This window comes from Triticum aestivum, chromosome 2B (assembly GCF_018294505.1).
Source record: "Triticum aestivum cultivar Chinese Spring chromosome 2B, IWGSC CS RefSeq v2.1, whole genome shotgun sequence".
NCBI lineage: Eukaryota > Viridiplantae > Streptophyta > Magnoliopsida > Poales > Poaceae > Triticum > Triticum aestivum.
Genome location: NC_057798.1, coordinates 703,318,106 through 703,390,194, shown reverse-complemented (window position 1 = coordinate 703,390,194; position 72,089 = coordinate 703,318,106). Strand labels below are relative to the sequence as shown.

The window sequence follows — 72,089 nt, the reverse complement described above, 5'->3', positions numbered from 1 at the left end:
AATTGCAGGGGCACTACACCAGCTATGGAGGAAGCATTACCCAAAGCGGAGCATCGAGCACTTCCAGATTATTGACATCGACGTACCAAAGCAACTTGGCAAGTAAGACAAAAAGCATTACATTCTTCTCTATTTTTTCAATCAATCTGTAGTCTTTTAAAAATTTCCTACTTGTACAATCTTTAGTTTTTTTAAGACACACAACTAGTTTGCAATCTGTTTTTCATTTTTATGACTTTCTCATGAATCATCTAGCCAGTTGCACAGTTGAACATCAGTACTTGCACAGTGCCACATAATTAGTTGCACAGTGCCACATAAGTAGTTGCACAGTGACACATAATTAGTTGCACAGTGCCATAGAGTACATTGTCTTATTGGTTTTAAAAGCCTCCAACATTTTTCCTTTTTCCCCACTGCAGCAATGAGTGTGGTCTATTCGCACTGCTTAATGCCACTGAGTGGAACGGGAGCCTACAGCCCAACTATGAGCACAAGGAAGTACTCAATATCAGGAAGAAGCTGGCATATGATTGGGTCACCAGCACACACAACTCTGTCCCATGGAGGAAGTTGCTGAGATACGAAAAGGACTAGGTCAGTACACTTTTTGATTCTTTGCTCTTTTTTTTCAATCCCTTGTTGGTTTGCACAATTTTTATAAACATTTTGTAGTTGCATATTAGTAGTAATTCTATTGCAACTCAATGTCATCACTTTTGTTCACACATTACGAGAACTAGGCATACAATTGTTCGAGAACTAAATATTAAACTATTTGCCAACAAAGGCACAAATAGCAACCATTTTTACACAGTGCATTAACTAATTCAAGGAAAACAAATTAGAGAGGAGAAATCATAGTTGCTGAATGTATCCACTTTTTGGCCCCTAAATTGCACAAAAACCATCATTCTTTTCCCTTTCCCTTTTTTGATACAAACGATACAAGAGAGTCATAGCAGCCTGAGTGGACACACACCAGCAGTGTGCTTTGTAGATTGGCAGTGGCTGCATTTGTTTTTCTTCTTTGGGTGTAGCTCCAGCGTCGATTTATACTGTCGACTCTTTGCCCTACCCTTTGTAGTAGACCTTGGAGGATCCCTAGGCACAAAATCATCATAGGCTTGTGCCGGGGATGGAGCCTCCAACTGGGTAGGACCATCACGAGCTTGTGTTTGACCACCTGTGGAATAATCATATAAAAAGTTTAGTTTTTTTTTTCGTGCAACCACGACTGATGTTCTCTTCAACCATACATCTTATGCTGTGCAACTAACTGGTTCCTGTGTGCAAATTAAGTTTAAAAGAAAACATGTAGTAGCACGGCCCGTCATGCCACATGGTTGGTAATCACCTATAGCCAGAACAGGAAAAAGCAAGTTAGTTTGTTTGTCTTGATGCTTGAACTAACAGAGCGCGTGCAACTGGGTAGCCTGTTCTGTGCAATTGGGTGCTACGTCTTGAGCTAGCGTTGGTTTTCCCCGAAGAGGAGAGGGTGATGCAGCAAGTGTAGCGTAAGTATTTCCCTCAGTTTTGAGAACCAAGGTATCAATCTAGTAGGAGGCTCCTCAAAAGTCCTACGCACCTACACAAACAAACCGAGAACTCGCAACCAACGCAATAAAGGGGTTGTCAATCCCTTCACGGCCACTTGCGAAAGTGAGATCTAATAAAGATAGTAAGATAAGATAAATATATTTTTGGTATTTTATAATATAGATGCAAATAAAGTAGATTGAAAGCAAATATGATAAGAGATAGACCCGGGGGCCATAGGTTTCACTAGAGGCTTCTCTCGAGATAGCATAAGCATTACGGTGGGTGAACAAATTACTGTCGAGAAATTGATAGAAAAGCGCATAGTCATGAGATTATCTAGGCATGATCATGTATATAGGCATCACGTCCATAACAAGTAGACCGACTCCTGCCTGCATCGACTACTATTACTCCACACATCGACCGACTCCTGCCTGCATCTAGAGTATTAAGTTCATAAGAGCAGAGTAACGCATTAAGCAAGATGACATGATGTAGAGGGATAAACTCATGCAATATGATATAAACCCCATCTTGTTACCCTCGATGGCAACAGTACAATACGTGTCTTGCAACCCTTTCTATCACTGGGTAAGAACACCGCAAGATTGAACCCAAAGCTAAGCACTTCTCCCATGGCAAGAAAGATCAATCTAGTAGGCCAAACCAAACTGATAATTCGAAGAGACTTGCAAAGATAACTCAATCAAATACATAAAAGAATTCAGAGAAGATTCAAATATTATTCATAGATAAACTTGATCATAAACCCACAATTCATCGGATCTCGACAAACACACCGCAAAAAGAGATTACATCGAATAGATCTCCACAAGAGAGGGGGAGAACATTGTATTGAGATCCAAAAAGAGAGAAGAAGCCATCTAGCTAATAACTATGGACCCGTAGGTCTGTGGTAAACTACTCACAACTCATCGGAGGGGCAAGGATGTTGATGTAGAAGCCCTCCATGGTCGATTCCCCCTCCGGCAGAGTGCCGGCGAAGGCTCCAAGATGGGATCTCGCGGATACAGAAGGCTACGGCGGTGGAAATTGTGTTTCGTGGTGCTCCTGGATGTTTTCGGGGTACGTAGGTATATATAGGAGGAAGAAGTACGTCAGTGCCTGCCTGAGGGGCCCACGAGACAAGGGGGGCGCCCTACAAGGGGGGCGCGGCCTCCAATCTCGTGGCTTCCTCGGCATCTTCTTGACTTGCACTCCAAGCTCTCCGGATCACGTTCGTTCCAAAAATCACGCTCCCGAAGGTTTCATTCCGTTTGGACTCCGTTTGATATTTCTTTTCTTCGAAATACTGAAATAGGCAAAAAACAGCAATATGGGCTGGGCCTCCGGTTAGTAGGTTAGTCCCAAAAATGATATAAATGTGTAAAATAAAGCCCATAAATATCCAAAAGGGGTAATATAATAGCATGGAACAATAAATAATTATAGATACGTTGGAGACGTATCAAGCATCCCCAAGCTTAATTCCTGCTCGTCCTCGAGTAGGTAAATGATAAAAAGAGAATTTTTGATGTGGAATGCTACCTAGCATAATTCATAATGTAATTTTCTTTATTGTGGTATGAATGTTCAGATCCAAATGATTCAAAATAAAAGTTCATATTGATAAAAGAAATAGTAACACTTCAAGCATACTAATCAAAGTAATCATGTCTTCTCAAAATAACATGGCAAAAGAAAGTTCATCCCTACAAAATCATATAGTTAGGCTATGCTTCATTTTCGTCACACAAAGATGTTCCCAACTTCTATACCCCCGATGACAAGCCAAGCAATTGTTTCATACTTAAATAATCTCAAACTTTTTCAACCTTCACGGAATACATGAGCGTGAGCCATGGATATAACACTATGGATGGAATAGAATATGATGATGGGGATTGTGTGGAGAAGACAAAATAGAAGAAAGTCTCACATTGACAAGGATAATCAACGGGCTATGGAGATGCCCATCAATTGATGTCAACATGAGGAGTAGGGATTGCCATGCAACGGATGCACTAGAGTTATAAATAAATGCTCAACAAAAGAAAACTAGTGGGTGTGCATCCAACTTGCTTGCTCACGAAGACCTAGGGCATTTGAGGAAGCCCATCGTAGGAATATAAAAGCCAAGTTCTATAATGAAAAATTCCCACTAGTATGAAAAAGACAACTTTTGAGACTCACTATATGAAAAACATGGTGCTACGTTGAAGCACAATATACGAGACTCACTACATGAAGAACAAGGTGCTACTTTGAATCACAAGTGTGGAAAAAGAGATAGTAGCATTGCCCTTTTTATTTATTTATTTATTCTTTTTCTTTTTCTTTTTCTTTTTTTCCTTTTTTTTCTTGGGCCTTTCTTTTTTTTCTTTTGGCCTTTCTTCTTTTTTTTTCTTTGGGTAATGCTCTAAAAATGATGATCATCACACTTCTATTGATTACAACATATGAATTACAACTCGAAACTAGAACAAGATATGACTCTATATGAATGCCTCCGGCGGTGTACCGGGATGGTGCAATGAATCAAGAGTGACATGTATGAAAAATAATGCATGGTGGCTTTGCCACAAATACGATGTCAACTACATGATCATGCAATGGCAATATGACAAAAGTAATGTATGTCATGATGATGATAACCGTAACGGTGGAAAGTTGCATGGCAATATATCTCGGAATGGCTATGGAAATGCCATAGTAGGTAGGTATGGTGGCTGTTTTGAGGAAGATATAAGGAGGTTTATGTGTGATAGAGCGTATCGTATCATGGGGTTTGGATGCACCGGCGAAGTTTGCACCAACTCTCAAGGTGAGAAAGGGCAATGCATGGTACCGAAGAGGCTAGCAATGGCGGAAAGGTAAAAGTGCGTATAATCCATGGACTCAACATTAGTAAAAAGAACTCATATACTTATTGCAAAAATTTAGAAGTCATCAAAAATCAAGTACTACGTGCATGCTCCTAGGGGGATAGATTGGTAGGAAAAGACCATCGCTCGTCCCCGACCGCCACTCATAAGGATGCACAAGCTAGGTACACTTCATGTTTCAAATTTGTTACACAACTTTAACCATACGTGCATGCTACGGGACTTGCTAACTTCAACACAAGCATTCTTTAAATTCATAATCACCCAACTAGCATGACTTTAATATCACTACCTCCATATCTCAACACAATTATCAAGCATCAAATTGATCATAGCATCCAATTCACTTTCTATGATAGTTTTTATTATACCCAACTTGGATGCTCATCATTCTAGGACCAACTTTATGATCATAGCAAAAACCATGCTGTTCTAAAAGACTCTCAAAATAATATAAGTGAAGCATGAGAGACTAGAAATTTCTATAAAATCAAGTCACCACCATGCTCTAAAAGATATAAGTGAAGCACTAGAGCAAAAACTATTAAGCTCAAAAGATATAAGTGAAGCACATAGAGTATTCTAGCAAATTATAAACAAATAGGCTTCTCCAAAAAGGTGTGTACAGCAAGGATGATTGTGGTAAACTAAAAAGCAAAGACTAATATAATACACAACGCTCCAAGCAAAACATATATCATGTGGCGAATAAAAATATAGCTCCAAGTAAAGTTACCAATGAACAAAGACGAAAGAGGGGATGCCTTCCCGGGGCATCCCCAAGCTTAGGCTTTTGGCTATCCTTGAATATCTTGGGGTGCCTTGGGCATCCCCAAGCTTATGTTTTTGCCACCCTTTATTCCATAGTCAATCAAATCTTTAACCAAAACTTGAAAACTTCACAACACGAAACTCAACAGGAAATCTTATAAGCTCCGTTAGTGAAAGAAAACAAAACCACCACATAAGGTACTGGAATTAACTCATTATTTATTTATTTTGGTGTTAAACCTACTGTATTCCAACTTCTCTATGGTTTATAAACTATTTTACTAGCCATAGATGCATCAAAATAAGCAAACAACACACGAAAAACAGAATCTGTCAAAAACAGAACAGTCTGTAGCAATCTGTAACTAACGCAAACTTCTGGAACTCTAAAACTCCTACCAAAATAGGACGTACTGGACAATTTGTTATTGATCAGCAGCAAAAAGAATCAATGCAAAAGCATGTTTCTGTGATTTATTGAATTTTTTCTCGTGAGCGCAAAGTTTCTGTTTTTCAGCAGAATCAAATCAACTATCATCATAGTTTATCCTATAGGTTCTACTTGGCACAAACACTAATTAAAACATAAAAACACATCTAAACAGAAAGTAGATGCAAAATTTATTACTAAACAGGAACAAAAACAAAAAACATAAAGAAAATTGGGTTGCTTCCCAACTAGCGCTATCGTTTAACGCCCCTAGCTAGGCATAAAAGCGAAGATAGATCTAACGAGTGCCATCTTTGGCACTTGGTTCATAAGTAGCCCGCATGATAGATTCATAAGGTAATTTGACTTTCTTTCTTGGAAAGTGCTCCATGCCTTTCTTTAATGGAAATTGGAATCTAATATTCCCTTCCTTCATATCAATAATCGCACCAATCGTTCTAAGGAAAGGTCTACCAAGAATAACAGGGCAAGAAAGATTGCAATCTATATCAAGAATGATAAAATCAAGGGGCACCAAATTTCTATTTGCAACAATAAGGACATCATTGATTCTTCCTATTGACTTTTTAATGGTGGAATCCGCAAGATGCAAATTTAAAGAGAAATCATCAAGATCATGGAAACCTAGAATATCACATGAAGTTTTCAGAATCGTGGAAACACTAGCACCCAAATCACACAAAGCAAAACACTCATGATCTTCAATTTTAATTTTAATAGTAGGTTCCCACTCATCATTAAGTTTTCTAGGTATAGAAACTTCCAAATTAAGTTTTTCATCAAAAGATTGCATCAAGGCATCAACGATATGTTTGGTAAAAGCTTTATTTTGACTATAAGCATGTGGAGAATTAACAACGGATTTCAATAAGGAAATACAACTTTCTAAAGAACAATTATCATAATAAAATACCTTGAAATCCAAGATAGTGGGTTCAATGCTATTTAAAGTCATGACCTCTCCAATCCCACTTTTACCAAATTTAGCATCAAGATCTAAAAACTCCGAATTCTTGGGACGCCTTCTAAATAAAGTTGACTCATCTCCAGTCCCATTATTATCAAGATTAATATTACAAAACAAAGATCTAATAGGGGACACATCAATAACTTTGAGATCTTCATCATTATTTTCATGGAAACTAGAAGAACACACTTTTATAAAGCTATCTTTCTTAGCACGCAATCTAGCGGTTCTTTCCTTGCACTCGTCAATGGAAATTATCATTGCTTTGAGAGACTAATTAATATCATGCTTAGGAGGAGAATATCTAAGTTTAAGAGAATCAACATCAAGCGAAAGTCTATCAACGTTCCTAGCCAAATCATCAACTTTGAGCAATTTTTCTTCAAGCAAAGCATTAAAATTCTTTTGAGAAACCATAAATTCTTTCACACTATTCTCAAAATCAGAGGGCATCTTATTAAAATTACCATAAGAATTATTGTAGGAATTTCCATAATTATTAGAGGAATTACTAGGGAACGGTCTAGCATTAAAATTTCCTCTATAGGCGTTGTTTCCAAAACTATTCCTACCAACAAAATTCACATCCATAGATTCATTATTATTCTCAATCAAAGTAGACAAAGGCATATCATTGGGATCAAGAGGAGTATTTTTAGTAGCAAACAACTTCATAAGTTCATCCATCTTTCCACTCAAAACATTAATTTCTTCTATAGCATGTACTTTTTTACTAGTGGATCGTTCGGTATGCCATTGAGAATAATTAGCCATAATACTATCAAGAAGTTTTGTAGCGTCTCCTAAAGTGATTTCCATAAACGTGCCTCCGGCCGCCGAATCTAAAAGATTTCTAGAAGCAAAGTTCAAACCGGCATAAAATTTTTGTATGATCATCCATAAATTCAAACCATGAGTAGGGCAATTGCGAATCATCAATTTCATTCTTTCCCAAGATTGGGCAACATGCTCATGATCAAGTTATTTAAAATTCATAATATCGTTCCTAAGATTGATAATCTTAGCGGGAGGAAAATACTTAGAGATAAAAGCATCTTTGCACTTGTTCCAAGAATCAATACTATTTTTAGGCAAAAACGAAAACCAAACTTTAGCATGATCTCTAAGTGAAAACGGAAATAACTTCAATTTGACAATATTGTTATCCGTATCTTTCTTCTTTTGCATATCACACAAATCAACAAAATTGTTTAGATGAGTAGCGACATCTTCACAAGGAAGGCCGGCGAATTGATCTTTCATAACAAGATTCAGCAAAGCAGCATTGATTTCACAAGACTCAACATCATTAAGAGGAGCAATCGGAGTACTAAGGAAATCATTATTATTGCTATTCGAGAAATCACACAATTTCGTATTATCTTGTGCCATGGCAACAAGTAATCCAACACACAAGCAAGCAGAAAAAACGGCAAGCGAAAAAGAGAGGAGGAGATTGGGAATGAGAGGGCGAATAAAACGGCAAGGGTGAAGTGGGGGAGAGGAAAACAAGAGGCAAATGGCAAATAATGTGAATGCGAGGGAGATGGGTTTGTGATGGGTACTTGGTATGTCTTGACTTGAGCGAAGACCTCCCCGGAAACGGCGCCAGAAATCCTTCTTGCTACGTCTTGAGCTAGCATTGGTTTTCCCTGAAGAGGAGAGGGTGATGCAGCAAGTGTACCATAAGTATTTCCCTCAGTTTTGAGAACCAAGGTATCAATCCAGTAGGAGGCTCCTCAAAAGTCCCACGCACCTACACAAACAAACTAAGAACTCGCAACCAACACAATAAAGGGGTTGTCAATCCCTTCACGGCCACTTGCGAAAGTGAGATCTAATAAAGATAGTAAGATAAGATAAATATATTTTTGGTATTTTATAATATAGATGCAAAAAGTAAATATGCAAATAAATTAGATTGAAAGCAAATATGATAAGAGATAGACCCGGGGGCCATAGGTTTCACTAGAGGCTTCTCTCGAGATAGCATAAGTATTACGGTGGGTGAACAAATTACTGTCGAGCAATTGATAGAAAAGCGCATAATTATGAGATTATCTAGGCACGATCATGTATATAGGCATCACGTCCATAACAAGTAGACCGACTCCTGCCTGCATCTACTACTATTACTCCACACATCGACCGACTCCTGCCTGCATCTAGAGTATTAAGTTCATAAGAACAGAGTAACGCATTAAGCAAGATGACATGATGTAGAGGGATAAACTCATGCAATATGATATAAACCCCATCTTGTTATCCCCGATGGCAACAATACAATACGTGTCTTGCAACCCTTTCTATCACTGGGTAAGAACACCGCAAGATTGAACCCAAAGCTAAGCACTTCTCCCATGGCAAGAAAGATCAATCTAGTAGGCCAAACAAACTGATAATTCGAAGAGACTTGCAAAGATAACTCAATCATACATAAAAGAATTTAGAGAAGATTCAAATATTATTCATAGATAAACTTGATCATAAACCCACAATTCATCGGATCTCGACAAACACACCGCAAAAAGAGATTACATCGAATAGATCTCCACAAGAGAGGGGGAGAACATTGTATTGAGATCCAAAAAGAGAGAAGAAGCCATCTAGCTAATAACTATGGACCCGTAGGTCTGTGGTAAACTACTCACAACTCATCGGAGGGGCAAGGATGTTGATGTAGAAGCCCTCCGTGGTCGATTCCCTCTCCGGCAGAGTGTCGGCGAAGGCTCGAAGATGGGATCTCGCAGATACAGAAGGTTACGACGGTGGAAATTGTGTTTCGTGGTGCTGCTGGATGTTTTTGGGGTATGTAGGTATATATAGGAGGAAGAAGTACGTCGGTGGCCGCCCGAGGGGCCCACGAGATAGGGGGCGCACCCTACAAGGGGGGGGGGCTCCTATCTCGTGGCTTCCTCGGCATCTTCTTGACTTGCACTCCAAGCTCTCCGAATCACGTTTGTTCCAAAAATCACGCTCCCGAAGGTTTCATTCTGTTTGGATTCCGTTTGATATTCCTTTTCTTCAAAATACTGAAATAGGCAAAAAAAACAGCAATATGGGCTGGGCCTCGGTTAGTAGGTTAGTCCCAAAATTGATATAAATGTGTAAAATAAAGCCCATAAACATCCAAAAGGGGTAATATAATAGCATGGAACAATCAAAAATTATAGATACGTTGGAGACGTATCACTGGGCACCATGATGTGCGCAACTGAAATCACACACACACTTGCTTGGGGAGTTGGGGCAGGTAATTACCTGGATGACGAGCCCTCTGAGTAGTCCCTGTAGGGCCATTGGGAGGAGCACGCGGGGCACTACTTGTTGGGCCAGGCGGGGGAGGAGGTGGAGGACCATGCTGTGTAGGGCCTGGAGGTGGAGGAGGTCCTCGAGGGTTGCCACCAACTATAGCCAGAACAGGAAAAACCAGTTAGTTGTTTATCTTGATGCTCGAACTAACATAGCGTGCGCAACTGGGTAGCATGTTTTGTGCAACTGGGCACCATGATGTGTGCAACTGAAATCACACACCTAGTTAGATGGGGTGTTGGGCAGGTACTTACCTGGATGATGAGGCCCGTGAGTACTCCTTGTAGGGCCATTGGGAGGAGCACGCGGGCCACTGCTTGTTGGGCCAGACGGGGGAGGAGGTGGCGGAGCATGCCATGTAGGGCCTGGGCCTGGAGGTGGAGGAGGTCCTCGAGGGTTTCCATCATCTGATGGCCACGTAGCAGCAGCCGATTTTTTCTTTTTCTTGGACTTATTCAGGTGGACGATCTCGGTACGTGCTGCGCGCATATGCTTGTATACAATAGCTTGTGCTGCATCAGAACCACTCGCAAACTTTGCTAGTTTCCGAAAATCATATATCATGTTCCTCTCCCTTATCTGCTTCTTTCATTGAGGAGGCATTTCATCCGGTTGCTCATACCCAGTCCCTGGTGCACTAGGTACAGCAGTAGGTGTCCACCATCTTAGCAGGTACCTTTCCGGTATGACATCAACTCCAATATGGGTGGACACCTTGAGGATGTGGCAACAGAGGATGCTGTCCTTGTCCATTTTACAGCACTCACACAAATAGGAACCCTCCTCCATCCTTGCCTGCACCAAGTAGTTTCGAGAACCATATTTGGCAACAAATTCCTGGTTCGGCATGAGCTCAAAAATATCAGCACCAACTTGGAACGCATTATAACGTCCAATCAACTCAAACTCTTCTCTGAACTTGCAGTAAAGATCCCTAGTGTAGGTTTTGTACGCTTGCTTCTTTATTGGGAAGTTGGACCACAACTCAATCTCAAGGTGTTCTGTCTTGTAATCATTGCAGCCTTCCTTGGCAAGGATGTGGTTCTAAATTTTTTCATATTGCTTGACGAAGTTCAACATTGAGTTGTGTGGGTTCACATATCTTTTTAGGACGGTGTTGAACCCCTCACTACGCTGTGTAGACTGCAGGAAGGGGAAGAACATGTGTTTGAAGTAGCACGACACCCAAGTTGACCTGTATTCGTACAACTTCTCAAAGTGTGTGTGTGTGTGTGTGTCATAGCCTCGTACTTGATCATTAACCCAGCCCAATTCTGTTCAAACTCGTCTGGAGTGAAGTTGAAGTCAACACAGTAGTTGAAATCATCAGAGAGCCCTGGATTCTGGCACAACAGCCAACCAACTTTTTCCTGTGCCTTCTTCATGATGTGCCATCGACAACATCGATGCATGGTGGTTGGAAAGATGCTCTGTATTGACTGCCTCATTGCACCATCCTGATCGGTTATGAAGTTGTCAGGAGGTTTGCCACCCATAGCATCTAGGAATGCTTGGAAGACCCAATCAAAGCTTGATGCCAACTCCTGCCTCACAAACGCGCAACCGAGCATGAAAGATTGGCCATGTCGGTTTATTCCAATGAAGGGTGCGAACGGCATATTATACATGTTGGTCATGTAGGTAGTGTCAAACCATATGCAATCATGGTACGCATAAGCTTTTTGAGCTAAGCCATCCACCCAAAATATGTTGACAACTCTGTCCTCTTCATCATATTTTACCTTATAGAAGAAGTCTGGATCGCTTTTCTGTATATCCTTGAAGTGCGCAATTGTCTCAATCATGTCACCCTCCTTTGTGTCATCTCCATGGAAACTTGTACACAGATTTGTTATTGCCTTTGGCCCGAACGACACCATCATCTCAGATCCGTAGAACTCTGCCATTATATGCATCATACGTCCTGCATAATACAAAAAGAAAATAATATATCCTTTTTTAGTTGCACGAATGCGCACATCCAGCTGCACAGTAATATGACATGTGTTGGCACATAAGATAATTGCAGGAAATGGACACCTAGCTGCACCTTTTTAAAAAAACTTTGCACTTTTTGCATTCAGGACATTGTGTAGTTGCACAGTGAAGGTAATCTAGTTGCTCAACAAGCACCAAAGTGATATAGAAACAACATGGGAAGTTGGACACCTGTTGCGCAGTTAAGACATTTCAGTTGCACAGTAGTACCATAATAGTTGCACACTGGACTGCCTAGAGGGAAACTTAATTCTTTAAGGGATATAGAAACACCACACCTGTAGTCAAGTTGCAGTTATACAAGATGCGCAAAAACTCCTTTTCATCAGGTGAGATGCCTTGGTGGGATCTCAAGTATTTGGACAACGGAGGTTTGTTCACCAGCGGATGATTGTGGTCACGAACAAAGTGCGTCACCTCCCATCGCCCATCTATCAGCTTCACCAACATTTTTTGCTTTGCATTGAGTCTGCTTTATTGTCTCGCGTTTTCGTTTCTTCTTCTTCTTACTAGGACCATCCTCCTCTTCAGCAAATATTGGAGGTTCATCTTCCATTTCCTCATCACTGTCAACAGGTTTTGGATCTGGAATAGGGTCCAGGACAGGAGGAGCCTCAGCTCCTCCATCATCAGCTTTGAGCTTCTTGAACTTGTTGCGGCAAAACTGTTGTTTTACCAATACATTGGTGTGAGGTGTCCGCCTAGAGGTGTTCATCTTGACAGAGAAACCCATCCGTAGGGCGTAGCTATTGTAGTGATCCTTAGCAATTTGAAGGCTGTCAAACCTCATGCCAAAATAGGATTCCATAGGTTGAGAACCAGCCTCATCCTCTCCTTCTTCTTGCACAGCTCCGTCAACAGCCCCAACTCCTAGCTCAGTCCTGATTGGACCAGAAACATTTGTCGCGGTTCCCGTGTCATCAAGAGTATGGCTCTCTAACTGCAAAGACACCACTCGGGCACCATGGGTTGATGACTGTCCTGCCACATTGTCATGGCCCATAGGGTTACCACCACGACTTGCCTGCGTGTAGTAAACATATCACCCATTTTCTGCCCAATTTCCTTGTGGTATGCTGGGTTGCTGCTGATCCATATCATGAGGAAGCTCATTGAGATCAGGAGGCAACTCATTAAGATCAAGCATTTTTTCCTTTTTTTGGATGCTGCCACACACTCCCTGCACATAAAAAAAGAAGAAAGTGATGTCATCAGTTGTTAACCACGAAAGAGTGTTTGAAACAACCTAAAAACTTAGTAAATAGGCAGTTGCACACCATTACGACAATCTTAATTGCAAAAGTTACATGGCTGTAGCATAATCTTTATTATAACAGTTATGCATTTTTTGTTTGCACAGAGTTGTTATGTTAGTTGCACAGTTTGTAGTAAATAGCTGGCAAGAACATGACTTCTTTTTACTACAGAGTTTTCTAACTTTTCTCCTTTGTTTGTTGCAATGATCTGCAGGTTTTCTGTTTGGCAAGAGCTGTTTCAGATTTTTCTGCACATAATTTGATGTTACATTTGAGATGGAAAATCCAGATGAAAGAAGAAAGAAGAATTGGATGACAGATTATAATTGTATGTTTTCGTCGCCGTTTGTGTTTTTACTTCTGGTATATTGAACATATTTTTACACTATAGCTTTACAATAGGTGTGGGACCAGAATATATGTGTGGGACAAGATTATATGTGTGAATATTTTAATATGGTTTATGGCTTCATTAGCTATGGACAAAAGCTCTTGTGTTTTTGCTGTCATATTACAGATTTCTGGTTTTCGCTAGAATAGATGTCTCAATTGCCGGGATGCATTTTTCCAGTTGGCTAGCATACATATTCAGTTGGACAATCAATGTGTTTAGTTGGCTAAAATAGATGTCTCAGTTAGTCAGGATGCATTTTTTAGTTTTGGCCAACATGCATGTTCAGTTGGACAGTCAATGTGTTCAGTTGGCTACATGTCTCAGTTGGCCAGGATACATTTTTTCAGTTTTGACCAACATGCATGTTTAGTTGGCGAAAACATGTTTTTATTGCACATATACTACAAGTTTTCTAAAGTGTTCACTCACAAATATCCAGTACATGCGGGGTATAATGCATGTTTTAGTTTGGCTAGCATGCATGCTGAGTCGCCAGGATATAGGTTCAGTTGGCTGGGATGCATGTTCAGTTGCACATTTATGAATTTTTTATTGCACATATCTTTTGGACAATCAATTTGTTCATTTGCAAACAATAACTACAAGTTGGTAGAATGCATGTTTAGTTTTGGCTACAATGCTTGTCGAGTTGGCTTTAATCATGTTTTAATTGGTTAGAGAACTTATTTTAGTTGGCTTGTTTAACACATCCAGGCGGTAAAAATTTGGTTGGCATGCATCATATTCAGTAAAGTTGATCCCAAAGCATGTTTAGTGTGCAACTAGGCAGCTATGCTACTAAACCTAAATGACTTGTGTTTAGATGCACAAACCAGGAAATAGTAGGCTTCTATCCATGGTTAGTTGCACAGTAATTCGTGGTACTTGTTTTCAGTTGCAGATATGCCATTCATGGGGAAGGATGGTGTGATGTGCCAGATTCACCTCTTTTTTGAAGCAGCTTCTCCATGGATTTGTACTAGATCCATGAAGAAAGTGGGTTACATATGCCTACACATATGCAGTAGAAGAAATGGGGAAGTGAAGAGGGGCAGAGTGGGCTTACCTACTTGATGTTGCTGGCTGGTATGACTCTGACCATCCTGTCCTTAGATCTTCTTTTTTGAAGCGGCTCCTTCTTCTACTTTTGGGCTCCCATGACAGCTGTGTAGGAGGAGGAAGAAGGGTTGGGGGCGATTCTGTTGGATCTCCTTCTGGCGTGCAGAAGAAGAAGAAAGCAGCATGAGAAAGGCTGGGGCGTGAGGGGCGAGCGGGTATGGGGCGAGCTGGGGACAGCTGGCCACATGGGGGAGGGCGATTCTATTGGTAGCCGTTCGATCAGTCGGTTTGGTGGCCGCTCGATCGATCGGTTTGATGACCCCTTCTTTTTCTGTTCTGCGGGAAATAGAGGGTTATTTTTTTTGACCGGCCGCTCGGTTGCACTAGTGGGCAGCCGGCCGCCCACTAGACGCGACCAAAGAAAAGACATGTTAAAAAACATCACTCGCTTAATGGCGGGGCCTACTGCAATTACCGGACCCACCTGTGCCGGCACCTCCCCTCTCCGGCGGCTCTCCCGTGTGCTCCGTCGCTTCGACCTCCCCCATGTCCCAAGCCGCCGGCCGCCCCTTCTCCCGTCCCCACGGCCTGAGCGAGCCAGAGCGCTGAAATATAGGGCGAGGTAGAGCCGCCGGGGAGGGTAATAGACGGCGGGCTGGGTGCTGCTGCCGGTCAGGCGGGCGCGCCTGCGGGGCGATGGCGCCGTCCCGGTGGGGCGTCCCGGCGGAGGAAGACGACCCTGCTGCGGCGGGACGGCACATGGACGACGAGCGAGGCGGTCAAGCGGTCAATCTCAGGGGTGTCGGGCGGTTCGCTCGATTCGCTCTCCCTTGGTTTCGATCTGGTAATTTACCGTCGTATCTTTCTCTACTCCTGTAATTAATTACAGTTAGTTCATCACAACGAGTACTATTGTACTAGTAGTAGGTACAAACTCTGTACCAGAATGTAAGATGCTTTCTGATTTTGCATATGACATAAAAAACATCTTACATTTTGTTACGGAGGGAGTAGTTCATTCTTCTGTCACAGTAATGCAAAAAAATAAAAAAAATAAGAGAAAAGTGGTAGCGGCGAAATCATATTAATCCCTGCATTGCATTTGCGGATTGTTTGGGTCGCTTTTCAATTTGTAGCGTAAATGGACAAATATAGAGGCCACAAAGTTGAAGTAATCTATCTACTATTAAAAAAAATGAGATCTCTTATAAAAAATAAACAAAGTTGAAGTCTACTCTCTACAGTAATAGTAACAAAGGCAGAGAAACTAACTATTGGTGAAGCACGATTACTTAGCATTAGGTTGTCTGTTAAGGCCTCTAGTAAGAGCATACTTAGCATTCAGGATCACAGGATGCCAATTGGCAGTTGCACAACAGACGTGAACATGTTCAAAGTTTCTTGGCACTGTACAATTATACAAGCTTCCAGATAGCGATTGAAAATGTATGATTAGTTTATAATCCTTATTTTTTCCATATCTCTAATATACTTGGCCGGCAGGGCAAAGAGAAAAGGAGAGGTTGAAAATGTGTGGAAAGCAACGTAATCATGGACCAAACTCGCTATATATATTTGAACAGCTAGATGAGCAGAATAACGGACAGCTCGATGGCCGCTTCACACATTTCTGCCCTCCTACTATTACTAGTACTATGGGCCATCTCCACGCCAACCGTAGTACCCGGTGTCGGCGCTTCTTCTCGGAGTCCGACCAGTGTGAACGGCAGCGAGACCGATCTTGCCGCGTTGCTGGCTTTCAAAGCCCAGCTCTCCGACCCCCAAGGCGTCCTTGCAACCAACTGGACCACCAACACGTCTTTCTGCTACTGGGTTGGCATCTCGTGCAGCAAGCACAGGCAGCGTGTCACGGCTGTGGAGCTGCCACGTGTGCCCCTCCATGGATCGCTCGCTCCTCACCTTGGTAACCTCTCCTTCCTCTCCATCATCAACCTCCCCAACACCGTCCTGACGGGCTCCATTCCTGACGATTTAGGAAAACTGCGTCGCCTCAAATTCCTTGACCTTGCCCGCAATGATCTGTCTGGTAGCATCCCACCCACCATAGGAAACCTCACTAGACTCCAATTCCTTATCTTGGAGGCCAACTATCTTTCTGGTGCAATCCCGGTAGAGTTACAGAACTTGCGTGATTTTCGCTCCATAAATCTCCAGACGAATTACCTCAGTGGCTCGATACCGATTAATCTATTCAACAATACGCCGATGTTAACTTATCTAAACATCGGCAATAACAGCTTGTGGGGAACAGTACCGGATTCCATCACCTTATTGCCAGTGCTCGAGTTTCTTGACCTTCAGTACAATAATCTGACCGCCCCATTTCTTCCTGCTATCTTCAACATGTCTAAACTCCATACAATCTTTGTTAGCAACAACTACAACTTAACTGGCCCTATCCCTGAAAAGGAAAATTTCAGCCTCCCCATGCTGCAAATAATCAGCATGGGAAACACCAGATTCACTGGTCAGATTCCATTGGGGCTCGCATCTTGTCGGCACCTCAAAGTTATTTCCATGCCTGATAACTTGTTTGAAGGTGTTGTGCCAGCATGGCTTGGCAATTTGACTCAGCTATATTTCATTTCCTTGGGTCGAAATAACCTCGTTGGCCCAATCCCTCCTGCACTTGGCAACCTCACTTCGTTACGTGTCCTGGATCTGGCGGTGAGCAAACTGACAGGAGCTATTCCGGAATTTTTTGGACAGCTAGATCAACTCTCATATCTGCATCTTTCAAAAAACCAACTAACAGGACCAATTCCTGCTTCTCTTGGTAATCTTTCTGAGTGATCATTTCTAGTGTTGGGCCAAAATATCCTGGATGGATCACTTCCTACAACAATTGGTGACATGGATTCTTTGGTGACACTTAGTTTATCAGACAACCGCCTACAAGGGGATCTCAGCTTCTTGTCCATTTTTTCTAACTGTAGAAAGCTCCTATACCTTGACATCTCGTCAAACAATTTCATTGGTGGCCTCCCTGGCTATGTAAGAAATCTGTCAAGTCAGTTGGAGACTTTCATTGCATCTGAGACCAATTTAGTTGGTGAACTTCCAGCTACGATTTCAAATTTAACCAATCTTAGAGTGCTAGACCTTTCAAAAAACCAATTGTATGGTGCAATTCCAGATTCAATCATGATGATGGAGAATCTGCAATTTCTTAACCTCTGTCAGAATGGCTTGTTTGGCCCAATCCCATCACAGACTGCAATGCTAAAGAGCCTAATAAAATTGCAGCTCGAGCACAACAGATTATCTGGCTCCATACCAGAGGACATCGGCAATCATACCAAGTTAGAACAAATTAGCCTGTCTTATAACCAGTTATCATCTACTATACCGCCAAGTTTATTTCATCTTGGTAGCCTCCTTCGGCTTGATTTATCTCAAAACTTCCTGGATGGTACATTACCGGTTGATATCAAATATTTAAAGCAAATTTACCACATGGATCTCTCTGCCAACCGCTTAATGGGTAGTCTTCCAGAGTCGATTGGAAAACTTACCATGATAATTGATCTAAACCTATCACACAATTCATTCTATAACGGTATTCCAGATTCTTTTGACAAGCTGGCCAGCTTGCAAACTTTGGACCTATCCTGTAACAGTCTCTCAGGTCCCATCCCAAAGTACCTGGCCAATTTTACCATCCTGTCTATATTGAACCTGTCTTTCAATAACCTACGAGGTCAGATACCGGAAGGAGGTGTTTTCTCAAACATCAGCCTGCAGTCCTTGATGGGAAATTCAGGGCTTTGTGGTGCTTCGCGTTTAGGGTTTCCATCATGTATGGGTAACTCTCCAAGAACCCACAGTCGCATGCTCCAAATTTTGCTCCCAGCTATCATTGTGATAATTGGAGCTGTGGCATCCTGCATAGTTGTGATAGCCAAAACGAAAGTTTGGAAGCGGCAAGGGATGACAGTTTCTCCTGGAATGGTTGACATCATAAGCCATCAATTAGTCTCCTACCACGAGCTCGCTCATGCCACTGATAATTTCAGCGAGAGCAACCTGTTGGGGTCTGGGAGCTTTGGGAAAGTTTTCAAGGGCCAGCTGAGCAATGGTTTGGTGGTTGCAGTAAAAGTTTTTGACCTGCAGCTTGAACATGCAACTAGATCCTTTGATGTTGAGTGCCGTGTGATGCGCATGGCGCGACACCGTAACCTGATAAGGGTACTCAACACATGCTCCAACACAGAATTTAGAGCACTAGTGCTTCAGTACATGCCCAATGGCAGCCTAGAGACACTCCACTACTCTCAGGGCACAAGGCACTTGGGACTCCTCGAAAGGCTGGGCGTCATGCTCGACATTTCGATGGCAATGGCGTATCTGCACCATGAGCACTACGAGGTTGTGTTGCACTGCGACTTGAAGCCCAGCAATGTGTTGTTCGACAAGGACATGACAACGCACTGTGGAATATGCGATATGCTCATTGATCGTATGCCGTAGCATATATAGAGTACATGGGCAAGAATATCTCAACCGTATCTGCTATACAAGGAAAGGATCGGGAGATATCCGTAGACTAGGAAACAATAAAAAGAAGATCCTAGCTGCCTAAGTACATGTGATCATGAGTATCTCAACACCCCCCCGCAGTCGATACGTCGCTAGTGACGCATAGACTGGACCGGAACTCCTCGAAGGTAGACGTCGGTAACCCCTTGGTCATGACATCGGCAAACTGCTGAGCAGTGGGAACGTGGAGCACACGAATGCGACCGAGAGCCACCTGCTCACGCACGAAGTGAATATCTAGCTCGATGTGCTTCGTGCGCCGATGATGAACGGGGTTGGCGGAGAGGTACACAGCAGAGACGTTGTCACAGTACACAAGAGTGGCACATCCTGAAGAAGTTGCCGTAACCAGGAACACTCGGCGACGGCGTTGGCAACAGCCCGGTACTCTGCCTCAGCACTGGAATGGGATACCGTGGGCTGTCGTTTCGACGACCAGGAGACGAGGGAGGGCCCCAAGTAAATGCAGTAGCCGGAGGTGGAACGACGAGTGTCCGGACAGCCAGCCTAGTCAGCATCGGAGTAGGCGACCATGTCGGTGGAGGAGGATGCTCTCAGGGTGAGCCCAAGGGACATAGTGCCGTGGATGTAGCGTAAAATCTGCTTCACCAGGTTCCAATGACTGTCACGGGGTGCATGCATGTGGAGACACACCTGCTGAACGGCATACTGCAAATCCGGCCGTGTGAGGGTTAAGTACTGAAGAGCGCCGACGATAGACCGATAAAACGGACCATCCGGTGCTGGGGAACCCTCAAGCGCTGAGAGCTTGGCCTTCGTGTCAACAGGAGTGGCAGCGGGCTTGCAGTTAAGCATGCCGGCGCGCTCAAGAAGCTCATGGGTGTACTTCTGTTGATGAAGGAAAAACCCGTCGGAACCCCGAATGACCTCAATGCCGAGGAAGTAATGAAGTGGCCCCAAATCCTTCAAGGCGAACTCGGTGCTGAGACGAGCAGTGAGCTGGTCGAGAAGCTGCACCGAGGAGGCCGTGAAGATAATGTCGTCGACGTAGAGTAGGAGGTAAGCAATCGCCGATCCATGATGGTACACGAATAGGGAGGCGTCGGAATGAGTAGCTCGGAAGCCTAACTGCTGAAGAAAGGTGGCGATGCGCTGGTACCACGCTCTCGGCGCCTGCTTCAGTCCATAGAGGGACCGAGAGAGCAGGCACACATGCTCAGGATGGTCGGCGTCGACGAAGCCGGTGGGCTGCTGGCAGTAGACCTGTTCGGCAAGATGGCCGTGGAGGAACGCGTTGGAGACGTCCAGCTGATGAACCGGCCAAGCACGAGACACCGCAAGCTGGAGGACGGTGCGGATCGTGCCCGGCTTGACGACCGGAGCGAAGGTGTCGGTGAAGTCAACTCGGGCACGTTGCCGGAAATCGCGAACCACCCAACGAGCCTTATACCGCTCAAGGGTGCCGTCGGGTCTGGTCTTATGCCGGAAAACCCACTTCCCGCTAATGATGTTGGCGTGGCGGGGAGGTGGGACGAGCTGCCAGGTGCGGTTGCGTTGCAACACATCGAATTCCTCCTGCATGGCGGCGAACCAGTTGGGGTCGCGGAGGGCAGCCCGAACAGACGACGAAACTGGCGACGGTGAGGAGGAAGCCGCGCAGAGATACTCCTCCGAGGGATAGCGCGTGCTGGGCCGAAGAGCACCGGTGCGGGAGCGCGTGGTGATGTGAAGCGGCTGGATCTCCTCAGCGGGCTGGTCGGGCGTGGCCGGGGCCGCAGGTGGCAAGACCAGCGGGGCGACCGCAGGTGGCGAGACCGGTGAAGAGGCGGTCGGTGCTGCGGGTGGCAAACCCGCAGGCGGTGCTGCGGCCGAGGCCGCAGGTGGCGAGGTCGGGGCGGCTGCGGGCGAAGCCGCAGGTGGCGCGCCTGGGGCCGCTGTGGGCGAGGCTGCAGGTGGGGGCGCGTCCGGGGCAGCTGCGGTCGAAGCCGTAGGTGGCCGACACGAGCCAGACGAGGCGCCCGAGGTAGAGGCGCATGAACCCGAAGTCGAGGAGGCCGAGGTCGCGGAGTGGCCCGGTGCCCAGACGTCCGAGCCGCTCTGTACGCCAACAGAGTCGCCAAGCTCGGAGATGGTCAGACCGGGACGGCCGTCGCGAGGGGTGGGTAACGCGGCAGAAGGCCCGCCGAGGGGAGGCCGGGTCGACGAAGTTGGTGCATCCGAGGGAGGTACCTGCTGAAACGGAAACACTTTTTCGTCAAAGTAAACATGCCTCGAAGTGATCACCCGATGAGAGACTGGGTCGTAGCACCGGTAGCCCTTTGTGTTGGAGGGGTACCCAAGAAAGATGCAAGCAAGGGACCGCGGAGCAAGCTTATGGGGGGCGGTGGAGGCGGTGCTAGGGTAGTAGAGGCAGCCGAAGATGCGAAGATCATCGTATGAGGGAGGAGTCCCATAGAGCAATTGATGCGGCGTATAGTTCCAGCGAACACGACAGGGCCGGATGTTGACGAGGAGAGTCGCGGTGGCGAGAGCATCGGGCCAGAAGTGAGGCGGGATGTTGGCATGGAATAAGAGGGTACGGACGCAATCGTTGAGAGTGCGGAGTACACGCTCTGCCCACCCATTTTGCTGTGAGGTGTAAGGACATGTTAGACGAAAAACAGTACCATGTGTGGTGAGGAGGTTGCGGACGGCAAGACTATCGAACTCTTTCCCATTGTCTGTTTGAAACGCAAGAATGGGGCAACCAAAGTGCGTAGAGACAAATGAGTAAAAAGATGTGAGTGTTGAAAAAACATCCGATTTCTGCCGAAGGGGAAAAGTCCACACATAGTGTGTGAAATCGTCTAAGATGACAAGATAATAAAGATAGCCAGAGTTGCTCGCAATGGGTGATGCCCAAAAATCGCAATGTATCAACTGAAACGGATAATCTAGTGGTAGAGTTGCTAAAGGGTAGACGCACGTGTTTGCCAACACGGCAAGCATGACAAGTATGGTCATCGACCTTATTACAAGTGAAAGAAAAACTACGAAGAATGTGACGGAGCGAGGCGTGATTAGGGTGACCCAAACGAGCGTGCTAGAGGTCCACACCGGCGGAGAGGGCGACAGGAGCGGCGTCGGTGGAGGATGGTGGGTGGACCGGGTAGAGGTCATCCGGGCTGTCACATCGGTGAAGAACCATCCTGGAACGGGCGTCCTTCATAGAAAAACCACAACCGTCAAATTCAACCGTAATTGGATTTTCACGAGTAAGACGGCGAACAGAGACAAGATTTTTGATTAGTTCAGGAGAAACTAAGATATGAGACATGTTAATGGGTGTGCTAGAAGACGGAAAGGAAGTAGAACCAACATGTGTAATGGGAAGGGAAGAGCCATCGCCGAGAGTAATGCGAGTGGCGGTTTTGGTGGGAGAGAAAGAGGTGAGGTTACCCAAGTTGGAGGACATGTGTGCGGTAGCCCCGGAGTCCATGCACCAGTGGCCGCCACCGGTGTAGGTGTTGGGGGTGGGGGCCGACTGTAGCGCCGCTAGAAGAGACGGGTCCCAAGGCAGCAAGGCCGGGGCCGAGTTGTAGAAGCCGGCGCCGGGCTGCGGCGGCGCAAGGGCCGGCAGCGGTGGATAGGCCGGGTAGGCCCCGGGCTGCTGGAACGCCGCGAAGGCCGCAGGTGGCTGCGGGACGGCGTGGTAGGCTTGGTGCTGCGCTGGCCGAGGACCCAGGATGCCGGGGGCGGTGGGGCGGGGAACCGGCATAGAGTATGCATGGACGACGCCGGTCCAAGGGTTTTGCCCGTAAGCCCACGGCGCCACGGGCTGCTGCTGTTGCTGGACGCGGGGTGGCCCGGCGGGGTTGGGCGCCCGCTGCTGGCCCTTGCGGCCTCCCTTGCCGCGGCGACCGCCGCGCTCGTTGGAGGGAGCGGGCTGCGGCGCCCCCTGTTGGGGGCACGGGAAGGGCAGCTGGACCGGCTGGGGCGGGAAGGGCGCCGGCGGCTGTTGGGGAGCCGTGCCACGCGACGTGCCGACGGCGAGGGCAGTGTGAACCGCCCGGGCCCTCATCTTCTTCATCCGGCGTTCCTCCAAACGCAGGTAGGCGACGACCTTGGGAAAGGTCGGGTTGGGGATGAGTGTGAGGTTGGCAGCCGCGTGGGTGAACTCCTCGTTGAGGCCGGCGACGAGGGTGCTGAGGAGAAGGTCGTTGGAGACGTTCTCGCCGATGTCGCGGAGCTCGTCACAGAGGCGCTTGAGGCGCATGCAAAAGTCGTCCACGGAGGGACTATTTTGATGGCACCCAAAGAACTCCTGTTGGAGAAAAACGAGCCGCTGTAGCCATTGTCGGTGAAGAGGCTATTGAGCTTCGTCCAAACGGCGTGTGCGTCATCGCCGTCTTGCACCACCGTGTAGAACAGGTCCTTGGAGATGGTGAGGAAGAACTAGCGAATGAGCGTCGCCTCAACCGCCGACCACTCGGCGTCAAACGCCATGGCCGCGGCGTCAACGGTGCCGTTGATGTGCTCCTGAAGGTGGAACTCACGAAAAACAAGGTTAAAGTGAGTCTTCCATGCATAGTACGAGGAGTCCTCCTGGGAGAGACGGATGGGCACACGGGCGAGGATGTCGACGTTGCGGATCACTTCGGCGGGGATGGGAGCAGGGCCGGTGAAGGGGTTGGAGGATTGGGTGGCGCCGGAGGAGGAGGATGACATGGTGGCGTGCGGCTAGGGTTCGGTGGAGGTAGAGGGAGAGGGAGGGAGGTGGCTGCGAGGGACGATGGCAGCGGGGTTGGGATGCGGCGGCAGAGGGACTGCGGCGGCAAAGGGCGGCGGCGGGACCTGGCAGCGGCGGCTCAGGTGCGGCGGCGGCGGCGGAACCGTGTTTAGGAAGAAAACTCGGTATCTGATACCATGTGGAATATACGATATGCTCATTGATCGTATGCCGTAGCATATATAGAGTACATGGGCAAGAATATCTCAACCGTATCCGCTATACAAGGAAAGGATCGGGAGATATCCGTAGACTAGGAAACAATAAAAAGAAGATCCTAGCTGCCTAAGTACATGTGATCATGAGTATCTCAACACGCACGTTGCGGACTTTGGCATCGCAAGGTTGTTATTAGGTGATGACAGCTCCATGATCTCCGCGAGCATGCCTGGAACGGTTGGCTATATGGCACTAGGTACTAGTCAGCACACATCATCAATCTTTATCAATGCAGTTCTTGTTTTATAGAACGAAATGCACTTGTTGGTAAACATTTCATTACTTTAGTTTTGATCAATCTTCAAGTCTAACAATGCAGATCTTGGGAGGCCGTACGATGCAACAACAACAAACAATGACAGCAGATATTATACCAACACTATCCCAGATAAACAAGAGGTTTGGAGCATTTTGAAGGAAATGAAGATCAATGCATCCCCAGGACCAGATGGATTCAATGTGGCGTTCTACCTGGCGGCTTGGGATTGGATAGGAGAGGATATCACCAATCTGGTAAGAAAATTTTATGAAACAGGGGTAATGCCTAATCATATAAATAACACAAACATTGTTCTAATTCCTAAAAAACTTGTTTGTACTACTCTTGCTGATTTTAGACCTATTAGTCTCTGCAATGTTGTTTATAAAATTATTGCTAAATCCTTGGCCCATAGACTTAAACCACACCTCCCTAATTTATTCATCCTTCTCAACAAGCTTTTATTGAAGGTAGGAGAATTAGTAATAATATCATTATTGCCCAAGAAATCACTCATTCCTTTACTCTTAATTCTTGGAACACTCATGCCTTTATGCTTAAAATTGATCTGGCAAAAGCTTTTGATCGTCTTGAGTGGAATTTCATTATATCGGCTTTGACACGAAAAGGGTTGCATAGTCATTTCATTCATCTCATCCATGCATGCATAGCTACTCCTGTTTTCTCTGTTATCATTAATGGTCAATCTTATGCGAGATTCAGAAGTAGTAGAGGTATAAGACAAGGATGCCCTCTCTCACCTTATTTGTTTGTCCTTGCCATAAATGAGCTCTCAATATCCTTGCAAGAAGCCATGACAGCCAACCACTTGTCAGGTATATCTCTTGGACCTTATTGCCCCCCAATCCATTCTCTCATGTTTGCCGATGACCTCCTTGTTTGTGGTCTGGCCACCATAGAGAAAGCTAATACTATGAATGAGATTATCCGTTCTTTTTGTACTATCTCTGGTCAAACCCCCAACTGGACCAAATCAGGTATTCTGTTTAGTAAAGGTGTGGATCCTAGTATTCAACCTGCAATCAGAAATATCTTTCCGGTTCCCATCATTGATAATAATTTCACTCATTTAGGTCACCCTCTCATTCTCCCAGCTAAAGATAGGTCCTCAGCTTATAATTTTGTTATTGACAAATTCAAATCCAAGCTCCCAACCTATAAAGCCAATAAACTTTCACATGCTGGTAGACTCACTCTTATTAATTCAGTTTTTGCTTCTATTCCCATTTATTATATGTCAAATATTCTCTTCCCCAAAAAATTCTTGGCCAAACTTACTGCTATCATTAGGAACTTCTGGTGGACGGGAGTTAGGGAAGAAGCTAATGCCAAATCTCTTTGTCTTAGAGCTTGGAAGGACATTTGTGCTCCAAAAAATGAAGGGGGGCTAGGAATCAAGAATATTCAAGTTACCAACAGGTGTCTCATTCTTGCAGCTGCTTGGAGAATTGTTGAAAAGCCTGACAGCCATCTATCAAAAATCCTGAAATCTAAATACTTTCCTGACTCCTCTCTTTGGAGAGCCAATTATAATGTTCCCAAATCTGCCTTTTGGGCCTCCATTCTTAAAGTTAGGCCAATTCTTATTAGAAATTCTTTTTTCCAAATCAGGGCTGGCAATATCTCCCTTTGGAGCTCTCCGTGGTTTAACGCTTGGGAAAGTATTTATGATCATCTCATAATTCAAGATAATGATTTTATCTATCCGGCTCTTATTAGAGATCTTTGGATTCCAGGGCAGAAAAAATGGAATGCTAATCTCATAGATCTTTTATTTGATTCTGATACAGCTAATTCCATCAAGCAGGTGCCAATCATACAGGAAGAAGGTGAAGATATTTTATGTTGGAAACACACACCAACAGAGAAATTCACTACAAAAAGTGCATATAAAACTTGTTTGCAGGTCTTGCAAGAGGAAGGAGAGCCACAACCTAGAACTCTAAACAATAATTTAAAAGAACTCTTAAAGCAGGTATGGAAGGACAGAAATATGGCTCCTAGAATCCAAACATTTGCATGGAGACTGGTAAGAAAAGCTTTACCTACAGGGAAGAGAGCAGGTAAGTATTCTAAGCACATTAGTAAGTTCTGCTCAAGATGTGGCTTAGAAGAGGATGAGATGCACATATTTTTCAACTGTGTTTATGCTAGAGCTGCATGGTTCGCAAACCCCTGGTACATTAGAGCTGATTTGTTGTGTCAGAATTCAGATTCTTTAGTTACTACCATCTTAAACTTGGCTAATTCAAATCATCCAAATGCAACCTTAAGTAATATTTTCACTTTTTTGTGGTGCCTTTGGAAGTTCAGGAATGACAGTTTTTCAAAGAAAAGATGCATCTCCAATACAGGTCTTCCATGCGGCTCAAGCAATCATAAACAGTTTGTCTTTGGAACAAAATATAAATATGCAGGAAACAGCTACTTCTGAAACAGGAAAGGATTGCAAGCATAAGGAAGACAAATATGTTCAAGGGAATACAGTTAATCTGACTGAAATTTCAGCCTCAACGAAAATATTCACGGATGCAGCTTGGAATAAACAGGAACAATCAAGTGTGAACGGAACAGGGAAAACAGGTATAGGGATATCCATAGAAGGACAAGAAAGACGAACAAAATGGCAGATCAAGATTTCCGCAACAGCAATGCAAGCTCAATCAGCGATACATGCCGAAGCCTTGGCGATCAAGTTAGCAGCCATCATCATAAACATGACAGGAATACATGAGGCTGCCATTCTAACGGATAATTTAACTTTAGCAAAAGCAGCAGCGGCAAGGGAACCAACCAGGCAGCCTGGACACTGGATGATTAGAGGTATATTAGCAGATTTCTGTGTCCTCACAAGCTCAAGCCATGTCCAGGTATTCCATGTAAGAAGGAACCAAAACTCGGTAGCTCATGATGCAGCAAAGCTAGCTTATTCGCAGGAATTTAATCCAAATCAACACTGTGTAACTACTTGTACTATTGCTGAACATCAACGCTGGCATCATTCCCTGAAGCAGGTTATCCAAGATGTATCACAAAAGGGATATGCCATTAATCATGTAAGCTGTTGTTATAATGAATGAATTGGCGCGCTATGCGCCTTTCAGTTGTTCAAAAAAAAAAACATTTAACTCCCATTTACTGGCATGCCGAGCAGAGTACGGGTCCCTCGGAAGAGCATAGCGGAAGAGTGATGTGTTCAGCTACGGGATAGTGCTCCTCGAAGTCTTAACAGGAAGGAGACCAACAGATGCTATGTTTGTCGCAGGACTGAGCCTTAGGCAGTGGGTTCGTCAGGCGTTCCCGGCAGAGCTGGCCCAAGTGGTCGATGGCTAGTTGTTACAACCACAAGGCTCTTCTTCTGCATCAAGCCGCGGCTTGGTTGATAGCTTTCTCATGCCAGTATTCGAGCTGGGTTTGCTGTGTTCCAGCGACTCGCCGGACCAGAGGATAAAGATGAGCGAAGTGGCCGTGAGGCTCGAGAAGATAAAAGATGACTACGTTAAGTGGACAGCGGAGGCCTAAAGTGCCTGCATGCATGAATGTAGTATATGATTTGCTACAGTGCTTCTGCACCAAGTACAGTATCAGCTGCTTTAGACCGCTTGCCTAGGTACTTGCACAGTTCGTTTCGATGATGATTTCTGAATTGCGTTGCTTCGTTGTGCTGGATCAAAATGTCTGAAAGGTGTAGCAAGAAGGGGCAGGATTCTGGGAAATGCCTGTGCTGCCACAAGGAGGAAGTCGTTTCGAGGACGCCCATTGCCACGACCGGTCTTCTCTCGTTCATCGGTGGACCTTGGCCAAACGCTGTGGCCTCGGAGGTTGGTACATGGCTCTCTCCCCTTGTCGGGTTGAGGCTGTCGTCGTATGCGAGGTCTGAAACTTTTGTCCATTTGTTTCCTGTTTTATGATACACCTCTGGGCAGTTTTGTTGAAGCAAATCTCTCCCGAGGCTGGTTACGTTGCTGGTGTATCCCTCCTGTGTGAGGTGGTTCAGTTTGCTTTAATTACTGCCTTGAGGCCATGGTCAGGTTTTATTTTGCTGAACGTTGCAAGTATTATCGGTTTCATTTGGGGGTGTGCGCTCCTTTTGTCGAACAAAAAAACTGTCCTGGGTGCTTGTATAATTGATGATTTCTGAATCACGGTGGTTCATTGTGCTGGATCAAAATGTCTGAAGGTGCTGCAAAAGGAGGCAGAATTGCAGGGAAATGCCTCGCTGGTCTAGGAAGCATGCGGCCTTCGTCGGGTTGGGCCTGAGTACGCGAGGCGGTTTGTGGCCTAATGGAAGTTACCTGGAATCATGTACTGTATTTTACAGAGAAAACGTGTACATTAAGCAAAAATGATCAGATGGCCGAGTTGGTCTAAGGCGCCAGATTAAGGCTCTGGTCCGAAAGGGCGTGGGTTCAAATCCCACTCTGGTCAAGATACTTTTTTACTACTTATCTTCTAAAAGAACATAAGAGTCATGTAGTATTACTTTTTCCCCATGGAAATAAGAGACATACAGTACCTTTTTTTCCCCATGGAAATCAATAGTGCGTGCATCAGAGACATTCATTGACCAGCTACTAAATCGAATTGCCACTAATTGACATGCTTTCATACAAGGATCAAACCGGTCACATTGCTGTCAAACCAAGAAAGGTTCAGATAGCACACCCACACACTACAGCACAAACCAATTCCTATCTTGAGACAAGGTAGCCAAGTCTTGAACAAAGATGCATAATGAGACATACAGTACCTTTTTTTCCCCATGGAAATCAATAGTGCGTGCATCAGAGACATTCATTGACCAGCTACTAAATCGAATTGCCACTAATTGACATGCTTTCATACAAGGATCAAACCGGTCACATTGCTGTCAAACCAAGAAAGGTTCAGATAGCACACCCACACACTACAGCACAAACCAATTCCTATCTTGAGACAAGGTAGCCAAGTCTTGAACAAAGATGCATAATGAGACATACAGTACCTTTTTTTCCCCATGGAAATCAATAGTGCGTGCATCAGAGACATTCATTGACCAGCTACTAAATCGAATTGCCACTAATTGACATGCTTTCATACAAGGATCAAACCGGTCACATTGCTGTCAAACCAAGAAAGGTTCAGATAGCACACCCACACACTACAGCACAAACCAATTCCTATCTTGAGACAAGGTAGCCAAGTCTTGAACAAAGATGCATAATGAGACATACAGTACCTTTTTTTCCCCATGGAAATCAATAGTGCGTGCATCAGAGACATTCATTGACCAGCTACTAAATCGAATTGCCACTAATTGACATGCTTTCATACAAGGATCAAACCGGTCACATTGCTGTCAAACCAAGAAAGGTTCAGATAGCACACCCACACACTACAGCACAAACCAATTCCTATCTTGAGACAAGGTAGCCAAGTCTTGAACAAAGATGCATAATGAAACAGAAAGAGGCGCTGGGGAAATGAAGCAAGAAGAGACATGCGGAGGCGGGAGGCGGGAAACTGTTATTTTCTCCATTTTTTTAAATTTTTTATGATAGACTTGTGGGAATTTCAGTTTTTTTTACTGTGATGTGGGAACTTCATATAGTACCTTTGGAAATAAAAGAACATAAGAGTCATGTAGTATTACTTTTTCCCCATGGAAATAAGAGACATACAGTACCTTTTTTTCCCCATGGAAATCAATAGTGCGTGCATCAGAGACATTCATTGACCAGCTACTAAATCGAATTGCCACTAATTGACATGCTTTCATACAAGGATCAAACCGGTCACATTGCTGTCAAACCAAGAAAGGTTCAGATAGCACACCCACACACTACAGCACAAACCAATTCCTATCTTGAGACAAGGTAGCCAAGTCTTGAACAAAGATGCATAATGAAACAGAAAGAGGCGCTGGGGAAATGAAGCAAGAAGAGACATGCGGAGGCGGGAGGCGGGAAACTGTTATTTTCTCCATTTTTTTAAATTTTTTATGATAGACTTGTGGGAATTTCAGTTTTTTTTACTGTGATGTGGGAACTTCATATAGTACCTTTGGAAATAAAAGAACATAAGAGTCATGTAGTATTACTTTTTCCCCATGGAAATAAGAGACATACAGTACCTTTTTTTCCCCATGGAAATCAATAGTGCGTGCATCAGAGACATTCATTGACCAGCTACTAAATCGAATTGCCACTAATTGACATGCTTTCATACAAGGATCAAACCGGTCACATTGCTGTCAAACCAAGAAAGGTTCAGATAGCACACCCACACACTACAGCACAAACCAATTCCTATCTTGAGACAAGGTGGCCAAGTCTTGAACAAAGATGCATAATGAAACAGAAAGAGGCGCCGGGGAAATGAAGCAAGAAGAGACATGCGGAGGCGGGAGGCGGGAAACTGTTATTTTCTCCATTTTTTTTAATTTTTTATGATAGACTTGTGGGAATTTCAGTTTTTTTTACTGTGATGTGGGAACTTCATATACTCGCGGCATTATGTATCACCGGCACAACGGGCCAGAAAAAGATGTGTGTCTATTTACTAAATGGAGTCAAATAATTGACCAACCGCTCGGTCGCCTAGCTGGAGGAGGCCTGGAGCTTGATCGCGCGCACATGTGTGGGCTCACTGTGCGTGTGCTACATGTTGCACAGGTGATAACTCTTAGTTATCGGACGTCCTTACAACCAATATATCCCTGCACAATCTGGTCAAATGCCTTGTAAAAGTGTTGATGTTGTAGTCGCCCCGCTGCCCAATACCATTGCCTGCTGCAGTCGCTGTAGCATCGTCAATGTTGCGGGGTCACACCCACAACATGGCCGTCGCCGCAAAGCCATTGTCACAAACAAGCCTTGACATGTCGTTGCAACATTGTTGCAGCTGTCGCAACCACAAGTGCAAAGTCGCCGCAACATAACATTACCTACCTTGCAAAACTTGTCGCCGCATAAACATCGCCAGTGTTGCCTTCAGTCGCAGCCATCGCCACATGGGCATTGGGAAGCCTTGGAGGGCTGGTGGCCGTCGCCGCCCTTCCCAGGCTTGCAGCAACGACATGTTGTGGTGGCTATCATCGCTTCCAACTCCTGTTTGCAGCTGCAGCCATGCCGCCGTTGTGAGGATGGAAGCATTGCAACCCCGATGCCCAAAACAACAGCTGGTAGCGCGCATTGCTCCAGCCTGCAGTAGCGTGGCGACAACTTGGGGTGTCTCCGATTACAGCAACATCGGCGATGGCAATGGCGTGCTTGCATCTGGATTGGAGAAACCGAGAGGAAAGAGACAAACCCCAACCTGCATCTGGAAAGTGTCTCAATCTGAATTGGAAAAAGGAGGAAGACCAAAGGGATCGGGGGATTGAGAGGTTAGTGGGCCCAAGAGGCACCATGGCGACATGTCGATATGGTTGACGCAAAGAAGTGAGAAATCGTTTCCCCATAAATACAGGCCATGGGCCTCGGTGATAAAAGGTGCGCGCTGCATAGCTAGCTGCTGCGATGGAGTTTGGTTCCATCACCGCCTCGCAGACGCCTCAACCGCCGCCGGCGGCGATGGAGCGCATCTATAAGCCGGAGGACCTTGCAAGGTTCGAGCCACGGCGCACGGTTGTCAACCGGGAGAGATCGGAGCTCCTCCAGAAGATCCGCGACTCTTATGATCGTGCCCGCAAGCGGCTCGCCACGGCGACGACATTCGAAGAGATCTTCCTCGGCGCCAGCCTCTGCATTGGCCTGCTCGACCTGACCACCAACATCATCTACAACACCCTCGTCGCCTCCAGCCTCCGCGCCTAGAAAATCCAGGGCGGCGACATGGCCGAGTGCTCCCTGTGTAAGACGTATTGTTGGTAAACTGCACGACACGCTAAATAGGGTGTGGCTATCTCATATATATAGAAGTACCAAAGGGTACAATACAAGGTGTATACAAAGTCTATGTATTTACGCTCTAACACCATCCCTCAATCTTAACTATGGCCTGAAGTAAGTAAGTTAAGATTGCGCCTACAACCTACAAACTGTGGCTGTGGAAGAGGCTTCGTGAAGATGTCAGCAAGTTGATCTTTGGAGGAGATAAACTTGATACAGAGTAGCTTCTGTGCAACGCGTTCCTGGACAAAATGATACTCAACCTCAATGTGTTTCATTCAGGCATGGAATACTGGATTAGATGAAAGGTATGTAACACCGATGTTGTCACACCAAAGGACTGGAGGCTGACTGAGAGAGACTCTCAAGTCTCGCAATAAGGACTGTACCCAGATAATCTCAGCTGTGGCATCAACAACTGCCTTGTACTCAGCTTTAGTACTGTTGCGAGATACTGTAGCTTGCTTCCGAGCATTCCAGGCGATCAAGTTAGGACCAAAGAACACAACATATCCCTCAGTGGATCGCCTGTCATCAGGACTACCAGCCCAATCTGCATCTGAGAAGGCCGAGAGCTCACAAGATGACGCAGGCTGAAGAAGCAAACCATACAAGGCAGTGAGACAGACATAGCGTAGAATACGCTTCACAGCCGACCAATGTAACGTCCTGGGTGCATGAAGAAACTGACACACACAGTTAACCGCATAGGAGACATCTGGTCTGGTGATGGTGAGGTATTGCAGACCACCAACGAGACTACGGTACTCAGTAGCATCATCCGGTGAAAGATGATCTCCATCAAGAGCAGACAACCGATCAGTTGCAGACATCGGAGTGATAGCGTGTTTGCACTATAACATACCAGCACGACGCAGTAAGTCCAGAGAATACTTCTTCTGAGTAAGAGTCAACCCAACAGAAGACTGTGAGACCTCCAGACCAAGAAAGTAGTGCAAAGCACCTAAGTCCTTGACAACAAATTCATCACTCAGCGCAGTCACAAGACGATCAACAGCTGCATCTGAGGAACTGATGAGGATGATATCGTCAACATAAACTAGTAGATACATCGTAATCTCAGGACACTAAAGAAGGAATTGTAGCGACCACGATCCGAATGGACCGAAGTCTCTGTGCATCAGTGTCATCCCTGGATCGGTAATGTTAACACGCACAGTACTCGAGGAATTATAACAGAGTTCAATCACACACTTATTACATCGAGTCCTCATAAAGAGTATGATTACACAAAGATGTCATGGCTGAAGACCATCTAAACTAAATAACTGCGAAAGCTTCGAAGGTAAATGAGTCCATCAACTCCAACGACATAGCTGAGTGCAAAACAACGACCTATCGCACCTTATTCGTCGTCTGAGGAGTCTGCAACATGAGACGTTGCAGCCGTGTAGGTCAGCACATTGAATATGCTGGCAGAGTTACACTGTAAAGTAAAAGAATGCAAGAACTATATCTACATGCAATATTTGGCTGGTGGAGGCTGTAAGTTTATGGTTTTGCATAAAGCTAGTTTTCCCCTACAATAAAGGAATAAATTTATTTAACTACTCCCAAGTTGCCCAATATTTGAGAAGGTAACTCAAACTCAAATCCCAATTAAAAGTATCATCATTAACCCAATAAATTCATTAAGTAAAGTGATGAGATCAAATCAATAATTCAAGTACCAGATACTCAAGATGTCCATAACCGGGGACACGGCTAACCATGATTAGTTTATACACTCTGCAGAGGTTTGCACACTTTTCCCCACAAGACTCGACCACATCCATGATTGGATGATCGAGACATAGTCTTTCTAAAGCATTAACTCTCTACCCCGGGCGGACCGGTACACCTACTTTCCCCTACATCTGCTAGTCCACCTCTTCAAGAGCTCACGCAACTTACTCAACTATGCCAGAGCCCATAATGGCTTGTGGCTGCACACGGAAGTTTCTAGCATGAATAATCTTATAACCCCTTTGAGCCTGGGTGGCGAACCGAAGGAAAAATCACACCGGTACTCTGGGATTTCCTTAAACAGGCAACACTGGGTTCCCCAGGTGCCTCAAACAATCTACCCAGATGTATATTAAAGTTGCCACCTTAATGTTATCCATGATTAAATAACTCTCAAACTTCCATGTGTGAATCATGATCCAATCCCCGTCTACGAGCATGGCTAAGCAATAAATAAGCATAACACTACTGGAATCAGCTACTTTGCCATCTGCCAGCTCTTTGCCGTCCGCTAGCGGACGACAAAGAAGCTCTTTGCCATCAGCTACCGAAAAGCAGACGACAAAGAATTGGCAGACGACAAAGAAACTCTTTGCCATGCGCCATTTCTTTGCCGTCTGCCAGTTGACGGCAAAGAAACTTTGCCGTCCGCTGGCTGACGGCAAAGAGGGAGGTGGACCCCACACCCCCGCCCGTTTAAAAAAAACTTAACACCCCACCTCTTTGCCGTCTGCTAGTAGACGGCAAAGAGAGATAAAGGCGGACGGCAACGAGCAGAGTACTAACGGATGCCACACCCCCCCGCCCGTTACTCTCTCTTCTCTTCCTCTCTCCTCCCCGCCGCCCGCTCTAGCTAGATCCACCGCCGCCCCCGCCGCCCGGCGCCGCCGCCGCCCCCCGCCGCCGCCCGCCGCCTCTGCCGCCCAGCGCCGCCCCGCCCCCGCACCCTTGGCCCGTCGCCCCACCACCCCCGCCCCCATCCCACCTGTCGACGCCCCGTCGCCTCACCACCCGTCCGCCACTGGCCGCCCGGCGCTGCCCCCGCCCCGCGCCCGGCGCCGCCCCCGCCCCGCCGCCCGGCGCCGCCCCGCCCCACACCCTTGGCCCGTCACCCCACCACCACTCCGCCCCCACCCCACCCGCCGACGCCCCGCCGCCCGGCGCCGCCCCCGCCCCGCCGCCCGGCGCCGCCCCCGCCCTCACACCCTTGGCCCGTCGCCCCACCACCACTCCGCCCCCATCCCACCCGCCGACGCCCCGCCGCCCCGCCACCCGCCGCCCGGCGCCGCACCCGCCGCCAGGCGCCGCCGCCACCCGGTGCCCCCCTCCCCCGCCGACCGTCCCATTGCTCCGATGAGGGACTACTTTTTTTCTTCTTCTATTTTTTCATTTTTTTGCTGTTTAATTGTTAGTGCTAGATTGTGTTTGTGTTAGTGTTAGAAAAGAATTAGAAGAAGTAGAAGAAGTAGAAGTAGTAGAAGAAGTAGAACAAGAAGAAAGAAAAGAAGTAGAAAAACATGAAAAAGAAAAAGAAGAAAAGAAGTAGAAGAAGAAGAAAGGAAGAAAAGAAAAGAAGTAGAAACAAGATGAAAAAAGAAGAAGAAGAAAAGAAGTAGAAGAAGTAGAAGAAGAAGAAAAGAAGAAACGAAAAGAAGTAAAAAAGTAGAAAACATATGAAAGAAGAAGAAAGGAAAGAAGAAGAAGAAGACAAGAAAGAAGAAGGATAGAAGTAAACACCCCGACCCCCTGACCCCGACACCACACCCCGACCCCCTGACCCCCCTGACCCCGACACCCCGACCCCGACACCCCGACCCCCTGACCCCTGACCCCGACACCCCGACCCCGACACCACACCCTGACCCCTGACCCCGACACCCAGACCCCCCGACACCCGACCCCCCGAGGCCGACGAGGTCTTATATTTGTGAATTATTAGTTAGGTCATATATTTTTCGATTTTGTTATGAAAAACATCATATATAATTGTGTTGATCGGGTTGATTTAAATGTGCAGTTGTTTCACCGCTGCGAGGTTTGGTGTTCGACGACCTCGTCGTGCGTTTGACGAGCTCTGCCCCTTCGTTCGTGGGTGAGCACAAATGACATGTCCTCCTCCCCCATTAATTATTTGCTCTGTTCCAGTGTTCGTGCCGATGAAATTTGATAGTTAGCTATATATGTGTCTTGAATCATCAGTATGCGTAACCAATATGTGTCTCCCGTTCGAAAGTGTCATAGTTATAAATATGCATGCATTTGCATATTTATAACCTTGATTCTTTCAAATTGTCCAACGCTATCCATGGACAGCCCGAGTATGTGTAGATTGGGTTCATATTCCCATATGCTTTGCTCCGGATCCGACGCATAAATTTCGTCAGTGCCTCCCTTGTTGTTCTCCGGGTACACATCCTCTCTGTTTATTGCAGAGACATGTATCAGGAGAACAGCGGGGAGGTGCTGCCAAAATTTTGCGTCGGATCCAGAGCAAAGCATATGGGAATATGAACCCAATCTACACATACTCGGGTGAGATTAGGACCTATCACTACCTATTAGAGTGTAGGTTGCATGGACGTAATAAAATTGACAAAGTAGATCAACTGATGAATATATACATGGTGAATTATATATATAATTGTTGTGTGTCCAGTAGCTCTAAAAGTCAAGATGAGTGATTGTGCGTGGATGTATACCGGTCACGCTAGTCAGAACAAATGGAGCGCTGAATGGTTCACAAAAACCAAGGGGTTTGTGCAAGCCGCATTTGCAAATGGCCAGAGAAAAAACTGGTGCCCCTGTTTCCAGTGCGGCAATTGGGAAAAGAGGACAGAGGCTGAAATCGGCAAACACCTGCAGAAGAATGGTTTTACGCCCGATTATACGGTGTGGACATTTCATGGTGAGTCTGCCCAACGTGACCGAGCTGAGGTGGATCATCGTTGCACCGACGAGCATGGTACCGGGATGGAAAACATGGTGCAAGACTATGACGATGCTCGGGATTCGGATGAGGAGATGGAGGAATCTGCAAAGGCCTTCAATGAAATGTTGGAGTCTTCAAAACGTCCGCTCCACGAGCACACTGAGCTCTGTTAGTTGGATGCCATCTCACAAGTAATGGCTCTGAAGGCTCAGTTCAACTTGGGCAGAGAATGCTATGACGCAATTATGATAGTATTTGGACGCTTTCTACCCAAAGGCCATGTAATGCCTGCAAACCTGTACTAGTCGGACAAAATCCTCCGTGCACTGAAGATGCCCTATGAGAAGATACATGCCTGTGAGAAAGGATGTGCCTTATTTAGGCTTGACTATGTGGACTTGAACTATTGTCCCATTTGCAAGTCTTCCAGGTATATTGTGGTAGACAACGGTATGGGTGAGAAGACACAGACCAAAATCCCCGTTAGTGTTCTTCGGTATATGCCAATCGTACCAAGACTTCAACGTCTTTTCATGATCGAAGAGACGGCCAGACAGATGACATGGCACAAAATAGGCAAAAGAACCGAACTAGATGCATATGGGAATTTGATGATGGTACACACATCGGATGGTGTTGCGTGGAAAAAGTTTGATGAATTACATGCTGACAAAGCGGCAGATCCGAGGCATCCTCGAGTCGGCATTAGCATGGATGGGTTCAGTGTGTTTGGTATGATGGCAACCCAATACAGTTGTTGGCCCGTATTTGTCTTTCCACTCAATCTCCCCCCCGGACAGATTATGCAAAGAAAGAACATTTTCTTGACGTTGATAATTCCAGGGCCCAACTATCCGGGGAAAAATATGAATGTGTACATGCAGCCGCTTAAGGACGAATTGCAAGAAGCCTGGGATAATGGGTTCAAGACATACGATGCCTACAGCAAACGAAACTTCATAATGCTTGTCTGGTACATGTACTCACCGCATGACTTGCTGGCGTATGCGCTATTCGTTTGTAAGGTTCCCGTGCCCCACATGCAAGGGAGCTCTTGAGTTTTGTTGGCTTCAGGCCGGTCACAAGTTTTCTTGCTTCGACATGCATAGACAGTTCCTGGATCCTCGCCATAAGTTCAGGAAAGACAAGAAGAACTTCATCAAAGGTAGAGTTGTAAAAAAATCTGCACCACCTGCGTTGACAGGCCAATAGACCCTGGATCAGTTAAACGCTCTCAAGCCAGATCCAGAGCGTCCAGGGTACTTCAAGGGGTATAATTCTGAGCACGCCTGGACTCACAAAACATGCTTATGGGATCTGCCTTACTTCAAAGACCTCCTTTGCCCACACAACATCGACATGATGCACACTGAGAAAAATATCGCCGAGGCACTTTTTGGTACATTGTTCGACATAGATGGGAAGTCAAAGGATAATACTAAGGCTAGAGTCGATCTGGAGGCGCTATGTGATAGGCCGTTACAAAACATGAAAGAACCGAAAGGAAAGCAGAACTGGACGAAGCCAAATGCATGGTTCAATCTTGGAAGGCCAGCTATGAGGGAAATTATCTTGTGGGTGAAAATGCAGTTGATGTTCCCCAATGGGTATGCAACGAATCTAAAGAGGGGAGCGAGTCTTGATAAATTGAAGATATTTGGTCTCAAGAGTTATGATTGGCACATATGGATTGAGCGGGTAATGCCGGTGATGTTGCGTGGCTTCATCCCTGAGGATGAATGGCTAGTACTGGCAGAAATCAGCTATTTCTTCCGTGTTCTTTGTGCGAAAGAACTATCGCCTGGCGTGCTAGAAGAAATGGAAGAGTTGGCGCCAGAGTTGATCTGCAAGTTAGAGAAGATCTTTCCACCGGGCTTCTTTAATCCAATGCAGCATTTGATTTTGCATCTCCCGACAGAGGCAAGATTGGGGGGGCCCGTGCAAAATCGTTGGTGCTACCCAACTGAGAGGATGCAGAAGACGCTTCGAGAAAAATGTAAAAATAAACGTAGAATTGAAGCATCAATGGCTGAGGCATTCATCACTGAGGAGGCGGCAAACTTCGTGACAGCACACTACGAAACCAAAAATCGTCATTTGCATAATCCGAAGCCTTGGTACAATGCCGACGAGCCTAAAAAGGGTGGATCCAACCTCAGCCTATTCAAAGGGAATCTCGCACCAGCCAGTGTTTCAAATCCAGTATCTTTGGATAACGAAGAATGGCGGACCATTTCATTGTATATCTTCAACAACCTGATAGAAGTGCGGCCGTACATCGAGTAAGTTCTCGGTATATTATTTCACAACTTCTATTTCCTTTGAACTGTCCTTATTCCTGGATATTTCATACAGTCGATACGTTGCCCTATTCTCGTATGGAGCGGTGATCCAAAAGGATTCCGTCGAAGAGTATGAGCTTCTCGCAAAGCAAGGAGGAGGCTATCCCGATTTCATCTCTTGGTTCAAACAAACGGTAATTTCTATTAGACAATTTCATTTCATTCACTAATTTGTGCGTAATGCAACAATCCTTTCATATTAAACTTGTAGGCTAATTCAGAGTCTATGGACGCCGAATTGAGACAAGTCGCTAATGGTTTTGACTATAAGGTCCGTTCATTTGACAAATATGACATCAACGGGTATCGCTTTCGTACCTATGGCAAAGAGCTATCTATGGCCGACCGAAAGTCTACAAATTGTTGTGTATCTGCTATCGGCGAAGGAGGTACCGAGTATTATGGGAGAGTTGAAGCAATTTATGAACTTCTATTCTATGGTGAAAACCCACCGACTGTCGTAGTCTTCAAATGTTATTGGTTTCAGCCGAAGGAGACTAGAAGGACTCATGAACATATAGGGCTAGTTGAAATCAACCAAAGCACCCATTTAGATGTTCCTGATGTCTATATTACGGCTCAACAGGCGACCCAAGTATTCTATCTACCGTGGGCCTGCCAAACTAATCCAAATCTGAAAGGTTGGGATGTCGTTTATGAAGTGCCGCCACATGCTAGACTATCTCCCCCAAAGGAAGAGGATTATGAACCTCACATTAACCCAGACACATATGAAGGAGAATTCTTCCAAGAGACACGTCTTTCCATAAAGCGTTTCAAGAACCGGTATACTTCACCCCAAAACATTGAAGTAGACAGCGAGAGTGAATCCCACATCACCCCAGAGGAGGAACAAGAAGAGCCGGAACAAGAAGAGGTTACTGCTGCGGATGACCTGTCAATGCTTGACCGATTATGTAAAGGTGGCCTTCCAGATGTTGATGCCACTGAACCCTATGAGCCCGTCATTGATTATAGTGATGATGATGATTATGCATTTATTGATGATACTGATCGAGATTATTAGTACTGTCAGATATTCAATTTTTTTATGTTGTACTTGATGATGATACACTTAAGTGATATACATATTATTATTCATGTCGGTATTTTTTTATGTTGTACTAATTTCGTTTACTCTTTGTCATGGCAGGTGTTGAAAGATGGAAGGGGAGCCGACTGAGGCCAAGGACAAACGTGCCCAAATTGAAGGTGTGCCACACCATCAAGGTAGCTCCATCTTATATCAGTTCGGGCGGAACTGGGTATGTGGTTTGCTTCATGATTAATGCAATTCATTCATCATGCTAGCTTGAGCCCTTCAATTACTAATTTACTTTGTTTCTCTCTTTCAGGCATGCTACAATAAGACAAATAAGGTGCCAGAGGGGTACGACCTGTATGCCATGGCCCACACTGCCTCTTACAAGCAAGTCAAGGGGAAGGCGAGGAAAGGGGAGGAGTTTAACCCGAGCCAGATTCCCATTGATCCAGAGCAGGTGATGATATCTGGTGGCGAGAGGTCCTGTGGCTCCATAGCCATTGATCTAGAGATTGCTCCTGAGCCCACGGTGAGTTTAATTTGAATGGACGTTACTTGCTAGTCTTAACATTTGAGTGTCATCATGCTAACAAAACATTAGAAATGATCTTTGGTGCAGCGTAACTCCACACAAGCATCACACGATCCTTCTCCAGCTACTGGCACGAGCCAGCCCGCTCCTACACCTCCATGATCAAGGTAAGTTTCTCTAGTTATTTGCTTAACAAATGCATAAATACCTAGACTTAGCTTTATTTCCTCCAATATGCTTACCTTAATGACCTAGAGTTAGCTTCTTTTCCTCCAAAATGACTTAATAAGCTTACTGACCTCCAAAAGCAGCCATTTTACCTAAGTTAGCTCTAAAACGATCTATACTTAGCTTTGTTTCCTCCAAAATGACCTAAGTTAGTTATAATATGCTTAGTTAACTAGGTTTGCTCAATAATGACATGTACTTAGCTTACTTATGTAAAAAACGACATAATTAGCTTAGTTAGCTCATAAATGATCCATTTTACCTACGTTAGCTCTAAAATGATGCATTTTACCTAAGTTAGCTCATAAACGATCCATTTCACCTAAGTTACCTCATAAACGATGGCGTGCTTCTTCTTCTAGTATTCTTCTTCTAGTCACCTTTTCCTAACTTTCTTATTTACCATTTTGCAGATTTCATTCACTACTCGGAAGCTAGCTTGCTATGATGAAGTGCTTGTTTTTTATTTCATTCTCTTCTAGTATTCTTCTAGCTTGCTACGATGGAACTTGCTATCTTGATGAAACTTTGCATTGTAATATGTATGTGCAACTTCCTAATGGTTGCAACTTATGTGTATGTGCAACTTGCTATGTATGAATGGATGGAACTATATATGTATGTACGATGAAACTTATGTGCTGTTAAATAGCCCTGTGAAATATATCTATATATGTCATATATATTTGCTGTGAAAATTGTTGGATTTACAAAAAAACAGAAAAAAGAGCCAATATGCAGGCTCTTTGCCGTCCGCCACCGACAGCAATGGGCACTTTGCCAACAGCCGCGGACGGCAAATAAGGCATGTGGCAGCCAACTGTGCTTCCTGGGAGCTGACCCATTTAGTCAGTTTGCCTACAGTGGCAGACGGCAAAGGCAGGACGAATTTTGCCGTCAACAGCGGACGACAAATTCCTGCCGTTAGCCACCTAACGGACTAACAACGAAATTTTTGCCGTCTGCGTTCTTTGCCGTCCGCTGCTGATGGCAAAGGCCCCTTTGCCGTCAGCCACGAAAAGCAGACGGCAATGTAGCTCTTTACCAGACCTTTCTTTGCCGTCCACTTTTGCCGTCTGTGGCGGACGGTAAAGACCTTTTTCCGTCCGCCATTCGTGCCTTTGCCGTCTGCCGTGGCGGACGACAAACTAGCTGATTCCTGTAGTGTAACGTATATTCCTAGGGTGATGAAAAGGTATTAGGTTCCTACCTCAAGCAGTACAACCAAACCACATGTTCCCAATCCTACTCATGCAAATATTTGAGGAATAATACTAATGCATAATAAAACTGGGTATAAAAGAGTATGATCAAAGTGTAACTTGCCTTGCTGACGATCTGCAAACTCTAGAGATTCGTAGTAACAAGCTTCGCACTTCGGGTAATCTAGCGTAGACAAATAGTAGCATTCATAAGCAATCACTCAAACGAAACAACGAGAAAACTGAAAAAGATCCAAATCAAACCACGAAACAAGCAAACGGCTAAACTAAACAGAAAACAAAACCTAACAGCTTTATTATCATTTGGATTAGATCTTAACAGTAGGTACAAGTGATTAGCTATGATTTGCAAAAATAAACAACTCAAACGGAGAGACGAAACTCAAAATACGAATGAAACAAGATCGTTTACTAATCTGGACTAAACTCAAATTTTACAGTACCAAAATCATGTGCAAGTTGGTTAACTCGAAAGAACCGAAAGAAACAAAGATTTAGGCGCTGGCTTCATCTAATTTGGATAAACGAGTAAAAAGTTATGCTAGTTTTAAGATTAGGGGCTAAATCGCGAGAAAACTATTCGCGGATAAGTCCCTGGCCGAAAATAAACTAAAAGGAAAAAGACTACGGCGTGAACGTTCGCTAACAGAACTAAAACAACGAAAATCGTCCGTTAAGACAAACGAACGAACGAACGTTCGTTAAATAAGTAAACCTAAAAAAATCAATCTAATCTACCGAACCAAACTAAACCGCAAAAACCAAAAATAAACCGAATGGTTTTATACCGTTAACCGAGGTCAGTCCGACAGCGAGATCCGGCGGCGGCGGCTTCCCGGCGACGGCGGCGGCGGGCGGTGGCATGCGGCGGCGGTGGCGCTGCTGCTGCTGCTGTGGCGGCGAGGCGAGGCGGGGTGGGGTGGAGGAGGCGACGGGGTTGGCGACGCATATAAAGGGCCGGGGGGTGCCTGATACGTCTCCGTCGTATCTATAATTTTTGATTGTTCGATGCCAATATTATTCAACTTTCATATACTTTTGGCAACTTTTTATACTATTTTTGGGACTAATATATTGATCCAGTGCCCAGTGCCAGTTCCTGTCTGTTGCATGTTTTATGTTTCGCAGAAACCCCATATCAAACGGAGTCCAAATGGGATAAAAATGGACGGAGAATTATTTTGGAATATTTGTGATTTTTGGAAAGTAAAATCAACGCGAGACGGTGCCCGAGGGGGGCAGGAGATAGGGGGGCGCACCCCAGGGAGGCAGACGCGCCCTGGAGTCTCCTGGGCCCCCCGTAAGGCGGTTGACGCTCTTCTTTTGCCGCAAGAAAGCTAATTTTATGAGAAAGATCTGGACGAAAGATTCACCCCAATCGGAGTTACGGATCTCCGGATATAAAGGAAATGGTGAAGGGGCAGAATCTGAGAACTCAGAAACAGAGAGATAGATCCAATCTCGGAGGGGCTCTCGCCCCTCCCATGCCATGGGAGCCAAGGACCAGAGAGGAAACCCTTCTCCCATCTAGGGAGAAGGTCCAGGAAGAAGAAGAAGACGGGGGGCTCTCTCCCCCTTGCTTCCGGTGGCGCCGGAGCGCTACCGGGGGCCATCATCATCACCGCGATCTACACCAACACCTCCGCCGTCTTCACCAACATCTCCATCACCTTCCCCCATCTATATTCAGTGGTCCATTCTCCCGCAACCCGCTGTACCCTCTACTTGAACATGGTGCTTTATGCTTCATTTTATTATCCAATGATGTGTTGCCATCCTATGATATCTGAGTAGATTTTCGTTGTCCTATCGGTGGTTGATGAATTGCTATGATTGGTTTGAGTTGCATATTTTGTTATTGGTGTTGTCCTATAGTGCTCTCTGTGTCATGCAAGCGTGAGGGATTCCCGCTATAGGGTTTGCAATATGTTCATGATTTGCTTATGGTGGGTGGCGTGAGTGACAGAAGCACAAACCCGACTAAGTAGGTTGCTTGCGTATGGGATAAAGGGGACTTGATACTTTAATGCTATGGTTGGGTTTTACCTTAATGATCTTTAGTAGTTGCGGATGCTTGCTAGAGTTCCAATCATAAGTGCATATGATCCAAGAAGAGAAAGTATGTTAGCTTATGCCTCTCCCTCAAATAGAATTGCAATAGTGATTACCGGTCTAGTAACATAGTCAATTGCTTAGGGACAATTTCACAACTCCTACCACCACTTTTCCACACTCGCTATATTTACTTTATTTCTGCTTTATCTAAACAGCCCCTAGTTTATATTTACGTGTTCTTTATTATTTTGCAAACCTATCCTATCACACCTACAAAGAACTTCTAGTTTCATACTTGTTCTAGGTAAAGCGAACACTAAACGTGCGTAGAGTCGTATCAGTGGAAGATAGGGCTTGAGAGAGTATTTGTTCTACCTTTAGCTCCTCGTTGGGTTCAACACTCTTACTTATCGAAAGAGGCTACAATTATCCCGTATACTTGCGGGTCATCAAGACGTTTTTCTGGCGCCGTTGCCGGGGAGTCATAGCGTGGGGTGAATATTCTCATGTGTGCTTGTTTGCTTTATCACTAAGTAATTTTTATTTGCTGTTCTTAGTTGTTTTCTATCTTTAGTTATGGGTAGGAAACACAAAATACCAAAAAAATTAGTTGTACCTACTGCACCAATGGTTGAAGAACCACTCAAAATCTATCACAGTACTTAAGCTTTTTACTTGGATCATCTTCGATCCCTATGTGCTCGTGCTAAAACCCCAACTAGCTTAGTTGAGGGCAAATCTTTAGATGAGCATGCTTGTTATGTGCTACACCGTATATCTGAAAAAGGGAAACTTTTACTGGATCAAATTCATCGTTTGCAATGCTATGCTTGGACTTTATGTGAACTGTATGATTTTACTTGTTGTTCTGAAAACCCTAAGAAACACCTTCCCTATCAATGCTTGTCTAGTGATAATGGAATCGTATCTTCGTATGTTAAGGGTGTTTATAATTACTATGATGTTCAACAAATTGAAGAATTTGTTGCTTTTAAGGGTGCTTATAAAATTGCTTCTTTGATTGAAAAGTATGATGCTACCCTCTATAAATCTGAAATTTTTGCCATACTTGAATATTGTTATGATAATTATGCTTCTAATGCCTATGTTAAACTATATATTGAGAAATTCTCCGCTTTCCAAGAAGGGACTAATATTTTGCAGGAAGCTATGGAAGAAGGAATTGAAGAAACTGTGAGCTCATTGAATGAAAAAGATGATGAGGAGAGCGAAGAACAAAAGGAGGAAGAGCGGATTAGCTACCCGTGCCCACCTTCTAATGAGAGTAACTCTTCAACTCATACATTGTTTAATTTCCCTTCATGCTTACCGAAGGATGATTGCTATGATGTTTGTTATGATCTCGTTGATTCTCTTGAATTATCCCTTTTTGATGATGCTTGCTATGCTTGTGGCCAAGATGCCAATATGAATTATGCTTATGGAGATGAACTTGCTATAGTTCCTTATGTTAAACATGAAATTGTTTCTATTGCACCCACGCATGATAGTCCTATTATCTTTTTGAATTCTCCCTACTACACTATATCGGAGAAGTTTGTGCTTATTAAGGATTATATTGATGGGTTGCCTTTTACTATTGCACATGATGATTTTGATAGATGTAATATGCATGTGCTTGCTGCTCCTACTTGCAATTATTATGAGAGAGGAACTATATCTCCGCTTCTCCATGTTTCCAATATGATAAAATTGCAAGAAAATGCTTATACTATGTATTGGCCTTTATTTGGTGTGCATGAATTGTTCTTTTACGACATGCCCATGCATAGGAAGAGAGTTAGAATTCATTGTTGCATGATATATGTTACTTTGTGCTCATTACTAAATTACAAATCATTGTTAATTAAAATTGGCTTTGATATACCTTGGGATCCGGGTGGATCCATTGCTTGAGCACTATATGCCTAGCTTAATGGCTTTAAAGAAAGCGCTACCAGGGAGACAACCCGGAAGTTTTAGAGAGTCATTTATTTCTGTTGAGTGCTTTCATATAGTTTAAGAACAAAAAAATAAAGAGGGGAACCCAAAACTTTTCAAAAAAGAAAAGTGAAAGTGAGAGAGACAAGCATTGTTGAAGTGGGAGAGCTCCTTGAACTTTGTTCATGCTCACGGAAACTTTGTGAATCTTGATTATAGGAACTTTTCATCAAAAATAATTATCCCCTTGTATAATTATATTGTATTATAAAAATAATGTGCCAAGGTTTGCCTTTGGGATGTTTACAATGCTTGTTGGTTTGTACGGTGTAGGACAGAAACTTTGTCTGTAGTGCGCGATTTTACATTTTTAACTGGGACGTCAAATGGTTCTGATTCCTTTTGAACTGTCTTTCTGTACAAAGTTTTTATTTTTCCTAATTTTTGAGAATTGTTGGTGTACCATAAGTATGGTGAATGTTCATATTGCTATAGACTGTTCTGTTTTTGACAGATTCTGTTTTTGATGCATAGTTTGCTTGTTTTGATGAATCTATCAATTTCTATATAAGTGGATTAAGCCATGGAAAAGCTATATTACATTAGACACAATGCAAAAACAAAATATGAATTGGTTTGCTACAGTACTTAGAGTAGTGATTTGATTTATTATACTAACGGTTCTTACCGAGTTTTCTGTTGAAGTTTTGTGTGGATGAAGTGTCTAATCGAGGAGGTCTCGATATGAGGAAAAGGAAGAGAGGCAAGAGCTCAAGCTTGGGGATTACCAAGGCACCCCAAGTAAATATTTAAGGAGACTCAAGCGTCTAATCTTGGGGATGCCCCGGAAGGCATCCCCTCTTTCTTCAACAAGTATCAGTATGTTTTCGGATTCGTTTCGTTCATGCGATATGTGCAGGTCTTGGAGCGTCTTTTGCATTTAGTGTTCACTTTTCTTTTATGCACCATGCTGGTATGAGATATTCCTAGGTTGATTTATAGAATGTTCATTGCACTTCACTTATATATTTTGAGTATGGCTTTATAGAATGCTTCATGTGCTTCATGTATATCGTTTGAAGTTTGGATTGCCTGTTTCTCTTCACATAGAAAACCACCATTTGTAGAATGCTCTTTTACTTCACTTATATTTGTGAGAGCATGGGCATATCTTTTGTACAAAGAATTAAACTCTCTTGCTTCATGTATATCTATTTAGAGAGATGACAAGAATTGGTCATTTACATGGTTAGTCATAAAATCCTACATAAACTTGTGGATCACTGAATATGACATGTTTGATTCCTTGCAATAGTTTTGTGATATAGAGGTGATAATATGTGGGAGGTACTAGTAGATGGTTGTGTTTAGTAAGGATGTTGGTGTTAAGGTTTGTCATTCCCGAAGCATGCACGTATGGTCTACTAACTATGTAACCAAATTGGCGCGCATTGTATTTTGGTTGTTTATCTTTGCGTGAAGGTCGGGGGCGCGCGATGGTTAACTCCTACCAACCTCCCCCCTAGGAGCATGCGCGTAGTACTTTGTTTCAATGGCTAATAAATTTTTGCAATAATTATGTGAGTTCTTTATGACTAATGTTGAGTCCATGGATTATACGCACTCTCACCCTTCCATCATTGCTAGCCTCTTCGGTACCGTGCATTGCCCTTTCTCACCTCAAGAGTTGGTGTAAACTCGCTGGTGCATCCAAACCCCGTGATATGATACGCTCTATCACACATAAGCCTCCTTATATCTTCCTCAAAACAACCAACATACCTACCTATTATGGCATTTCCATAGCCATTCTGAGATATATTGCCATGCAACTTTCATCATCATCATATACATGACTTGAGCATTCACTGTCATATTGCTTTGCATGATCGTAAGATAGCTAGCATGATGTTTTCATGGCTTGTCCATTTTTTGATGTCATTGCTATGCTAGATCATTGCACATCCCGGTACACTGCCGGAAGCATTCATATAGAGTCATATCTTTGTTCTAGTATCGAGTTGTAATATTGAGTTGTAAGTAAATAAAAGTATGATGATCATCATTATAGAGCATTGCCCTATGAAAAAATAAAAAAAAAGAAAAAAAAAGAGGCCAAAGAAGCCTAAATAAAAAAAGGGGGCCAAAGAAGCCCACCCAAAAAAAAAAAAGAAAAAGAAAAAAGAAAAAAGGGGCAATGTTACTATCCTTTTTCCACACTTGTGCTTCAAAGTAGCACCATGTTCTTCATATGGAGAGTCTCCTATATTGTCACTTTCATATACTAGTGGGAATTTTCATTATAGAACTTGGCTTGTATATTCCAACGATGGGCTTCCTCAAATGCCCTAGGTCTTCATGAGCAAGCAAGTTGGATGCACACCCACTTAGTTTTCAGTTTGAGCTTTCATACACTTATAGCTCTAGTGCATCCGTTGCATGGCAATCCCTACTCCTCGCATTGACATCAATTGATGGGCATCTCCATAGCCCGTTAATTAGCCGCGTCGATGTGAGACTTTCTCCTTTTTTTGTCTTCTCCACATAACCTCCACCATCATATTCTATTCCACCCATAGTGCTATATCCATGGCTCACGCTCATGTATTGCGTGAAGTTGAAAAAGTTTGAGAATACTAAAGTATGAAACAATTGCTTGGCTGACACCGGGATAGGCATGAGGGGTACCTTGTGTTAAGAAAAGGGAGCATACAAGACTATATGATTTTGTAGGGATAACATTCTGGAAGCATTGATATTTTGAAAGACATGATTGTTTGTTGGGATGCCCTAAGTATTATTGTTTTTATGTCAAATGATAGACTATTGCTTTGAATCACTCGTGTCTTAATATTCATGCCATGATTAGATATATGATGAAGATTATGCTAGGTAGCATTCCCCATCAAAATTATCTTTTTTATCATTTACCTACTCGAGGACGAGCAGGAATTAAGCTTGGGGATGCTGATACGTCTTCGTTGTATCTATAATTTTTTATTGTTCCATGCCAATATTATTCAACTTTCATATACTTTTGGCAACTTTTTATACTATTTTTGGGACTAACATATTGATCCCGTGCCCAGTGCCAGTTCCTGTCTGTTGCAAGTTTTATGTTTCATAGAAACCCCATATCAAACGGAGTCCAAACGGGATAAAAACAGACGGAGAATTATTTTGGAATATTTGTGATTTTTGGAAAGTAAAATAAACGCGAGACGGTGCCCGAGGGGGCCAGGAGATAGGGGGGAGGGCCCTGGACTCTCCTGGTCCCCCCGTAAGGCGGTTGACGCTCTTCTTTTGCCGCAAGAAAGCTAATTTTATGAGAAAGATTTGGGAAAAAGATTCACCCCAATCGGAGTTACGGATCTCCGGATATAAAAGAAATGGTGAAGGGGCAGAATCTGAGACCGCAGAAACAGATAGATAGATCCAATCTCGGAGGGGCTCTCGCCCCTCCCACGCCATGGGAGCCAAGGACCAGAGGGGAAACCCTTCTCCCATCTAGGGAGAAGGGCAAGGAAGAAGAAGAAGAAGGGGGGCTCTCTCCCCCTTGCTTCTGGTGGCGCCGGAGCGCTGCCGGGGGCCATCATCATCACCGCGATCTACACCAACACCTCCGCCGTCTTCACCAACATCTCCATCACCTTCCCCCATCTATATTCAGCGGTCCACTCTCCCGCAACCCGCTGTACCCTGTACTTGAACATGGTGCTTTATGCTTCATATTATTATCCAATGATGTGTTGCCATCCTATGATGTCTGAGTAGATTTTCGTTGTCCTATCGGTGATTGATGAATTGCTATGATTGGTTTGAGTTGCATGTTTTATTATTGGTGTTGTCCTATAGTGCTCTCCGTGTCACACAAGCGTGAGGGATTCCCGCTATAGGGTCTGCAATATGTTCATGATTTGCTTATGGTGGGTGGCGTGAGTGACAGAAGCACAGACCCGAGTAAGTAGGTTGTTTGCGTATGGGATAAAGGGGACTTGATACTTTAATGCTATCGTTGTGTTTTACCTTAATGATCTTTAGTAGTTCTGGATGCTTGCTAGAGTTCCAATCATAAGTGCATATGATCTAAGAAGAGAAAGTATGTTAGCTTATGCCTCTCCCTCAAATAGAGTTGCAATAGTGACTATCGGTCTAGTAACATAGTCAATTGCCTAGGGACAATTTCACAACTCCTACCACCACTTTTCCACACTCGCTATATTTACTTTATTGCTTCTTTATCTAAAAAACCCCTAGTTTATATTTATGTGTTCTTTATTATCTTGCAAACCTATCCTATCACACCTACAAAGTACTTCTAGTTTCATACTTGTTCTAGGTAAAGTGAACACTAAGCATGCGTAGAGTCGTATCGGTGGCAGATAGGGCTTGAGAGAGTATTTGTTCTACCTTTAGCTCCTCGTTGGGTTCGACACTCTTACTTATCGAAAGAGGCTACAATTATCCCGTATACTTGCAGGTCATCAGTGCCTTGGGCGAGGGGGCGGCTAAGGGAGTCCGAGCCGGACTCCCTGGCAGCGTCGGCGATGAGTGAGACTCCTCCCGCTCGGAGGAGGCGGCGGCGCGATGGCTGGGCCAGCTGGGCTTCGGCCGAGTCGGTCCGATTTTTTTTAAATAATTCCGCCGAAGAGAGAAATCCTAAATAAATATAAAGAAAATTCTAAAAATTCTAGAAACAATTTTTTTGGGGAACATAGTAATTTAAAAAATAATAATCCTACGCACACGCAAGATCATGGTGATGCATAGCAACGAGCGGGGAGAGTGTGTCCACGTACCCTCGTACACCGAAAGCGGAAGCATTAGCACAATGTGGTTGATGTAGTCGTATGTCTTCACGATCCAACCGATCCAAGTACCGAACGTACGTCACCTCCGAGTTCAGCACATGTTTAGCTCGATGATGTCCCACGAACTCCGATCCAGCAGAGCTTCACGGGAGAGTTTCGTCAGCACGACGGCATGGTGACGGTGATGATGTTTCTACCAACGCAGGGCTTCTCCTAAGCACAACTACGATATTATCGAGGTGGAATATGGTGAAGGGGGGGGGGGGGTACAACACACGGCTGGAATAGATCAATAGATCAACTTGTGTGTCTAGAGGTGCCCCCTTCCCCCGTGTATAAAGGAGCAAGGGGGGGAGGCGGCCGGCCAGGAGGAGGGCGCGCCAAGGGGGGAGTCCTACTCCCATCGGGAGTAGGACTCCTCTTTTCCTTGTAGGAGTAGGAGAGGGGAAGGAAGGGAGAGAGGAGAGGAAGGAAAGGGGGGCGCCGCCCCCCTTCCTTGTCCAATTCGGACTAGAGGGGGAGGGGGCACGCGACCTGCCCTGGCCGGCCCTCCTCTTCTCCACTAGGGCCCATGAGGCCCAATAAACCCCCCGGGGGTTCCGATAACCCCCTGGTACTCCGGTATATGCCCGAACTCACCCGGAACACTTCCGAAGTCCAAACATAGTCATCCAATATATCGATCTTTATGTCTCGACCATTTAGAGACTCCTCGTCATGTCCTTGATCATATCCGGGACTCCGAACTATCTTCGGTACATCAAAACACATAAACTCATAATACCGATTGTCACCGAACTTTAAGCGTGCGGACCCTATGGGTTCGAGAACTATGTAGACATGACCGAGACACATTTCCGGTCAATAACCAATAGCGGAACCTGGATGCTCATATTGGTTCCCACATATTCTACGAAGATCTTTATCGGTCAAACCGCATAACAAGATATGTTGTTCCCTTTGTCATCGGTATGTTACTTGCCCGAGATTCGATCGTCGGTATCTCAATACCTAGTTTAATATCGTTACCGGCAAGTCTCTTTACTCGTTATGTAATACATCATCTCGCAACTAACTCATTAGTCACATTGCTTGCAAGGCTTATAGTGATGTGCATTACCGAGAGGGCTCAGAGATACCTCTCCGACAATCGGAGTGACAAATCCTAATCTCAAAATATGCCAACCCAACAAGTACCTTCGGAGACACCTGCAGAGCACCTTTATAATCACCCAGTTACGTTGTGACATTTGGTAGTACACAAAGTGTTCCTCCGGTAAACGGGAGTTGCATAATCTCATAGTCATAGGAACATGTATAAGTCATGAAGAAAGCAATAGCAACATACTAAACGATCAAGTGCTAAGCTAACGGAATGGGTCAAGTCAATCACATCATTCTCCTAATGATGTGATCCCGTTGATCAAATGACAACTCATGTCTATGGTCAGGAAACTTAACCATCTTTGATTAAACGAGCTAGTCAAGTAGAGGCATACTAGCGACACTCTGTTTGTCTATGTATTCACACATGTACTAAGTTTCCGGTTAATACAATTCTAGCATGAATCATAAACATTTATCATGAAAATAAGGAAATAAATAATAACTTTATTATTGCCTCTAGGGCATATTTCCTTCAGTCTCCCACTTGCACTAGAGTGAATAATCTAGTTCACATCACCATGTGATTCAACACAAATATTCACATCTGTATGTGATTAACACCCATAGCTCACATCGTCATGTGACCAACACCCAAAGGGTTTACTAGAGTCAATAATCTAGTTCACATCGCTATGTGATTAACACCCAAAGAGTACTAAGGTGTGATCATGTTTTGCTCGTGAGAGAAGTTTAGTCAACGGGTCTGTCAAATTCAGAGTCGTATGCATTTTGCAAATATTCTATGTCTACAATGCTCTTCATGGAGCTACTCTAGCTAATTGCTCCCACTTTCAATATGTATCCAGATTGAGATTTAGATTCATCTGTATCGGTGTAAAAGCTTGCATGGACGTAACTCTTTACGACGAGATCTTTTATCACTTCCATAATCGAGAAATATTTCCTTAGTCCTCACTAAGGATAATTTTGACCGTTATCCATTGTACCCCTGTCACATCCCTAGTTCTATTATTGCCTAGTGCTAGCATCTGGTGTTGCATCATGTTTAAATTTCAGTTAAACCTGAAATGGGGATTGCCTAAACCCTAGCATCAAAGGAATCCACTAGGTTCAACTAAAATATTCTCAGTGAATCCAAATGGCTTTAAAAAATGTTCATCATTTCTGGAAAATGCTGGAAACATTAACTAGAGGTGTTGCACCTTTTTCCATGTCATATTTGGGCTCTGGATTAAATCATATGCTATTTGCAATTGGGCATTTAAATGCTATATAATATTTTAAATGCTCAATTAATTCTGAACTTAAGTGAGGGCTGTTGGGAATATTCCAAAAAGAGACCACAATTATTTTTAGGATTTTTGAAAATGTTTTGGTATTTTAAATAAAGCCCAGAAGTTACAGAAAAATAGAAAATAGAAACTAATAAAGAGAGAGAGAGAATCTTACCTGGCCTCACCTGTGTAGCCCACCTGGCCGGCCCAGCTGGCAGCCCAGCCAACTGGCCTAGCCCACCACCGCCTCCTTCCCTGTTGTCTTCCTCCTCTGCCAGGAGGACGGGCGCGTGCCCGACGCGCGTGCACCGCCGTGCGGCCACCTCCTGCCTGCTTGCTCGCTGCTGGAGACGGCCCCGAGCGCCACGCATTCCCCCTCGACCACCCCGTACCGTCTCACTCTCCCGTGCCCATTCCCCTCCTCTCCCTCGCTCTCTCACGCGACGCCCGAGGACCACCGTCGCCGTCGTTCACCTTTGCCGCGGCCACCAGCATCCCCATGCCAAGCCAGCTAGTCCACGAGCTCCGCCTCATCTGCCTCTTCCTCCTCGACGATTCTCCCAGCCTCGGACGCGCTGCTTCATCATCACCATCGCTGGCCACCGGAGCTCATCGCCGCCGATTCGGGAGCTACCAGACGTCCCCGACCTCGCCCTCGCGCTCGTTGGACTCGCTGTGAGCACCTGCATCTAACCCCCCTAATCCCACTGCCTCTTGCTCGCCGTAGCTGTCGTCCCCTTGCTGCCCGCAGCATGCCGCCGGCCGAGCTCGCCGTCAACGCAGCTCCGGTGACCATTTGGTCACCCCGGCGACTCCAACACGCTCGTAGCACCCCATAGAGCAGCCCCAGCGCATCAGTTGGCTCGCTTGCGAGCTGCAACACCGAACCGGCAACTCACCCGAATGTCGGCCACCGCTTTCGTGCTCGCCGCCGTTGGCTCCGGCAACCATAGGCCCGGCCTCCACCACCACTAGACGCGCGCCTTCAAGAGCTCTCCAACGAGCCCTAGAACAGCCTCGCCCATGCCCTGTGGGCGTTTTCCGAGCCTCGCCACCGTCTCGGGCCTCGCCGGCGTCGAGTCGCCGGTGGGTTTGACCCCGCTGACCATTGACCGGGTGGGCCCAGTTTGACCCCCTGGGTCACTGACGCGTGGGCCCTAGGCCACTAACTAAACTAGGTTAGTATTAGTTTAACGCTAACTAATATTAGTCAGTTAAACTAACTACTGAGACGCAGGGCCCACAGGTCAGTTTGACCTGGAGTAGCCCCGTTGACCGCTGACGTCACCCTGACGCAGTGCTGACGCATTAATTCAATTACTGGAATTATTCTTATACAGGAAATTCCAGAAAATAACTAAAACTTCTAAATTCATAGAAATTTAACCGTAACTCAGAATGAAATAATTTATATATGAAAAATGATCAGAAAAATTCAATCTATCCATTTGTACTGGTTTCATGCATGTTAGAACAACTTATGAGTACTGTTTAGGACAAATCATATAAATGGCATTTGAATATCCACATATGGGGTTTGAATTTGAATCTTGGATTCAAACCAACTCCATTTAATCTGTTGTAGTTGCATTAGGCCAACACACTCATTATGCCATGTCATGATCATGCATCATATTGTGCATTGCATTGATTGTGTTTCTTCTTTGTTGTCGGTGCTTGTTCCCTCTCAGTAGACGTGTACCGACGATGAGACGATGACACCGATGAAGAGCTATACTATCTTCAGAAGTGCCAGGCAAGCAAAACCCCCTTGTTCATTCCAATACAATCCTACTCTCTCGCTCCTGCTCTCTTTTACTGCATTAGGACAACAACGATTCATCTCTTACTTGCTGCGGTAGTTGAACCCCTTTATCCTCTGCATGACCTGTCATTGCCACAGTAAATCGATGAAACCCACTAGCATGAGTAGGAGTTGTTTGAGCCCTGTTGTGCCTACTCATTCATGTTTGTTTGTCATGCCTGCTACTGCTTAGAGTTGAGTCAGGTCTGAGTCATCGGGGATGAATCAGAGGTGTGTGAACATGTCCTACTGTGTATGAACTAAGTGTGTGAACACGATTTGGTAAAGGTAGCGGTGAGAGGCCATGTAGGAGTACATGGTGGGTTGTCTCATTGAAGCCGTCCTCAGGAACTGAGTTCTGTGTTTGTGATCCATGAAACAGCTACTACCATGCATTGGGCCCTGAAATATGACCCCGCTCGACTTCTTAATCACCCTTGTCCTCTGTCCAGGAGTTGCAAGTAGTTTCTGGTGCTTGTAGTATGCTGGAGGCCGTGCGCAGCGCTGACCAGAGTGGTGGGCTGTGATGCGGTAGGCACGTGGCTGGGTATACCGGGTGCCCGTTTGGTGTCCCGGAACCCTGTACACATCGTTCGGGGCCGTATGTGGAAACCTCGGCCGGACTCCCTGCGGATGGAACCTTAATAGGCGATAAACCTAGACTAGAGACTTGCGTGTTTAGGTAGGTCGTGGTCTACACCCATGTCGGCTTTCGCTTGAAGTCTGCCGAGCACATGTCGTGTGCAGACGCTAAGTGGTGGAAACATGTATGAAGAAGTACACCCCTGCAGGGTTAACATCATCTATTCGAATAGCCGTGTCCGCGGTAAAGGATTTCTGGGTTGCCTATAACAGTTCATAAACAAGTGAAAGTGGATACTTTAAAATGCGCAAGATAAGCGTGAGTGCTATGGATGGCGTTCTCATAGGGAGACGTGAGCAGATCCATAGTGGTGTATTTGGTTGGTGAACATGTGGACTCGTGTGCGCCACCGCAAAAGAGTTATTTGTAGTCGTAGTTCAGGATAGCCACCGAGTCAAAGCTGGCTTGCTGCAGTTAAACCCCACCACCCCTTTGTTGATAATGATGCATATGTAGTTAGTTCTGATGTAAGTCTTGCTGGGTACATTTGTACTCACGTTGCTTAATTTATGTTTTTGCACAGAGACTTCAGTCTCGCTAGTAGTTCCGCGTGGACTTCAACGTTTAGCTTGTTACCTCACCTACGATCTTGTGCCCTCGGCATGATCTGGTAGATAGTCAGGCTTCTCAGCCTTTTTCATTTGTAGATGTCTGTACTCAGACATGTTAAGCTTCCACATGTGCTTTGACTTGTATGCTCTGATTGTTGGGTCATGAGACCCATGATTGTAATATCTCGCTACTCGGAGCCTATTGAATAAAATACTTGAGTTGTAGAGTCATGTTGTGATGCCATGTTGTATTTGCACATATCGAGCATATTGTGTGTATGTTATTGAAATGCTTGGTATGTGTGGGATCTGAGCATCTAGTTGTTTATCCTTGGTACCCTCTCTTACCGGGAAATGTCTCCTAGTGCTTCCACTGAGCCATGGTAGCTTGCTACTGCTCCGGAACACTTAGGCTGGCCGGCATGTGTCCTTCTTTGATCCTGTGTCTGTCCCTTCGGGGAAATGTCACGCGGTGTCTACCGGAGTCCTGTTAGCCTGCTACAGCCCGATTTACCGGAGTCCCACTAGCCCAGTTGCTACAGCCCGGATTCACTCGCTGATGACCGACACGTTCGTTGTTGGGTCATGTATTCCTGTCCCTGTAAGTTAGTGCCACTTTGGGTTCATGACTAGCCATGTCAGCCCGGATTCTTTGTCATATGGATGCTAGCGGCACTATCATATACGTGAGCCAAAATACGCAAACGGTCCCGGGCCAGGTAAGGTGGCACCCATGGGAATACCGTGCGTGAGGCCGCAAAGTGATATGATGTATTAAATGCTAAATCGGTGTGACTTAGGATCGGGGTCCTGACAGCTTTGGTATCAGAGCCTGACTGCCTGTAGGATTACCAAGCCAAACTGGTCGAAGTTGAGTCTAGAAATGCTTTAGTTATATGTAGGGGAATTGATTGTGGGATGGAACATAAGGCTCTTTTTTACTTCTTTACCTCATGCCCTTCTGATCTGAGTCATCTTATCTTTCCTACGGGGTTAAGGAACTAGGCTTTCTCTTATTTCTATCAGGATCACGTGTTACTAATCAGTAGACCCATAAGATTGTTGGATTTAAGCCTCAGTTCAGTTTCTACCTCTGTATGTTAACTATTGATCTCCAAACCTTGATATTGTGCCTTTGAGTGGTTATGCCACCATTTTTGTAGCATGTCTCCAATCTTTTTGAGCATTTACAGTCGTTATGCTATCCGAGTCATCCCAGGTTTCTAAAATAGTCTGATGCATTTGCAGATCCCCCTTTCCATTTCCGATGTTTCTTTAGGCCAGGTTAATCACACTAACTGCTGAGTTGAGGTACTCTATGGCCTCGACGTATATGTTGGAGTTATTATTATGACCCCAGGTGTCTTAGAGTGCCATCTAGTAATCTAGACATGATTTGTGCCCAAGTGTGATGATTCTGGCCTTTATTCTCGAAAGCATCCCGTGATGCCATTTAGTTAGTAGGTATTCCACTCCTGGGTTATGAACCCGAGATTCACCCCACTTACCTCATGTTGATAGTGTTTGCTAGTTCCTTTAGGAAATTAGTAACCTTTGCATTAGTCCTCGAGGTCCGTGGTATTCCCTTCTTCCAAATACTATGAACCACTTACGGCAGATGTTTGTTGGATAAAATATCACAACAAAAGTGCTCGATGAGTTCTCGATTCTATGTTGTGACCCTGCCAGTCCTACCTCTCTGGATGAATTGTCTGGAAGAAATATGTTGAACTCGTTCGACATCCTAATCCATGCATCCACAACTCAGGAAATCATATGTTCTTTTGAGTTGTACCTCTTAGTTGTCCTCTAACCCTCGTCTATCAATTGATAGTCAAGAGTAGTTGTGCACTCGAGCTCATTGATGCCTATTACTCTTGTGGTCCGGCAAGCCATTCTATTCCGGAATGACTAGGAGAAACAAACTCCAGTACCTCATCCATATCTAGGATTGTGTCAAAGTAGTTGTATCTCGCAGATCAAAATGCCAACCCAGCTTTTGTTCTGTTCTACCTTGGAGTATTACCATCTTTTATATCGGGATTATTATAGGAATTGCACACCATCCTATGAACTCTTGGTACAGTGATACTTCTTGCCATCATTGTTCATTCCTCAGTTTCCATGTTATTGTAACCGGAATGCCGACAAGTGAATCGTGGTGTGTGAAATCTATACTCCTAGCAACTCTATTGCTTGGTAGTTAAATGGAAAATAACCTCATTCTTAGCGTGTTGGTTATTGAATCATCACCCTAAGGTTGATCGTGCTACCTAGTCCTTGTTTTCGGTGCACTCTCCAATCAATGAGTTAGGATTGTGTCAATCCCTTGCTCATTTGTTCCTATTGTCTTGCCCTTAAAAGCAAGTGTTCTCGAGCTTAGTAACATATCGGTGGTTCATGATTTTCTGAATATCTTCTCAGAAGTATCACCAGGTCGTCACCTGACCGCTATGTTGAGTTCGTGATCAAGTTGGTTTATTCCTGTAAACCACCCCTTCTCCAAGAATTTGTGTTGGGTACCCCTGAGCTAGTCGGTTAAGCTGAACAACAACTTGGAGAGTTGGAAGGTAAAAGCTTGTCCGACTCATTTCATTCCAAAGGGATATCTTTGTGTGTGTGTGTTGAAGAAAGATGATATCTTCATTGATTAATCCTCGTGGTAAATTGTTGGTCCTATTGTCTTATTCAATCTTTTGTTTGAGTATGGGCTATCGTCAAATCAAATCAGAACCAACGATATTCTTAATGTTGTCTTACTCATAGTCGATCCCTCGATCATACACCATTATATCTCTTGGGTCTGACCAATGATATCACTTGTTCACATAATTATGGAATTCCACTTACATGGAAACCTGGATGAATTGTTGTTGAACCCATCAGCAACATTTTTATCTTCTCCATGATTCGTGCAGAACATCTAGTTAGTATTGGGAATTTTTATAAGCATTATCTTCATGACCCGTTCTTGAAGTATATGTTCGTATGAAAGAAGTGTCTTCCTCTAATTCATGTGCATTTGATGCTAGTTGCCGCCGTGAATTGAAGAAAGCATGTTTTTACCTCCTCTGGAATCATCCCAAGTCAGTTATGCACATGTGAAGTATTTTGTGGTCTGTTAGACTGATCATCTTCATTCCATATGAATTCCGTAGCACACTAAGCCACTGACTGACTTGTTCAAGAGAAAGGAGTTGTTGTGCTATCCTAGGTCATGCACAAGATTCCGATATCCTCAATGATGGTTCCCCACCGGAACTCGGTAGTGTTTTATTATAAGACTACTACGTGGTCATGCTTGTCTGCAACAGCGTGTTCACATGTATGTAGCAGAAACGGCTTATGTTTTGGAGTTTGCTACCGTAGTTCATTCCCCGAGATTCTCGCAATGCTGTCTCGTCGATTTGTGTTGCAAACTTTCATTTTTCTATCTAGACTTGATGAGTCTAGAATATCCCGACACCAGCCAGATCTGAATCTTAGGCAGATATGATGGTTGGAACATTTTCCCAAGAACTATAATATTGGTCTCTTTGTAACCCGGTAAAATGGATGTCGTGGCCAACACATCTAGCCGGAAGACCCATTATTGTAGGCTCTTGATTGAGAAAGTTGTCTACCTACCCACAAGGATTTTGTGGGATTTACTCCCTAGTTGACCCTTATGGATTTTTGAGATCCCGAAGTCAAACCTTTTACTTGATGTTCTAGATATCAAACCATATCTATGAATGGATTACGCTAGCACATCAAGGAGAACATTAGAAGCGGAGTGCTAAATGTCTCTCGGTCGATCATCCAGATTTTGTTTCCTTGGCTCTGCTAAGGTGAAATCTGAGAAGGTGTTATCTTCTTTTGCATCTGCATCATCCATCACCATTCATCATGGTAGTAAGTTGTGTTGCCAGGATCCTTGACACAGATATTGGTAAAACCTTAATCTATATGGAGATGCTCCAGTTCTTGAGAGCACACGCTAGGTGTTATCATCGTCATAACTAGGATTGCTCCTAGCTTCCTCGGTTATGCTATAAATTTTCAAACAATGGACTCACTCTCTGTTGTTGAGTTTCTTCCCATTTACTAGAATCATTCCCAGCATTTGTGTTTTGTTCCCAGCTTGCACCGTCATTGTGACATCCTACCTTGGGTCCCATCCATCTCCTATGATAAGCAAAATCAACCCTTGTGTTGTCTTCAACAAGGTAATCCACATCATCCATACTGGTCCGGGTATGTCATTCCACCGAATTCCTCCAAATGATCGATTTTGATTTTCCTTAAGCTGGTATAAAGAATTTCAATGATCTCGGAATCAAAGGTAATTCTTTTTGCCACTTAAGGGGATATTTCTACGAGTCACCCTCCTCCAAGATGTCTCGTTATGGTATCATGGCAACCCAACTCCTCGCTATGGTGACAACCATTCACCACCTTCTTAAGCGTGAAATTGTTGTCTACCTAGTGAACCTTCGTCATCTGCTTCACTCCATTCCTCTAGATGTGTGCTTCGCGTCTCAGCTCGTGAGATGTTTCTATGTCTCCTTTCGTGAGTGGATCCTGAGTTGCTCGATCTTCGAGAAGATCAATCCTTCTAGAGTTTCTTTTTCCTCTCGTTGTCATGTTGGTAGGAGTTCCTAGAGCAAGGCATCAAGACAATGATGGTGATCAAATCAACATTCATTTGAGGTGCAACCTGGATCGTGAAGATTGTGTTAGTTTGCGCTCCCCTGTCATCTTACCCTACGCTTGAATCTCGGGACGAGATTCTTGTTTAGTGGGGGTGAGTTGTCACATCCCTAGTTCTATTATTGCCTAGTGCTAGCATCTGGTGTTGCATCATGTTTAAATTTCAGTTAAACCTGAAATGGGGATTGCCTAAACCCTAGCATCAAAGGAATCCACTAGGTTCAACTAAAATATTCTCAGTGAATCCAAATGGCTTTCAAAAATGTTCATCATTTCTGGAAAATGCTGGAAACATTAACCAGAGGTGTTGCACCTTTTTCCATGTCATATTTGGGCTCTGGATTAAATCATATGCTATTTGCAATTGGGCATTTAAATGCTATATAATATTTTAAATGCTCAATTAATTCTGAACTTAAGTGAGGGCTGTTGGGAATATTCCAAAAAGAGCCCACAATTATTTTCAGGATTTTTGAAAATGTTTTGGTATTTTAAATAAAGCCCAGAAGTTACAAAAAAATAGAAAATAGAAACTAATAAAGAGAGAGAGAGAGAATCTTACCTGGCCTCACCTGTGCAGCCCACCTGGCCGGCCCAGCTGGCAGCCCAGCCAATTGGCCCAGCCCACCACCGCCTCCTTCCCTGTCGTCTTCCTCCTCTGCCAGGAGGACGGGCGCGTGCCCGACGCGCGTGCACCGCCGTGCGGCCACCTCCTTCCTGCTTGCTCGCTGCTGGAGATGGCACCGAGCGCCACACACTCCCCCTCAACCGCCCCGTACCCTCTCACTCTCCCGTGCCCATTCCCTCCTCTCCCTCGCTCTCTCTCGCGACGCCCAAGGACCATCGTCGCCGTCGTTCGCCTTAGACGCGGCCACCAGCATCCCCATGCCAAGCCAGCTAGTCCACGAGCTCCGCCTCATCTTCCTCTTCCTCCTCGACGATTCTCCCGGCCTCGGACGCGCTGCTTCATCGTCACCATCGCCGTTTCCGTCGCCGGCCACCGAAGCTCATCGCCGCCGATTCGGGAGCTACCGGACGTCCCCAACCTTGCCCTCGCGCTCGTTGGACTCGCTGTGAGCACCTGCATCTAACCCCCTAACCCCGCTGCCTCGTGCTCGCCGTAGCCGTCGCCCCCTTGCTGCCCGCAGCACGCCGCCGGCCGAGCTCGCCGTCAACACAGCTCCGGTGACCATTTGGTCACCCCGGCGACTCCAACACGCTCGTAGCACCCCGTAGAGCAGCCCCAGCGCATCAGTTGGCTCGCTTGCAAGCTGCAACACCGAACCCGCAACTCACCCGAACGTCGGCCGCCGCTTTCGTGCTCGCCGCCGTTGGCTCCGACCACCATAGGCCCGGCCTCCACCACCACTAGACGCGCGCCTTCAAGAGCTCTCCAACGAGCCCTAGAACAGCCTCGCCCATGCACTGTGGGCGTTTTCCGAGCCACGCCACCGTCTCGGGCCTCGCCGACATCGAGTCGCCGGTGGGTTTGACCCCGCTGACCATTGACCGGGTGGGCCCAGTTTGACCCCCTGGGTCACTGACGCGTGGGCCCTAGGCCACTAACTAAACTAGGTTAGTATTAGTTTAATGCTAACTAATATTAGTCAGTTAAACTAACTACTGAGACGCAGGGCCCACAGGTCAGTTTGACCTGGACCAGCCCCGTTGACCGCTGACGTCACCCTGACGCAGTGCTGACGCATTAATTCAATTACTGGAATTATTCTTATACAGGAAATTCCAGAAAATAACTAAAACTTCTAAATTCATAGAAATTTAACCGTAACTCAGAATGAAATAATTTATATATGAAAAATGATCAGAAAAATTCAATCTATCCATTTGTACTGGTTTCATGCATGTTAGAACAACTTATGAGTACTGTTTAGGACAAATCATATAAATGGCATTTGAATATCCACATATGGGGTTTGAATTTGAATCTTGGATTCAAACCAACTCCATTTAATCTGTTGTAGTTGCATTAGGCCAACACACTCATTATGCCATGTCATGATCATGCATCATATTGTGCATTGCATTGATTGTGTTTCTTCTTTGTTGTCGGTGCTTGTTCCCTCTCAGTAGACGTGTACCGACGATGAGACGATGACACCGATGAAGAGCTATACTATCTTCAGAAGTGCCAGGCAAGCAAAACCCCCTTGTTCATTCCAATACAATCCTACTCTCTCGCTCCTGCTCTCTTTTACTGCATTAGGACAACAACGATTCATCTCTTACTTGCTGCGGTAGTTGAACCCCTTTATCCTCTGCATGACCTGTCATTGCCACAGTAAATCGATGAAACCCACTAGCATGAGTAGGAGTTGTTTGAGCCCTGTTGTGACTACTCATTCATGTTTATTTGTCATGCCTGCTACTGCTTAGAGTTGAGTCAGGTCTGAGTCATCGGGGATGAATCAGAGGTGTGTGAACATGTCCTACTGTGTATGAACTAAGTGTATGAACACGATTTGGTAAAGGTAGCGGTGAGAGGCCATGTAGGAGTACATGGTGGGTTGTCTCATTGAAGCCGTCCTCAGGAACTGAGTTCTGTGTTTGTGATCCATGAAACAGCTACTACCATGCATTGGGCCCTGAAATATGACCCCGCTCGACTTCTTAATCACCCTTGTCCTCTGTCCAGGAGTTGCAAGTAGTTTCTGGTGCTTGTAGTATGCTGGAGGCCATGCGCAGCGCTGACTGGAGGGGTGGGCTGTGATGCGGTAGGCACGTGGCCGGGTATACCGGGCGCCCATTTGGTGTCACGGAACCCTGTACACATCGTTCGGGGCCGTATGTGGAAACCTCGGCTGGACTCCCTGCGGATGGAACCTGAATAGGCGATAAACCTGGACTAGAGACTTGAGTGTTTAGGTAGGTCGTGGTCTACACCCACATCGGCTTTCGCTTGAAGTCTGTCGAGCACATGTCGTGTGCAGACGCTAAGTGGTGGAAACATGTATGAAGAAGTACACCCCTGCAGGGTTAACATCATCTATTCGAATAGCCGTGTCCGCGGTAAAGGATTTCTGGGTTGCCTATAACAGTTCATAGACAAGTGAAAGTGGATACTTTAAAATGCGCAAGATAAGTGTGAGTGCTATGGATGGCGTTCTCGTAGGGAGACGTGAGCGGATCCATAGTGGTGTATTTGGTTGGTGAATATGTGGACTCGTGTGCGCCACCTCAAAAGAGTTATTTGCAGTCGTAGTTCAGGATAGCCACCGAGTCAAAGCTGGCTTGCTGCAGTTAAACCCCACCACCCCTTTGTTGATAATGATGCATATGTAGTTAGTTCTGATGTAAGTCTTGCTGGGTACATTTGTACTCACATTGCTTAATTTATGTTTTTGTAGAGAGACTTCAGTCTCGCTAGTAGTTCCGCGTGGACTTCAACGTTTAGCTTGTTACCTCAGCTACGATCTTGTGCCCTCGGCGGGATCTGGTAGATAGTCAGGCTTCTCAGCCTTTTTCATTTGTAGATGTCTGTACTCAGACATGTTAAGCTTCCGCATGTGCTTTGACTTGTATGCTCTGATTGTTGGGTCATGAGACCCATGATTGTAATATCTCGCTCCTCGGAGCCTATTGAATAAAATACTTGAGTCATAGAGTCATGTTGTGATGCCATGTTGTATTTGCACATATCGAGCATATTGTGTGTATGTTATTGAAATGCTTGGTATGTGTGGGATCTGACAATCTAGTTGTTCATCCTTGGTAGCCTCTCTTACCGGGAAATGTCTCCTAGTGCTTCCACTGAGCCATGGTAGCTTGCTACTGCTCCGGAACACTTAGGCTGGCCGACATGTGTCCTTCTTCGATCCTGTGCCTGTCCCTTCGGGGAAATGTCACGCGGTGTCTACCGGAGTCCTGTTAGCCTGCTACAGCCCGGTTTACCGGAGTCCTGCTAGTCGAGTTGCTACAGCCCGGATTCACTTGCTGATGACCGACACGTTCGTTATTGGGTCATGTATGCCTGTCCCTGTAAGTTAGTGCCACTTTGGGTTCACAACTAGCCATGTCGGCCCGGATTCTTTGTCATATGGATGCTAGCAGCACTATCATATACGTGAGCCAAAATACGCAAGTGGTCCCGGGCCAGGTAAGGTGGAACCCGTGGGAATACCGTGCATGAGGCCGCAAAGTGATATGATGTGTTACATGCTAGATCGGTGTGACTTAGGATCGGGGTCCTGACAACCCCCTTGCCAAACTTATGACAAGGTACACAATAGGACTGGTACACAGCACAACATACTTTATAGAACCTATGACTCAGGCATAGGGAATGACTTTTCATTCTCTTTCTATTTTTTGCCATGGTCGGGTTTTGAGTCTTACTCAACTTCACACCTTGCAACACAGGCAAGAACTCCTTTTTGACTGTTCCATTTTGAACTACTTCAAAAACTTATCAAGGTATGTACTCATTGAAAAATCTTATCAAGCGTCTTGATCTATCTCTATAGATCTTGATGCTCAATGTGTAAGCAGCTTCACCGAGGTCTTTCTTTGAAAAACTCCTTTCAAACACTCATTTATGCTTTCCAGAAAATTCTACATCATTTCCGATCAACAATATGTCATTCACATATACTTATCAGAAAGGCTGTAGTGCTCCCACTCACTTTCTTGTAAATACAGGCCTTTCCAGAAGTCTGTATAAAACCATATGCTTTGATCAACTCATCAAAGCATATATTCCGACTCCGAGATGCTTGCACCAGTCCATTGATGGATCGCTGGAGCTTGCACATTTTGTTAGCACCTTTAGGGTTGACAAAACCATCTGGTTATATCATATACAACACTTCTTTAAGAAATATTCATTTAAGGAATGCAGTTTTTACATCCATTTGCCAGATTTCATAAAATGTGGCAATTTCTAACATGATTCAGACAGACTTAAGCATCGTTACGAGTGAGAAAATCTCATCGTATTCAACACCTTGAACTTGTCGAAAACCTTTCGCAATAAGTCGAGCTTTGTAGATAGTAACACTACTATCAGTGTCCGTTTTCCTCTTGAAGATCCATTTATTTAACTTGGCTTGTGCTACGTCTTGAGCTTGCGTTGGTTTTCCTTGAATAGGGAAGGGTGATGCAGCACAGTAGCGTAAGTATTTCCCTCAGTTTTTGAGAACCAAGGTATCAATCCAGTAGGAGGCTCCTCACAAGTCCCACGAACCTACACAAACAAACAAAGAACTCGCAACCAACGCGATAAAGGGGTTATCAATCCCTTCACGGCCACTTGCGAAAGTGAGATCTGATAGAGATAATATGATAAGATAAATATATTTTTGGTATTTTATAATATAGATGAAGAAAATAAAGATGCAAGTAAAAGTAGATTGGAAACTTATATGATAAAAGATAGACCCAGGGGCCATAGGTTTCACTAGAGGCTTCTCTCAAGATAGATAAGTATTACGGTGGGTGAACAAATTACTGTCGAGCAATTGATAGAAAAGCGAATAATTATGAGATTATCTAGGCATGATCATGTATATAGGCATCACGTCCGTAACAAGTAGACTGACTCCTGCCTGCATCTACTACTATTACTCCACACATCAATCGCTATCCAGCATGCATCTAGAGTATTAAGTTCATAAGAACAGTGTAACGCATTAAGAAAGATGACATGATGTAGAGGGATAAACTCAAGCAATATGATATAAACCCCATCTTTTTATCCTCGATGGCAACAATACAATACGTGCCTTGCAACCCTTTCTGTCACTGGGTAAGGACACCACAAGATTGAACCCAAAGCTAAGCACTTCTCCCATGGCAAGAAAGATCAATCTAGTAGGCCAAACCAAATCTATAATTCAAAGAGACTTGCAAAGATAACTCAATCATACATAAAAGAATTTAGAGAAGATTCAAATATTATTCATAGATAAACTTGATCATAAACCCACAATTCATCGAATCTCGACAAACACACTTCAAAAAGAGATTACATCGAATAGATCTCCACAAGAGACGGGGAGAACATTGTATTGAGATCCAAAAAGAGAGAAAAGGCCATCTAGCTAATAACTATGGACCCGAAGGTCTGTGGTAAACTACTCACAACTCATCGGAGGGGCTATGGTTTTGATGTAGAAGCCCTCCATGGTGGAATCCCCCTCCGGCAGAACGCCGACGACGGCTCCAAGATGGGATCTCATGGATACAGAAGGTTACGGTAGTGGAAATATTTCTTTGGTGGCTCCCTGTGTTTTCAGGGTATGTAAGCTTATATAGGAGGAAGAAGTACGTCGGTGGCTGCCTGAGGGGCCCACGAGATAGGGGGCGCGCCCAGGAGGGGTGGGCGCGCCCTCCTATCTCGTGGCCGCCTCGGCTGCTTCTTGGCTTGCACTCCAAGTCCTCTGGATCACGTTCGTTCCAAAAATCACGCTCCCGAAGGTTTCATTCCGTTTGGACTCCGTTTGATATTCCTTTTCTTCGAAATACTGAAATAGGCAAAAAAAACAGCAATACGGGCTGGGCCTCCGGTTAGTAGGTTAGTCCCAAAAATGATATAAATGTGTAAAATAAAGCCCATAGACATCCAAAACAGGTAATATAATAGCATGGAACAATCAAAAATTATAGATACGTTGGAGACGTATCAAGCATCCCCAAGCTTAATTCCTGCTCGTCCTCGAGTAGGTAAATGATAAAAACAGAATTTTTGATGTGGAATGCTACCTAGCATAATTCTCAATGTAATTTCTCTTTATTGTGGCATGAATGTTCAGATCCAAGTGATTCAAAATAAAAGTTCATATTGACAAAAGAAATAGTAATACTTCAAGCATACTAATAAAAGCAATCATGTCTTCTCAAAATAACATGGCTAAAGAAAGTTCATCCCTACAAAATTATATAGTTAGGCTATGCTTCATTTTCGTCACACAAAGATGTTCCCAACTTCTATACCCCCGATGACAAGCCAAGCAATTGTTTCGTACTTAAATAATCTCAAACTTTTTCAACCTTCACGCAATACATGAGCGTGAGCCATGGATATAGCACTATGGGTGGAATAGAATAATGATTGGGGATTGTGTGGAGAAGACAAAAAAGGAGAAAGTCTCACATTGACGAGTATAATCAATGGGCTATGGGAATGCCCATCAATTGATGTCAACATGAGGAGTAGGGATTGCCATGCAACAGATGCACTAGAGCTATAAATGAATGAAAGCTCAAAAAAAAGAAAACTAGTGGGTGTGCATCCAACTTGCTTGCTCATGAAGACCTAGGAAATTTGAGGAAGCCCATCATAGGAATATACAAGCCAAGTTCTATAATGAAAAATTCCCACTAGTATATGAAAGTGACAACCTATGAGACTCTCTACATGAAAACATGGTGCTACTTTGAAGCACAATATATGAGACTCACTACATGAAGAACAAGGTGCTACTTTGAAGCACAAGTGTGGAAAAAGAGATAGTAGCATTGCCCCTTTATTTTTTTTATTTTTTTTTATTTTTTTTATTTTTTTTCTTTGGCCTTTTTTTGCCTTTCTTTCTTTTCCTTTTGGGCAATGCTCTAATAATGATGATCATCACACTTTAATTGATTACAACACATGAATTACAACTCAAACTAGAACAAGATATAACTCTATATGAATGCCTCCGGCGGTGTACCGGGATGGTGCAATGAATCAAGAGTGACATGTAGAAAAAATTATGCATGGTGGCTTTGCCACAAATACGATGTCAACTACATGATCATGCAATGGCAATATGACAAAAGTAATGTATGTCATGATGATGATGAACGGAACGGTGGAAAGTTGCATGGCGATATATCTCGGAATGGCTATGGAAATGCCATAAATAGGTAGGTATGGTGGTTGTTTTGAGGAAGATATAAGGAGGTTTATGTGTGATAGAGCGTATCATATCACGGGGTTTGGATGCACCGGCGAAGTTTGCACCAACTCTCAAGGTGAGAAAGGGCAATGCACGGTACCAGAGAGGCTAGCAATGATGGAAAGGTAAAAGTGCGTATAATCCATGGACTCAACATTAGTCAAAAGAACTCATATACTTATTGCAAAAATTTAGAAGTCATCAAAAACCAAGCACTACGCGCATGCTCCTAGGGGGATAGATTGGTAGGAAAAGACCATCGCTCGTCCCCGACCGCCACTCATAAGGATGCACAAGCCAGGTACACTTCATGCTTCAAATTTGTTACACAACTTTAACCATACGTGCATGCTACGGGACTTGCTAACTTCAACACAAGCATTCTTTAAATTCATAATCACCCAACTAGCATGACTTTAATATCACTACCTCCCTATCTCAAAACAATTATCAAGTATCAAGTTGATCATAGCATCCAATTCACTTCCTATGATAGTTTTTATTATACCCAACTTGGATGCTCATCATTCTAAGACCAATTTATAACCATAGAAAATACCATGCTGTTCTAAAAGAATCTCAAAATAATATGAGTGAAGCATGAGAGATCAACAATTTCTTCAAAATTAAACCACCGTCGTGCTCTAAAAGATATAAGTAAAGCACTAGAGCAAAAACTATCTAGCTCAAAAGATATAAGTGAAGCACATAGAGTATCCTAATAAATTTCAATGAAGGAGGATTCTCCCAAAAGGTGTGTTACAGCAAGGATGATTGTGGTAAACTAAAAATCAAAGACTAATATAATACACGACGCTCCAAGCAAAACACATATCATGTGGCGAATAAAAATATAGCTCCAAGTAAAGTTACCAATGAACGAAGACGAAAGCGGGGATGCCTTCCGGGGGCATCCCCAAGCTTAGGCTTTTGGCTATTCTTGAATATCTTGGGGTGCCTTGGGAATCCCCAAGCTTAGGACTTTGCCACCATTTATTCCATAGTCCATCAAATCTTTACCCAAAACTTGAAAACTTCACAACACAAAACTCAACAGGAAATCTCATAAGCTCCGTTAGTGAAAGAAAACAAAACCACCACATAAGGTACTATAATGAAATCTTTATTTATTTATATTGGTGTTAAACCTAATGTATTACAAGTTCTCTATGGTTCATACCCCTACATACTAGCCATAGATGCATCAAAATAAGCAAACAACACACGAAAAACAGAATCTGTCAAAAACAGAACAATCTGTAGCAATCTGTAACTAACGCAAACTTATGGAACTTTAAAAATCCTACAAAAATAGTACGTACTAAAAAATTTCTTTATTGAACAGAAGCAAAAATAATCAATGCAAAAGCTCGTTTCTGTCATTTATTGAATTTTTTCTCGTGAGCGCAAAGTTTCTGTTTTTCAGCAGAATCAAATCAACTCATATTATAGGTTATCCTATAGGTTCTACTTGGCACAAACACTAAATAAAACAAGAAACCACATCTAAACAGAAAGTAGATGAAAAATTTATTACTTAACAGGAACAAAAACAAAACACACAAAGAAAATTGGGTTGCCTCCCAACTAGCGCTATCGTTTAACGCCCCTAGCTAGGCATAAAAGCGAAGATAGATCTAAGCAGTGCCATCTTTGGCACTTGATTCATAGGTAGCTCGCATGATAGATTCATAAGGTAATTTGACTTTCTTTCTTGGAAAGTGCTCCATGCCTTTCTTTAATGGAAATTGGAATCTAATATTCCCTTCCTTCATATCAATAATCGCACCAATTGTTATAAGGAAAGGTCTACCAAGAATAATAGGGCAAGAAAGATTGCAATCTATATCAAGAACGATAAAATAATCAAGGGGCACCAAATTTCTATTGGCAACAATTAGAACATCATTGATCCTTCCCATTGGCTTTTTAATGGTGGAATCCGCAAGGTGCAAATTTAAAGAGCAATCATCAAGATCATGGAAACCTAGAATATTACATAAAGTTTTCGGAATCGTGGAAACACTAGCACCCAAATCACACAAGGCAAAACACTCATAATCTTTAATTTTAATCTTTATAGTAGGTTCCCACTTATTATTAAGTTTTCTAGGTATAGAAATTTCCAAATTAAGTTTTTCATCGAAAGATTGCATCAAGGCATCAATAATATGTTTGGTAAAGGCTTTATCCTGACTATAAGCATGAGGAGAATTAAAAATGGATTGCAACAAGGAAATACAACTTTCTAAAGAACAATTATCATAAACAAAATCCTTGAAATCTGAGATAGTGGGTTCAATACTATTTAAAGTCATGACCTCTTCAATCCCACTTTTACCAAGTTTAGCATCAAGATCTAAAAACTCCGAAATCTTGGGACGCCTTCTAAATAAAGTTGACTCATCTCCAGTCCCATTATTATCAAGATTCAGATTGCAAAACAAAGATCTAATAGGGGACACATCAATAACTTTAAGATCTTCATCATTATTTTCATGGAAACTAGAAGAACACGCTTTTATAAAGCAATCTTTCTTAGCACGCAATCTAGCGATTCTTTCTTTGCATTCGTCAATGGAACTTATCATAGATTTGAGAGACTCATTGATATCATGCTTAGGAGAAGAAGATCTAAGTTTGAGAGAATCAACATCAAGCGAAAGTCTATCAATGTTCCTAGTCAAATCATCAACTTTGAGCAATTTTTCTTCAAGCAAAGCATTAAAATTCTTTTGAGAGATCATAAATTATTTCACACTATTTTCAAAATCAGAGGGCATCTTATTAAAATTACCATAAGAATTATTGAAGGAATTTCCGTAATTATTAGAGGAATTGCTAGGGAACGGTCTAGGATTAAAGTTTCCTCTATAAGCATTGTTTCCAAAATTATTCCTACCAACAAAATTTACATCCATAGATTCATTATTATTCTCAATCAAGGTAGATAAAGTCA

General features: G+C 44.3%; 1 non-coding gene and 1 pseudogene across 1 annotated transcript; both read left to right on the top strand.

The window, feature by feature from the left end:
• Positions 1-15,490: 15,490 nt before the first annotated feature.
• LOC123046824 (receptor kinase-like protein Xa21) lies at positions 15,491-28,052 on the top strand (annotated as a pseudogene).
• Positions 28,053-28,770: 718 nt separating this feature from the next.
• TRNAL-AAG (transfer RNA leucine (anticodon AAG)) lies at positions 28,771-28,851 on the top strand. Its single transcript has one exon. It is a non-coding gene; the product is annotated as a tRNA-Leu (tRNA).
• Positions 28,852-72,089: the final 43,238 nt, after the last annotated feature.